Raw genomic sequence first — 70275 nt, 5'->3', positions numbered from 1 at the left:
ATCAGAATCTGGTTCCCACTGTTCTCACCGAACTTACTCCCGAGAGATGGCATGGCCTCAAAAGCCCATTAAAGAAGTGTGGGTGCATAGCCATAGAAACTATACTTCGCCTCCTTTTGTTTTTTGCTTGAACCATCTTTCTTCTTGTCCTCATAGTGTTTCAATTGCTTCTTCATGTCCTTCTAAACTCCTCTGCTAACCTTCTTAAATGACAACTTCCCCCATGGATACTTGAAAAAGTAATCAAGATCATCAACCATCCTCAGGGAATCTCCTCATATCGCCGTTGTCTTCTCTTGAGCATTCAGTACCCCCTCTATCAAATAGCACAAACCCAGCTTAAATGCATCTTCTGGTTTGTCGAGGCCTTCAAAGCATCTTCCAACTCACCAAAACTAACCTTCGAATCACCATTAAAATATTCCTGGATGATCCGATCACTTGAAAGATGCTCTTTCAACTCATCTGGGGACGGTGATTTCCCAAAATTTAGCCCGGCAACTAGGGCAAACTCTGCAATACCAAATCTACACAGAGTGTTGCCCATGTAGAACTGACCCTCTTTAGACTTCTTGCTTTCTACCTTACACAACATTAGCTGATGCAGCAGAACCCCAGAAAAACTAAACGGTTTCGCCTTAAAGAACTGCCCCAACGGGCATGCCTGTGCCCTTTCAAAAAGACCATGCCTCTCAAACTGCCCTATAAAGGTATCCAAGTAACCACTACCCCTATAAGTGACACGGGCAAGTTAAATGGAAAACACGGTTTTGGTTGACTTTCAAGTCAACACTAAAAATATATTTTAAGCCATGTTCTTATATATGTCAGAAGTAACGAAATTACGAAAGGGCTTACCTTACTTACTAGCGCAAGAAAACAGTGAATATAACTAGTTTAAGCCATGTTTTCTAAGTTTCCGATATTGCTTCTCTTCCTCTCAATAACCATAACAGTAGTACCAGCACCATCCCAAGATGATCATGGTCATCTGAATTTCACCTTCAATGGATTCAAGTCAGGCGACCTGGACCTCGATGGTATAGCTCAAATAACTTCAAATGACCTGTTGAGACTCACAAACGACACAAAACAGAAAGCGGGTCATGCTTTCTTTCTTTCCAAATCCAATCACCTTCAAGGCCACCCCAAACGGCACCGTTTCTTCCTTCTCCACCACATTCCTCTTCGGCATAAGATCGGAGTACGCAACTCTGAGCGGCCACGGCATCATTTTCGTGATCACTCCGACGAGAGGTCTTCCCCGTGCTTTTCCGAGCCAGTACCTTGGCGTTTTTAACGTATCCAACGTGGGCGACACTGCTAACAGAGTCATCGGCGTCGAGCTCGATACGGTTCAAAACCCGGAGTTCAAAGACATCAACAACAATCACGTGGGGATTGACATTAATGATTTAGCCTCGGTTATATCTTCGCCGGCGATGTATTTTGACGAAAAAAAAGGTGGGTTTACGAACTTATCTCTTATAAGTGGTAAACCAATGAAAGTATGGATCGAATATGACGGAGTTAAAAAGCAGATGAACGTGACCTTAGCTCCGGTCAAAGCTGTTAAACCTCAGAAACCGCTATTGTCTTTGACCATAGATCTTTCACCGATAATAAGGGACACCATGTATGTTGGTTTTTCTTCCGCATCAGGCTCTATTATTAGTAATCACTATGTTCAGGGTTGGAGCTTCAAGATTAATGGCGAAGCTCAAGAGCTTGACTCTACCAACCTCCCAAGGCTGCCTCGGGTCGGACTCGGATCCAAACCAAAATCCAAATTTTTGACAATTGGGTTACCGGTGATTTGTTCGAGCTTGGTGGCTCCGGTGATCTTGACTTTGGCTCATTTCATCAGAAGAAAGATAAAATTTGCAGATCTAATTGAAGATTGGGAGCTAGAATATGCACTTTATAGGTATAAATACAAAGATTTGTACATAGCCACGAAAGGTTTCAAGGACAAAGATGCATTGAGTACCGGAGGTTAGGTAGAGTCTACAAAGGAGTTTTACCCTCCAAAACAGAGATCGCTGTCAAAAGAGTCTCTCATGAATCAAGGCAGGGTATGAGAGAATGCGTGGCTGAAATCGCCAGTCTCAGCCGGCTCCGTCACCGGAATGTGGTGCCCCTTTTGGGCTACTGTCGCCGGAAACGTGAGCTCCTTTTAGTATACGATTACATGCCCAATGGCAGCCTGGACAAATACCTATTCGACAAACCAAAAACGACACTAAATTGGAACCGAAGATTCCAGATCATAAAGGGAGTTGCCTCTGGTCTATGCTACCTGCACCATCAATGGGAACGAGTCATCATCCACAGTGACGTGAAAGCCAGTAACGTGCTACTTGACGACGAGTTAAACAGCCGGTTAGGAGACGTGGGTTTAGCTAGATTATACGACCATGGAAGAGATCCTCAGAGAACCCGCATCGTTGGAACACTTGGGTATCTCGCCCCGGAGCATACCCGGACAGGAAAGGCCACAACGAGCGTCGACGTCTTCGCATTCGGAGCTTTCCTGCTCGAAGTGGCATGTGGAAGAAGACCCATTGAAGGGAGAGGAACGGCGACGGAGGAGGAGCTTGTTTTGGTGGACTGGGTTTTCTCGTGTTGGTGCAGAGGAAGGATTATCGAGGCCATGGATTCGAATCTGATAGAATCGGATTTTACCAGAGCTGGAGTCGTATCAGAGGAGGAAGTAGAGTTGGTATTGAAACTGGGGTTGTTATGTTCACATTCGGAACCGGGGGTGAGACCGAGCATGAAGCAAGTCGTGTCGTTTTCGGAGAGGGATGTGCCGTTGCCGGACTTATCGACGATGGGGCTGACGACGGTGGGGTTAACGTTCACTCGTAAAGAAGAGTTCGATGGTATTGAAATGTCATCTTCTGTGGTCGAGTCACTCCTTCCTCGTGGCCACTAAATCTGAGTTTTGAGTTCTACCTTTTAGTTCCTAGATTTTGTTTTAATGGTTCATTGTGCCACTCTCCTTGAGATCACGTTAATTTTAAACTTTCTGTTAGTTTTAAATGAATCTTTTTTCTTTCTTTATATAATACTTTTAATATTTCCTTGTTTAACATGTTCCTTATTATAATTATTTTTAATTTTTTGTTTAATGTTTCCTTTTTTCTATCATGTATGAGTCTAGTAACAGCACTTGCACACATTGTCTCTCTCTTTTTTTTTTTTTTAGGAAATTTGATCCGAAAAAAACCTCATATTTTTATTCTAGTATTCTTTAGATTACCAAAAATGCTACTATTATAAATTTCCTTCTTTTTCTCCCATTGTCTTCTCCCTCTCTATCTCTCATATTTTCCATCTCTATCTCTCAAGCTCTTGTGCACACAAAAAAATAAGGCAACTTAATCTATACAAATTTTCGAGCTTATTTCAGGGCAAGTTGTGAATCATTTCAAGGCAAGGACTTCATTTTGTATTTCGGATCAAAAATCGTATGAGTAAGTATATATTTGTTATATGTAGTGAGGAAACTTGTTTATCAACATTGCTTTTTCTATTTCGAACAGATCTGTGTATGCCTTCATGTTTTATTGTAATTTTTCACTGTCGGGATAAATTTTCGTTCCTTTCTTGATTTTTTTTTCTGGGTTTTTTGTCTGCCTCGATAGGACCCGATGGTCCTCGATAGACCCTCATGTATTATATTATTTGTATACCTCGATATGCCTCGATGAGCCTTGATGGACCTCGATAAAACCCTCACATAAGGAGGGAAATGGCTACCTCGATATGCCTCAATGAGCCTCGATGGGCCTCGATAACATCCTCACATAAGAGGGAAACGACTACCTCGATATGCCTCGATGGGACTCGATAAAATATTCACATAAGGGGGAAATGGCTACCTCGATATGCCTCGATGGACCTCGATAGAGGCATAAAACTTAATTATGTAGTATTTGCCTCGATGGGACTCGATTGGAATCGATGGGCCTCGATGGGTTGACCTCGATAGTGTGATAGTTTGACCTCGATATGAATCGATATTTTGCTGTTTTATGTTGTAGTTTAACTTTTTGACCTTTTCTTTGTTTTTTTTTTGTTTTTGTTGAAGATTCGGATGTTTCCATATTTGTAGCATTCAATGGTGTTTGGGAACTCGAAAATAGAGATTGGATTTCAGGGATGTTGAAAATCAAGTTCTGCCCGTGGAGAAGGGTTTGACGTATGAGCAACTACAGATGTCTAGGCCTGTGGAGTGGAGGGCTGATCACCGGGCTCGTAGTCTGCATGCAAGATATCAGACTTTGTATCTGATTTTACGTCGGTGGATCGACCTGAGACCACTGAAAGCAGCTGCGCCAACTGAGCCATGATCGTAGTCTGATTCTGAAGTAAGGTTGCCTGGCCCTCCTCAACCCTCTTGAGCCTCTGCATCAATTGCTCATAATCAGGCTGGGCAACCTGACTAGAGGAAGATGCACAGGCCTGTAAAGTGCCCTCCTCAACCCTTGGGACATCCTCGTAAAAAATGGAGGCTTCCTTTGCAACTTTTTCCAGCTTCTCTGCCTCCTTCTCAGGTACTACTACTTCCTTCGCTGCAGTCCCAACCTCCCCCACAGTTGATTCCAACTCAGGGAATAACCTGGAATCAACTTCTGGGAGGCTATTGTAGTAGACTACCCCACCGGGACGTGGCTTCAGCATGGAAAATACCACTAACTGCATGGTTGAATAACATGTGTCAGGAAAACTATAATAAAATAAATCGTTAATCAATTAATTTGTGACATTTAACAAGATAAAATGGAACTTACTCGACGGTTGGCGAATATAGGAACCAACTGAGCTGTCGAAATAGTGATATCAGTCTTCGTAGCCCAGCTAAGCATCCTAGGAATTTGGTTCCCACTGTTCTCACCGAAATTACTCCCGAGAGATGGCATGGCCTCAAAAGCCCAGTAAAGAAGTGTGGGTGCATAGCCATAGAAACTATACTTCGCCTCCTTTTGTTTTTTGCTTGAACCATCTTGCTTCTTCTCCTCGTAGTGTTTCAATTGCTTCTTCATGTCCTTCTGAACTCCTCTGCTAACCTTCTTAAATGACAACTTCCCCCATGGATACTTGAAAAAGTAATCAAGATCCTCAACCATCCTCAGGGAATCTCCCCATATCGTAGTTGTCTTCTCTTGAGCATTCAGTACCCCCTCTATCAAATAGCACAAACCCAGCTTAAATGCATCTTTTGGTTTGTCGAGGCCTTCAAAGCATCTTCCAACTGACCAAAACTAACCTTCGAATCACCATTACAATATTCCTGGATGATCCGATCACTTGAAAGATGTTCTTTCAACTCATCTGGGGACGGTGATTTCCCAAAATTTAGCCCGGTAACTAGGGCAAACTCTGCAATACCAAATCTACACAGAGTGTTGCCCATGTAGAACTGACCCTCTTCAGGCTTCTTGCTTTCTACCTTACGCAACATTAGCTGATGCAGCAGAACCCCAGAAAAACTAAACGGCTTCGCCTTAAAGAACTGTCCCAACGGGCATGTCTGTGCCCTTTCAATAAGACCATGCCTCTCAAACTTCCCTATAAGGGTATCCAAGTAAGCACTACCCCTATAAGTGAGATGGGCAGGAAAGTGCTTCTCCAACGGCACAATAAGGTCAGGCATCTGAAAAAAAAATTAAAAAAATGTTAAAAATGTTAAAAAGAAACAATCTGGTCACTATCGAGGCAGTTACTATCGAGGCCTATCGAGTCCCATCGAGGCAGTTACTATCGAGGCCTATCGAAACCTATCGAGACCTATCGAGGTAGGTGCTAAAATCCCAAAGCATGATATCATCAGGTTACTATCGAGTCCTATCGAGGTAGGTGCTAAAAAACCCAAAGAATGATATCATCGGGTTACTATCGAGTTTTATCGAGGCCTATCGAGGTAGGTCCTAAAAATCCCAAAGCATGATATCATCTAGTTACTATCGAGGCCTATCGAGGTAGGTGCTAAAAATCCCAAAGCCCTGTATCATCGAGTCCTATCGAGGCCTATCGATTCCTATCGAGGCAAAGGCTACATAAGCCATATGGCCAATAGCATCGAGTCCTATCGAGGCAGGTGCTAAAATCAGCCATGTACCCATATCATCGAGTCCTATTGAGGCCTATCGAGGCAAAGGCTAAATCAGCATATGGCCAATAGTATCGAGTCCTACCGAGGTATATGCTAAAAATTTCATCGAGTCCTATTGAGTCCCATCGAGGCCTATCGAGGCACAGTCAAATCCAGACCCTAACATATACTATCGAGTCCTATCGATTTCTATCGAGGTGCATAAAAAATTTCGAAAAAAAACTCAGATTTCTTCATTCCCCAGCCCCAATCTATCCTATGAATAAAAATCAACAAAAAAAACCAGGCACATACACATATTGCAGATTAAAAACGAAATCCCTCACCTTCGCTTTCTTTGGGGTTGTTTCCTAAAAGTTTGGTCTATTTGCTCGACGTTTTCTCCTTCCCCTTCTCCGATCGTCAACTCCGAGACTTTGGGAGCCCTTGTTCGTGGTCGTGGAAGACAATGGTTGGGTTCTGACGAATTCAATCGGGTTTAAGTGTTACAAAGTTTGCTTGCTTCGAGACTTTGGGAGAGAATACGGAGAGTCTGTGAGAAAAAATATCAGGGGTATTTTGGGTAGTAAGGTCATTAGTAGCACCAAAATGAGAGTCATACAGTGATAGGGTATCTTTTAAATAAAGTGCCACTTAATACATTAAAAGTCAAATTTCCCCTTTTTTATTATTGTTTATAATTCTTTTATTATAAAATTCATTTTAAAAGGATTAGTGTAGGCAGTCAATTCTGTACAAAATTTAGTGAAATACTTTCTATTTGTTTTTATAAAAATTGATATAAATATATTGGATAATTCTTTGGTAGGGCCTTCAAAAAGAGTCCTACCGTAGGGCTCTTTTGTGTTTCTCAACCTTTGAACAGTTTTCGGCGCGATTTTTTTTATGACCGTGTATATTGTAGTTATTTAAAGCATCCTGCAAATTTTCAGAAAATTCTGAATAATTTACAGTGCCGAAAACTAAGTTCAAACATGCTATTTTCCATGTGCATAAAAAAATTAGTCACACATGCAATAATCTGTTTTCGGCATTGTAAATTATTCAGAATTTTCTAAAAATTTGCAGGATGCTCTAAATAACTACAATATACATGGTCATAAAAAAAATCGCGCCGAAAACTATTCACGGATTGAGAACACAAAAGAACCCTACGGTAGGACTCTTTTTGAAGGCCCTACCATAGAATTATCCTGAATATATTTATACAATAATACTATTTTCTGTTCTTTTTTTGTCCTTCCAAAAATATATATATAAGAGAGCAATTTTCTTAGTCACGCGTGCAACATTTTAAAATTTAGTTTTTGGTACTGTAAATTATTCAGAATTTTTTGAAAATTTACAGGATCCTCTAAATAACTACAATATACACGATCATAAAAAAAATCCCGCCGAAAACTATTCACAGGTCGAGAACACTGAGAGCCTCATCGGTAGGGCTTAAAGTAAAACCCCTATAGGAGAATTACATATATATATATATATATATACTTGATTGAAGCATAATGGTAAAATGAATGATTTCTTTTAGGAAAGGGATTAAAGAAAACAAGATTCAAAATACAAGTACAAAAAAAGAAATTTTGTCATCTATTTTGTATCATTTGGCAGCATGGCCGAGTGGTAAGGCGGGGGACTGCAAATCATTTTTCCCCAGTTCAAATCCGGGTGCCGCCTGATCAACAAAAGAATCGAAATACCTTGTTCTGTTTTGCTGATATAACTTGTCAAATTTTTTCCAGCAGAAAAATGACTCTTGAGAAGCACAATGGTATTGAAGGCCTATAATAAAACAATAAGTTTTGTTCAGGAAAAGAAAATTTATCATTGGATTGATCGTTCTTTTAAGTACAAGGAGCCTCGAAATAAAAATCATAAATAATAGAGTATAAAATTAAAGTGAGTTTAAAAAACTACATTATGAATTTTCATAGCAATAATAGTATGATATGAATATACCTTTTGTGTAGACATATTCTCATGAACTTTTTTCTTCTTCTTTCTAGCCATCTCTAGAGCATCTTGAGGCCTAGTAGATTTTCCATGCAATTTTCCCTTAGGTTTGACACCCCTAATGTTGTATTCACCTTTATTGATGATATTCTCATCATAGGCTAGCGATTTAACATAAGAGTTGCTAGAGTTTAGAATGTCACATGTTGTCTTTTGTCCTAAGGCCAGCTGCAATCACACGCCAATACAGCATTATATGTCGTGGAGAGCATATATCCAGCTCCAACCCAACTCCAAAAATACTAGCATTTACCCGTTTATGAACAGTGCCACGGTATATATGTCGTGCACTGTTCACACGGCATTTTTTTTCGTAAAAGATAAATATATTTATATCTTATATATATATATTTATATATATAAACATACTAGTATTATTAGGGTCTATATTTTATGTTGGGTTTTTTAAATTATAAATACACATATAATTTAATTTTTTTAAATAAAATTTCAAATATTTCATAATTAATTTTTTATATAATTTATTTTAATTTGTGTGAAAATTCTTACTCTACACTATAAGAAAATAAAATTAACATTGAAATTGATTAAATATACAAAAGATAATTAAAATATTACAAACTTACATTCTAATATTAAAAAATAATATAATAATAAATAATATATTTTTTTTGTAACTTTTGGTGTTGTGGTTGGATTGGAAAAAAAAATATGATGGTAAAATTCTTTAATTTTGGTGTTGGTGCAACACTGTAATGGGGTAATGGGTTGGAGATGCTCTAAGAATGCATCCACATCCTCCAAAATTTTATGGAAACCATTCAAAGCAATTATGTATCTACTTTGTGTCTGCAATCTAGATAACTCTTTGTAGCGCAATACGATTTTAGCTTAGGATCTTCAAAATTTGTATTTTTCGACAAGTATGCTTTGATTTCAACCTTTGCATATTTTGTCCATCTTCGTAATACGTATCGATCATGAATTTTCGAAATATTGTTTGAAGAAAGAACTTTCAAAGTATGTGCTCATAAAATTCCTGCAAACTCAAATTTCTTACAACTGCACACCAGTGTACCATTAGCAGAAAAATATTCAGTTTCAAGCTCCATGCCAACTTTTGGAATTAATTTGTCGAATATTTTAAAATAAATCACTTTTATACTCTTCATGTTCTTATCCACCAGTTTATCTTCATCGGTATCTTCTTCTCTCATTTCAAAGTCTATTTCCATAGATTTATTTTGGTCATCCATAATTTCAAAACTAATAGGCTGTATAATCACAAAACAAATATATAATTCACAAAAATTTCTTAGTAAAATAGTTTGTTCACTACTAAATACGAGTAAAATATTAAATAAATATCTTAATGAGTTTCCAATTCATGAGCACTCTAATTAACAAACATATCAATAAATTAATAATATGCATTCGTATCAACCATTCTAATTCATTAAAGAATATATTGTCCTAAAGGCTCATATTATACCCGAGAAATAATTAATATGATTAGATTATAATAATCTAAAAAAAAAGAACTCCCCAAGCTTAATATTTATTTTCTTAGTACTTGTTATTTTGTTAATTCTTTGGTATTCTATATACGTTTTTTTTACAGAGAGCTAACTCAAATGCTAAATGTTAGAAAAATACTATAATATAGAAAGTAATCATTTTAAAATGAATATTATAATAATATAAGTATGGTTTGGTAACACTTAAAAGAATAATTTTTTATTTAATTAATTAAAAATTTGATAATTAAATATAAAATGTGTTTGGTAATTCTATTTTTATTTATTATTTTTTAAAATTTTAAATAAAATTTATTAAATTTTGAAAATAAAATTTTTTCAATTTCAAAATTTTTTTAAACAGTTTTTAATTTTTTTTTTATAAAATTAACACTTTATATATTATTAAATAAAAGTAATAATTATTTATATTATAAAGTGTGAATGGTTAAAACTTACTGGATTAAACCAAACACACAGTAGGAGCCGCACCAACTAACTAAACCTTTCCCGTATGGTCGCTCAAAATCAACGGCTTCGAAACGGAAACGAGGTGATCCTGTCAGATAAACCGCTCAACGTCCCGTTACCTTAGCATGATCAAAATCACTTCTACTTTTCTCCAAACGCTGCGTTTTGCTAAAATGCGCATTCTCTGATGAATTTATCTTCCATACTCTCTCCTTAGTCTTTTCGGGAAAAACTTAAAGGAAGGAGCTTCAGTAAAACAATCATGGCGAATTGGATCTCTTCCAAGCTCAAAGCTGCAGAAAGCATTCTTCAGCAGGTCAATTTCTCTTTTCCTTCCTCTTTTTTTCTTATTTAAAAAGAAGATAATGAAATTTCTGCTATTATTTTCCTGTTTGGTTCCCTAGAAAGCATGGGAAACAATAGAAATGAGCTTGTCCTTTGGGGGTTTAATTTCGATTCCAATAGGAGTGGATCTGTGATTTAATTGTCTGTTTAATTTGTAATTTTGGAATGTGCGACGCAGATTGATCAGAAAACTGCGGATTCGCTCAAGAAAAATGAGAAGTCCCAAATTGATGAATTGAATTTCGATAGTGAAACCAAAACCGGAGCAAGTTTGCCTCTGAAGGACCAATTGAAGAAGAAAACCCAGGTAAACAATGATTTTCATGGAACATTGCGTAGTGATCCGATTAGTCTTAAGAGTCCTAGTGTTAGTAATAGCAAGAATGAGAGTTCGAGTTCGCCCAAAGAGGTCGTGGATGCTACTACGAAACCTAAAACAACGCTTACCGATAGCGATTGGACTCAACTCCTTGGTACCCCGAGTCAGCCTACAACATCTGGTGCCTCGAGTCGTGGCAATGGACATTCTGGTATTCGGGGTTTGAGGAAAGATGGGAGGCGGCAGGGTGGTTCTGCTTCAGTTTCAGCTGGATCAGAGGTTAGGAGGAATCAGAAGAATAATAAGAGTGTTTCAAAACCGGTGAGGAGAACAAGTAGTGTGGAAGAAAACAAGTTGAATGGGAAGGCCAGTGATGGAGATGATCTTGGATTTTCAAATTCAACAGGGAGATCTTCCAATGTAAAGCTGCAGAGTGCTGGTGGTAAGCTTTCGGAAGGGCGAGAAGTTGATAAGGGAAATGAAGGAACTAATAGAACTTCCACTTTGAAGACTTCCTTGCAGTCAGTAAATAAAAACCATATAACTCAATCTGAAATGGTGTCAACTGTGGAGAAAGTTGATGTGGTATCTGATGTTAAGATGCAAATGGCTGAGGGCCGTGATCGTTTAGGGAGTTCTCTAATGAGGAAACATGATTCTAATCATGTAGCTTCTAGAAGCTCTACCTCTGATGATCTAAAGAAAAGTTCCTCTTCAATGAGCTATGGGAGCTCTGATTCGAGATCAGATTCTGGTTCAAGTTCTGACTCTGAAGATGAACGGGAGAGAGAGGAAAGGAGAAGGAGAAGAGAAAAGATTCTGGCCGAAAAGGCGGCAGCTAAAGCTGTGGAGGCCATCAAGGAACGGGAAAATATGGTTGCCAGATTGGAAGGAGAGAAGCAAAGCTTAGAGAAGATATTTGAAGAACAAACCAAACAGCAAGCACAAGAGGTAAATTTACCTGGTTTTCTTGTTATAGTTTTTTTTTTAATAGAAACAAACTTTGTATTAATATTATGGAGAAAATACAAGGAAAAATGTGGTGTAAAATCACAATAACAGAGACAAAAAAGATTAGGATTTTACAACAGGCAATACCAATCTCTACAGTCTACACGATTCAAAGAACATTACATTACTTCTTGTTCTGGTATTCTTAATATCAGTACCTTTTGTTTTGTTGATGAGGTTGGTTTGAAAGATTTATTACAATGGAATAGGAGAAACCGCGTCAGAATTTGATCTTATTATTTGGACTAATGTTGCTTTTATTTGTACATTTATATATTATGCTGTTACGAAAAACTACGTTTTCCACCTTCTAAAACAAACTATTTTTTTAAATACTTGGTGCATTTTTATAAAATATTAACCTTCATGGTTGTACATGCTCAAGACAGGAAAGGCCAAGGGTTGAAGATTTTTCGATTCCTTTTATATTATTTTTACCATCACCAATATTTTTCAGAATTCTTCCTATGAGAGTTTTTAGGAGAAATAACTAACGTCTCTAGAAGGAACTGGAATTTTATGTGAGATTAGAGGATATAAGTGATTTGAATTTTGTGGGTTAAGATCCTATTTCCAGAAATGAATTTTTATTGCCTTTTGTTTTGTGTTGTAGATGGTCCGCCACTAGTCCACTGCACAGTGCAGGGTTTTCTATTGAGAAATTAATTTTCAAACCAGAATTTTTAGTTCTACAACCATTTTTTAAAGCCTAGTATACAAATTTAGCTGGCTGACTTCTCATTGAAATCTATTTCCATGCTTCCCAAAGATTGCGGGGTTCGGTGGAGGCACCAATTTTGAACTTGAGCCAGCTAAGCCAGTTCTGAGGAATTTTGGAATATATTTATATTGAATAATAATAATAAATAATTATTTTCACTGATTTTGCTTTGCCGAGGCCATGATCATTCTTTCATTGGTGCCTTTTTAATTTGTTTGAAACAGTCATTCAAAATCTTTCATTAACTCTTTACTTCATCATTTAGGCTTCAAAGCTGCAATTAACTATGATGGAGACGATGGAAGCTGTTGAGTTAGAGAAGCAAAAACATAATAATACAAGAATGGAAGTCTTAGCACGATTGGCTAAATTGGAGGTATTAGACGCTGTTTTGCCTGCTATTATTACTAGACATCGTGTATTCTTTTCTGCAATAAAATGTATATCTAAATTGTCATTTTTTTTTGGTTCTTTTGCTATTTTTGGCAGTTGATTCTTTCTAAAGTTTAGGCAACACATATTTTTGTTAACTTTGTTGTTAGTGGTTACTAAAGGTGAAAAGTGTTGCAGACGGCGAACGCAGACCTTGCAAGATCTCTTGCCACTGTGCAGTGGAATCTTGAAGTAGAGGTATGATTTAGATGCTTAATCAGTTTGTTTTTTTCCAGCAAAAAAAAATCAGATTTGTTTTTTAGATCAGACGTGTCATGTTATTGGATTATTTTCTGTGATGAATGAAATTAAAACAGTATGAAAAGATTTGGAAGGTTGGACCACTGAGGGTGTATATATGGGATGGAAGAAGGTTATTACCCCGTCCTTATTTTAGTAAATTATAGAACTTTTGTAGAGCAAGTGTAAATAAAAAATGTTATTCTGAGATGTAAAGTTCTATCAAAATGAAGAGTCTCTCTCTCTCTCTCTCTCTCTCTCTCTTAATATCAAGTGGCTGAATAAGGAAATGTGATTACCCTTCGAAATTTATTATTTTGTATTTCTTTATTGCAATTCCTTCAGTGTAAGTAAATAATGTACAAGCAGATAAATAATTATATGGTGAATCTTTAAATCACACCCGTTGTTTTATTTTTGCCTTCATTATTTAATCCCATATACTCGACAATATTTCAATAGGTTAACGAAGTGGCTGAAATTCGACAACAAATCGAGTTGAAGGAAGTGAACAATGAAGGTATGGTCTCTTATAATAAAAAAATAAATAAAAGCATGGTGTTGTAGCTGCCTCTTTTTTTCAGTAGAAAAACAATAGGAGTAGAAATGATGAAGTAATAGGTGAGGATTTGGTTTTCTTTTCTTATCTGGAAATGGGGAAAGCAGAAACCTGTGCGGGTTGAGACAGGATGTTGGAGATTTTGTAATCATTTGGCCTCTTTTTCTTTACCATTGGTTTGGTCTAACTTGTTGTTTCACTTGCTAGTACAATATCACTTATTCTACCTTGTGTGGTTTTCTAACATCAAACAAAAGCTTCCCTTTCTATGAGAATACCCTTGTGTAATGCAATGATCTAGTTAGTTTGTTGTGAAAGCATGTTTAATGGGAGGTATGCCGATATCAATTGTTTTCGTCAAAGTTGGCTTTTTCACGCCCTATAACATATAATTTCCTTATCTCCTTGTAGAGCTGGAAAGGAAGATTTTTAATAGTCATCGGACTGGGACATCTTTGAAGAAAGTAAGTCGGGTTTTACTTGTCAACATGTTTGATAAATTGGTTGTGTTAAAAGATTAATAATCTTCCTTTGGATTTTTATTCCCATTTTCTTTTTAGCTTTATGTTCTATTTCTTTTTGTATCAAATGGTTTATTTGTCCTCTGCGTGATGATTTAAAAATTGCAGCTTGCGGCCTCAAAAGGAGTTGAACTTGAGATACTGGAGGCAGAGTACTCTCTTGCGACTGATAAAATTGGAAAATTGCAAAATAAGGTTTGCATTTCATATTTGTTTGTGTTTAACTTTCTTATTTGCACATGTTTAATTGTTACAACATTGTGATTCATTGTTTTGTTATGTTTTTTATTCTTTTTTTGCTTACTATGCTGAAAATGTTTGTGCTTTCTTAACTTCTTAGCCATTGTATCCGTGTAGTCGTATGTTCTTGGACACTGTCTCATCTCATGTGTGAGTTTGTGTTTTGTGTGCTTTACTTTTTGGTTTGAGAGTGCTACATTTTTTTTAAGGAGAAACCTTGTGGCCACATGTGCAGTGTTAAATCCAAACTATGCGTTTCTGCCATTGTTTAGGACGTATGAAGATGTTTCTAGGTTTTTATGCTTCTTTTTCTTTTATAAGAAATGAGAAATTGTATATTAATAGAATAGTAGCGATGACAAGATATTGGGTAGCAACATTGGTGCACAATGTAAAAGTGTTTAAAGGAGTCATATTTTCCAATTTAGTTAGATATTGGAATCAGTGAATTTCTAACTTCTTTGGGGTTTTGTTGCTGTTCTCTTTTTTTCCCAACTTTCTTGTGTTATCTTTCCATTAATACAAGTTTTTTTTGAAAAAAAAAAAGAAAAAGATAAGAGATGTCATCTATACTTGCAAACAAAGGTGACAATAATTAGCTAGCATCGAAAATGGCAAACATCAAAATTCTTAGTGTTTAAAGATCCAAAGAGTCACCCCATATTTCCAAATGGTATTTAGACTGTCTTCCACGTCTTAGAAGATCGTATTATTTAACCACCCTCAACAAGCCATTTCCCTTCGGATGATAATGTTCTCCACTGCTCCTTGAATCTTTGAAAACTTCATAACGAAACCCCTAACATTCCTGACTTTCTACGTCTGTAATTTATTATAAAACCTTCTAAAATGGTAGCCACCCAGTCAACCATCTTATCAAAAGTAGCCAGCCAGTTCTGCTCCAAAATCTGGATTGCTTTCCCATAATCAACCATTTTTAAAATGAAACCTTATGTTTAACATTAATTCCTGCTCTAAATGTTTATTGCTTGAAGATGTCATAACCATAGATAACTAGATTTTTTTTAAACATGCTTCAATGCATTTTCCCACTACAGCTAGAGCTAAGTACCTATTTTATATGCTAAAAGTGATGACCGTTGTTATGATCCTTTTCTGTCAATTTGTTAGGTTTATAGGTTTGTTTATGCAATGTGTGTTATAGTCTCAATCACACCAAGAGTATTGATCTACGTGGTCGAAAGTATATGCCTTCAGTTGACTAAGTTTTGAGTTACGACCAGAGAATGTTGTGGATTTAATAGTAAGATTATTAAGCTTTAATGGATTAATTGAGGTTAACGGCTTTGGACTGGTTCCACACTTTTTGGCTTTTCAGAATGTGGTTATTCCTGTTCTGCTATATATTTGGAATTTGATTGGTTATCAACAGCAGCATTGTTTATAAAATGATTGTGTTTCAGGCAAAGCAGCTGGAACTGAATATTGACATGACTAGGAGAGAATTGGAGGAACCGACAGAAGTAGAGGTTGAGCTAAAACGCAGGCTTAACCAGATGACTGACCATTTAATTCAGAAACAAGCACAGGTTTGTCACTTTAAACATACTTATTTTCAATCCAATTCATAGGTAAATTAAAATTTTATTGGACAAAAGCTTGTGATAAATCCCATAAAGCTAGTTATTCCCTCTACATCCATTCATCTTTTGAGGTCTTAGTTTAATGGATAAGAAAAGTAAAACCTTACAAACCCACCGTAAACTTTCACTTTCTGCTTCGGCATATATAGTACCATGCCTCAGATTTCGTCATTTATTGTGAGGCAGTGATCAAGACAATTTACCTATTCATATGCTTCTGAAATGTCAGCAACTGGTTCCTGTCAGAAAATAGTTGAAGATTAAATCCAAGATGATTTTTTTTTTTTTTTTTTTTGTAATTTATTTATCTGTTGGTAGTTGAGGAATTTATGATAATACTCTCTCTAGTGGCCTTGCTAAGTGATCTCATTAATTTGCATTTATATTGCTTCAACCAGGTTGAGGCTCTTTCTTCAGAGAAGGCTACCATTCTATTCAGAATTGAGGTACGCTACTCTTTCCTAAATAATTTAACCTAATTTCAGAAGAAACTTTGTATAATTTGCACGCGTGTTCGTGCATCTTGCAGGCAGTTTCAAAGATGCTCGAAGAAAACAAATCAATGACCGACTTCTCCAGCACATCATCATCGAGGGACTTAGAATCAGGAACATGGGAGCTCTCTGATTCAAAGTTGAAGCCTCTAATCGAAGACAAAATTCGTTCAAGCAAGAAGCATTTGTATTCATTGGTTCAACAGTTCGATGCCATATTCTTGGCAGGAGCAGTGTTTTTGAAGAGGAATCCAACGGCCAAACTATGGTCTTTGGTATACCTTGTCTGCCTACACTTGTGGGTCATCTATATTCTGATGTCGCACTCTCAACCGTCGAATGAGTCCGTATCTGGTGCAGTTTTTTCATTGGAAAATATCAACAAAACTTCAGGATTATAATTTGTGGACTTTAGTTTCATTTTTACTTTTTTTTTTGTTCTGCTTGTGGGGAAGCTGGGAGGATTATTCATTTCATTTGTCTGGGGTGTAATCTGTGCAGTGTATTTTCATGCCCAGTAGCACGCTGATCAGGGATGTACATGTACGTATTTGTGTATCAATGAAAGTATATATATATAAATATATCTATATATATAAATACATTACAGGAACTAGCTTCACAATGTTTTTAGGTTACATGTGTTTATGACTTATAGATGTCCACATCCTTCTACCTAATTTGGGGCTTCGTAGATTGAGGTTGAACTTTTGGAATTTGTAATTTGGGTCTTTTTTTATATTTTTTTGCCAAATGTAATTTGGGTCTTTATTATGGAGAGATCACAAGATTCATATGGTTTGGCAAAGGTTTTTTTTTTGGCTCAATATTTATTAAAGAGTCGTTATTTGATATCTTAAGATGCTTATCATACACTATATGAGATTCAAATATCTAGATTCTAATATTGGATTGTACCAATATCACTATATCAGCACTGCAAGTGTCCCTTAACTTCTTTAACTTTATTAAAATGATTATTGAGTGTGTTTTTTTGGGGTTAGGGTTGGCGGGATGGATATAATTAAGTTTATTTATTTATTTTTTGAAGGATGAGTTTATTTAATTTTACTTTGGAGTGTTTGGAATTTTTTTCTTATCTTTCACAAAATAAATAATAAAAAAATTATGAAAAACAATGAATGGAATTTTAAGAAAGCAACTTTTTCTATATTTCAGTCATTTCCCACTAGAATTTTTTTTTTCCAAAGCATAATCTAAAGTTCTAAACAAAGGCCTATTTATTTTGAATGAAAAATAAACTTTTCATCCTTGTCAATTTAAAAGTATATTATCATGAATGCGAAGCATAAATTAATCATTCTATATTTTCATGTATTGATGAATACGAAAAGTTAAATCATCAGGCATTGATTTGAATTATATCATAGGTAAATTTACAAATCACTCGCTTATGAAATCATATGGAAGTTTAAAACATCCACTATGAATTGAGTGTTTCAAAACACATGAAGCATTATGCAAAAATGAGAGTATAACAGATGAAGTTTGAAGCATCAATCTGTACAATTATCCATCCATACTCATCTTCAATCCATTGGTTCCTTCTCCAATAGCAATTTGATAAAATGAGCCTTCAATAAATAGGAAATAAAATCACACAAAGAAGGGAAATTCAAGATCGAGAAAGAAGAAGATAAAGACGAATGGATAAGTTAGATTGGAATAGTGAACAAAAAATGATCTTCACATATTTTACATGTGCAAAATCTGTATACAACAAGATACAATGATATGGTGAGATTTTTCATTGTGCTAATAGTTTTTAGTAGAATTTTATAGACTCACAAGTTTAGTAGCCCTGCTTGAGGAGAATAGCGAACGGCGAGGAAAAAATTCCCCTCGAAACCGTGACGATGGGAGTCTATACATTTGTGAGGCTGTGGAAATAGAGGGCTGAAAGTAAAAATAAAGATGTCAAGACTAAGTTTCTTCACTGCACAATCAGTAGAAACAGTAAATCACACAAGGCATGAAAAAGATGAAGTTAACCTAGTTGTTTTCTTCTAGGTCCTGTATCGATCCACATTTCGAAACAATGCCACTGATGAAAATATGTTAACAGCCTGAGAAAAATAGGGTCAATGATCGCCAACCACTCTGCACCATCCAGTACATGAGTTAAGGACAGACATTGGTCAAGGTTCTAGTTATCGTGACAGACGAAAAACAATAAATTGCTGCAAATGTTGGGTGAGTTATCCATCCATATAGTTGTAATGTTTGTTAAGAAAATCTCTAATGTAAGATAATATAATAGAAACATCTTGGAAAGCTTAATTACACCAACTTAATAACATTCCCAATACCCATAAAGCAGCATGATTTTAGACAGAGTACTAAGATCATTTACATTTTAAGAGATGTCGCTATATTTCTCCAACATCAGATTCAAAAGTACTCATCCTTATATTCAACAAAAGAAGTCAGCAGTTCAAACCAAAGAGGGCCTGGTAACCATTAATCAACAGAGTAATGATATGTGCACCCAAAATATGTACACAAACATTACACACAGTGACGTGTCACTGCATTTTAAAACAATGAGTCTTAGTTTTAATAAATGTGATTGGCTAGGTTAAATTGCCACATCTCTGTGTCTAAGGTTTGGGTGTCTAAGGTTTGGGTGGATATTTTGAGTGCACATATCATTACTCTAATCAATAAATAATAACAAATCATAAAGCATATAAGGAAGGTATACCTTGATCTATACTTTCATTCTATATTCTTACATCTAACTCTTGAAAGTAAAAGCATAAAGCACAAAGCAAATTCATATTCTTAGACTTATTTATTTCAGCCCTCTTCATTTACACTTCAATTCCATGTAGTCCTACCTTCTATGCTCTCCTAAAAAAAACAATTACTTAGAAACTTAATCAGCAACACACTGTCAGAATTTCATCTGTCTTATTGACACCAACCAAAAAACCTCTCATTGCAACTCAGCAAAATCACCACTATGTAGTATGGCTTAAAGCTGGTATTTAGGTATAAAAGACTAGAGACAAATATAAGACAGCATGTAGTAAAACTAGTTTCAAGCAAAAAGACATGAAAATTTTGCTTCAAGAAAAGGTGCAAGGGGTTGACAGCAAAATTCTTACATATAAATGTCAATAATGACAACATGATGATACGGGAAAGTAGAAAGATACAATTGAGGCAAAAAATGTTTTGTTCTGGATATTGAATAAAATCAAATGATAAATTTCCTCGTTTTAAAGATAGAAGCTCACCTTTAAAGAAACTGCCGAACAGTTGCAACTAACCCAGATGAGCAAAACATAACTCAGCGTCTTTTTAAAAGAGAATTGTTGTGCAGATCCAGCAATCGTTCAAGAGATACCAAAGACCAAGCTTCCTCTGTTTGAGCATATATTCTTTGATTTAGAGAGTCTACTATGATACTTACATGGCCGAAGCCAAATATTTGGTGACCATTGTGCATCCTCCCAGGTTTTGGTTTAAAAAGCAAGCCATGTTGTTGTGCATAGGCCTCGACAACTTCTTTCATGCTCAACTCAGGGCCATCCATACTACTTGTGCCACCAAAGCTTGCAGCAGCTTGTTGTGCAGCAGCTTTTTGCTGAGCCTCAAACTGTCTTTGCTCAAGAACTCTAAGATAGCTAAGATTTTCTTTCAAACCTGGTTGGACTACTTCCATACCTTCAACAGCCCTATTCATCATTTCCAGACCACAGTTAAGCTGAGACCGGATATTCTCATTTGATAAAAGCTCCTTAGGAAGAAGTTCTTTCCATCCCAAAAACCACTTTGTAACCTCTTCAAAATTTGGGTTTGAACACAACCAATGGTACAAAACCTGTAGCCACTGGGGAAAGAAAAACTTCTCCAGCATATCTACCATAAGATGAATCGGTATAACAGAGGCCCACTTTATGACCCAATCAAACTGATCAAGCTGCTTTTGATTAGCAGGGTTCACCTGGAACTCTTGCAGGATAAGCGATAATTTGGGAACTATAAATCTACGCATTAATTGTTCCCAACTGATTGAGTCAAAAACAAACTTCCATGGTGATAGTAAAATAAAAGCAGAACCATCACTAGGATGCCAAGCACCAAGAACATTACTCAATTTGGAGCGTATTGTTTGATAAACATCCTCCAACTTGTGTCCCAACAGCGGCAGCCATGGGTGCACCCAGACATGGATACAAACAGTCTCCCGGTGCGGCTCCCATGTGTCCACAGCACTCCTTAATTTCGGCATAACTACATCATCCAATATGGTCTCAAGAACTGATGAAGGCAACAGCTTCTCCCAAGAATCTATAAATCCAAGCATGGGTTCCGGGTGCCTAGCCTGCCAAGTATTGACGGCAGAGATTCTCACGGCAGGCACCACAACCTCAGAAATCAGTTGAGAATATGGAGAAGCTGAGTCCCATATATCCAAGGATTCCGCTCCTTGAAGCAAAGCCTTCCAAGCAGATACCATCTCTAAACCATGAGACGGGTTTCGAAGAGGGTCCCAGCCTTGAAACACCCTAATAAACAAAGGCAAAGCAAACGAGCAGGCAATACAGGATAAATTGCACAACTTATACTCTTCAGCATATCTTCTTTGTAAGTCACTAAAGCACTTTGCAAGTGAATCCAAAGTTAAGATTCCCATAGAATTCTCTTCTCCCAATCGGTCCAGTACACCCATGATCTCCTCCATGCTATCTAGTTGTTTCTTCTGTCTTGCCGCCTCAACTTCTAATCTTTCCTTCTCGTCTTTCAACGCCATTGCTGTGTCCCTCTCCATCCTCAAATCCCTATCAATCTTCTGAATATCGAGCTCGGTTAAATCCACTATCAACCTCACATTATGCTGAATCTCGGGCATGGGAATGTCTTCTTCCTTGGATCGCTCTTCAGCATTCAAATTCTCTAAGTTGGTCACAACACGAACCTGGGGACCACGCATATCCAACACCCTTTGAACAACAACCTCAGCGCCGCCACCTTGCTGCTCCTGCTTTTTAGCAAGCAATTCCTCAGCTGTCATGTAATCAAGATTCTTCTTTTGTTTAGCTAGTGCTCGTTTCGACCAGAGCTTTTCCTTGGAGGGCTGAGTTGAGGCAGCCAAAGGCACGGCCGTAGGCTTGGGCTTAGTCAATTCTTGTAGTGTTGGCACTTTCTCAGCCTCCTTGTAATCATTATATCCCATTCCCATATTCTTAGGCCTCAACTTGGCCTCAATCGGGGCAACAATCCCTTGCTCGTTCTTGCCAAGACCTCCTCCTTTATACCCCATTTTCTCAAGGAGCTTCATCCCAATACCTTTGGTATGTTTCTCAAACACTCCAACATTCCCAGCAGCATCAGATTGGCGTTTACCACTCTGGGATTGTTGAGAATCATTCTGCTGAAGCAACTTAAGCCTCTTCTGTTGTTGTCTTTCTTTTTCCCTCCTCTGAGCACCCTCCATTATCTTCTTCCCAAAAGCCGTGGGCAAGAAGCTTTCGCCGTCATCCTCGTCATCAACTCCTTCAACAGCCTCAGCCGAAGCCTTCGTTACAGTAGAAGAGCCAAAACCCAGACCAAGACCCGGGCGTGGAGCACTATCGTCATGATTATCGGCATCAATAGCTTCCTTAGAGTGGTTCTCAATCTCCTGGGTGGGCATGACAGTACCAGTGGAGACGAAATTGACAGGCTTGGAAAGGTTAGGCTGATTACGATCCTTGCGGCGCTGCTTTCTAGGGTAATCATCGTCGTCGTCGTCATCATCATCAGCAAATACACCATAAAGGGCATCGTCTTTGGTCTGGAGAGGCTTTTCTTTGCGCTTCCGGTAGTAGAACTCGCCCCCAATCCATTGCGCGTCTTCGAAATCGTTGTCCATTCCAAACTTCTCCATCTCTTGATCCTCATCCATTGTATAATTCTGCCTAAAACCCTAAAACCCCAAATCAAATCAAGAATTCAATACGAATATTAGGGTTTGAGGAAAGAAAAGAAGAAGAGTAATAGAATCGAAGAAAGGAATGAGCTTGGAGGTGAAATCGGTACTCGGGAGACGAATCGAACAACTGAAACCAGAACCAGGTGATGAGATGGAGAGAGAAAGATGAAACATTTGAATTTTTTCTTTTTTGGGCAATTTAGTTGGGCCTGGGCTTTAGCTTAGTGGGCCTATTACTTATTTCCCATTTTTTTCCTTACCATGAATACTCTCTTTTTTAGAAAAATGACATGTTTTAATTAAATAGATATTATTTTTAAATTTACATAAAAAAAAACCCTTTTAAAAAAACTAATTAAACTTATTTTTAAATTTAATTAAATTAATTTTTTATAATTTTTTTGATAAATTTTAATTTTTATACTTTAAACATATTTTTAATTCTTTTTTCTGATTTTAAATAATGTTGAAATTATTTTTTTAAATATTAATATGAAATGAACTAATATAAGATCATGAGACATGGCATTCTAATCATCCATAATAGTATTTAACGGAGTGGTATTGATGGAAATATCCAAATCATAACGTTTGGTATTTAATCTGTCGAAAAAAAATGATGTGGTATATAAGTGTATAAAACTGAAAACATTAGGTATTTATGCCGCAAATACCCCTATTAAAAAAATTGTTAGGATATTTTACTACAAAATTAAAAACATGAATATTTGCTTACTTTCACAAACTATTAAATGTCATTTTGTACCAAACCCCTGATTAAAATGAATAATTTACATGTGTAATTAGGGTTAATGTCAAATTCATGTAGCTCGAATGCCCATCTTTTTCTTGGTGGGCAAGTTCCTTCCATCCGATTGGTACACTTTTTTTTAGAGACAGGGAAGCAAAGAGAATTCTACTAGTAAGGGTACAAGTTTAAGTATTTTCTTGAATATTGTGAATCTATCGAGTGTGTGAGTTGCAAGAGTAAAAGTGAGTGATCTTTTTGTGAGCATTGTGTGATTTGTGAGATAGATGTACTTTGAGCATTGTGTGCTTTAGGGATGCGTATATGGTTGTGCCAGAGTATAGGCGAGCTAGGCCTACGCCTAGGGCTCCACCCTAAAGGTTTCTCAAATTTTAGAAAAGTATTAATTTTTACCTAAAAAAAAACTCTTAAATTTAAGAAAAATATTATTTTATCTATAAAAATTAGAAAAATAATTTATTTTTCTTAGGCCTCACCCATCTCGGTTGTGTGAATTATTTAGAATTTTAAAATTCCAAATAATTTACAGTGCCGAAAACTAGTTTAAAAACATGTTGTTGCACACGTGACTAATTTGTTATACGCATAATATTACAATTGCTATCCTTGCTCAAGGGTCTGCGTTGGCTCATGTCGACACGATTTCTACTACCCTTGACAATCTTATCATTGAGGTGTAGAACCAAGAGTTCCAACAACGAGGATGGCTAGCAGTGACCAAAGAGTAAACCAAACTTTTAGGTCAAGTTTTGTACTTTTAGAATACTAGCATTATTATCCTCCTTCCTAACTTTTATTGCTTATAAATTATATTTGCTCACACCTCGTTTCCTCGATAGATTTCCCTCAACATTGCTTATAAAAGTTGTTATCATTAACTTCTTGGAAAATCACTTTTCCGCAAAGCTAAAGCCCAAAGCAAAATCATTGCCAAGTAGAGCCTAAATCTCTTTAAGTGAGTAAGCTCCAAGAGTAAAGTGAGTGATCTCTTTGTAAGCATTGTATGCTTTGTGAGAACAGATTCTATCATAACCAAAATGTGGTCAAAAAACAAAATTAGAAATTTAATAAAATATGACTTTTCAATCAATCTGTGATAATCAATTAGAATTATAAATGTGACTTTTCAACCACAAAGCCAAAATTATCCGAATAGCTGAAATTCAAAGCAATAAATAGAGATTTACAATGCACTAACTCATCTTCTTCAATCCCCCACTTCCTTCTATTGAGCTGGTTCTATACCTTGCACATATGGTAAATGCCTTAAATAGGAAATATTCTATTATATGCATCAAAAACTAACTTGACATGAAAAATAAAATAAATTTTAAAGAATAACATTTATTGAATAAGTTTTAAACAAGCTACTCAGATTTAATATACCAATCAAGAAGAACAAGGCATTCAGTACATTCTTAGGCTCAAATTGTTTATTTCAAGTGAGTTCATAGGAGTTGAGAAAAAACAAAGCAAACAAGGTTAGAATAGAAAGTATTTGGATTGGAGCATTTTTTATAACATTATTTTCCATTTTCAGAACCAACCTATTTTTCGTTTTGTGTTACCAACCAACAAAGTCAGCATAGCAAACTATATGTGCCCAATACTGTCTTCAAATCTATGGAGACTGAACAAATAAGTAGAGCACATTCAAAGGCTAAACAATTATCTCTACGTGGCTCGCACGTCACATTTTGGAAACCACACTAATAGATATTAGCCAAGAATAAAGATATAGAATGTAGAAGATTAATACGGGATTTTTACGTGGTTGGGGCGTTAATAAGCCTTAGTCCACGAGTCAGTTGTATTAGAGCTTGGAAAGTCTTTTTACAATGGAGTTTTTCTCTATGTTTTGACAGAGTATCTGTATATAAGTCGAAGAGAGCCTTTTCCCAATGTTCTATTGCATGTATTTATAGGCTCATGGGAACACTGGGTCTAGGCCGGGTATGACCTGGGCCCATCAGAGATATGGATACTCTTGGCTTCTCTGGTGGAAGCCCAATATAAAAGATAAAACATACATCAATTCAAGACTAATTAAGGCCCAATAAGGTGGCCCAAGAACTATATTTTGCCCAACAAAACGGTGCTTTTGGTCTGGGCACTTCGAGTTACGAGGCAGATTCAGGGGACAAGATCAGTCAGAGTACTTGGCAGTGCAGATCTGAAACAGCGGCGTGCAATCCCGAGGTGGCTTTTTCTGCAGGTGAAAAGTAGGGACAACCCCCACGTGGAGTGGGGCGGCTTCAGGGTCCCGGACGCTTTTCCCTACCAACCGGGGATGACCTAATCCGGGTTCGTTTACCTGTGTCCCTCTTCGTTTACTGCAGGCCTCGACCGTTTACCAGTGTCCGGAACCGTTCACGTATACTTCTACGCGATCCTGAGCTCTGTACGTCTCTCGGACAACTGTCCTGGGTCGTCATCCTAGACACCGTCCGGCCCCAATATCGCACTAGGGTCACGCCCCTTGGACATTCCTGTACCAAGCGGGCCTGGGCCGGGCCCACATTCGAACGCCCAGTCCATGGGCCCCGACCGCCGTCCCGGGCCCACGTCAGGAAATGGGGATAGCAAAAAGATATTTGAGATTTTGGTCTTTTTATGAAATGATAAAATGAGATAAGTGAAATAAAAGTAAGGTGTAATCAAGAGTTTGAGAAATAGAAAGGTTTTAAGAATCATCCATATGCTTGTTTGGTTACTTAGGCTTGATTTATAAAAATACCAAGTAAATAGTTCACATCCCAACATTTACTTGGAAAATCTAACATTAAAGTCCATATTCTTTTCTAACTAAAGTTTATTTAAGTTATAAAATTATTTACTTTAGGAGTACAATGTTAATCTTATGAAAAATCTAAAAATGAGAAAATACACAAGGGTAATAACGCAATAGAAGATTGGACATAAAATTATGTATCAATATTACTTTTATTAATTAGAAGCACATAAAAAGAGCACGACTAATCCTATATACTATTAGTGCAAGTTGTTATACCCAAAAATTGGAGATCAATGACATGGCAATAATGGTGACAAGTGGCAGTGCATGATCAGTAAAAGACACATTAATAGTCAATAAATACATTGACTCCTCAAAGTTGTAATAAAAGGACCCGGTAGACTGATTAAGAATTTGGACTGCTTGAGAGATGCCATGGTAAAGTCAAATACACCCGAGGAGAATATTTGGGCTAAGGTGTGATTGGCTCAGACCCCAGTTCGAAGACCCAATTGTTTGGTTCAAACCCAAGTCCCAGGAGCTTAAAGGAGGGGTTTGGACTTTGACACGAGGGATAAAGGCAGGAGGTCCGATCGGACCTTAGCTTGGGAGCCTCTCAAGCAATTGGCTCGGATGTGTCCGAGGTAAGAAGGCTTGAACGTCCCAAGTGCTTGCCTCGGACGTGTCCGAGGTAGGTTTCCTAGGTGATTGGCTCGAATCCATCCGAGGTAAGAAGACTAAGGAAAGGAAGTCCCATGCAAGCCAAGGATTGGGACTTAGATTTCAGCCAAAGGAAGGCTACATAATGTCCGATCGGACATGGTTGAAGATGCCAAAGGAAGAGATGCCTCGGACTTGTCCGAGGTGAAATGTCGAGTAGGGTGGCTCAGACCACCTTGGTCCGAGGAGAAGGCCACAAGGTCCGATCGGACCTTGATTGGAGGAGGTGTGCTCGGACTTGTCCGAAGTGAGAAGCAAGAGGAAAATGCCTCGGACCACCTTGGTCCGAGGAGAAGGCAAGAGGTGCATTGGCTCGAACCACTTTGGTCCGAGGAGAAGGACACAAGGTCCGATCGGACCTTGATTGGAGGAGGTAGGCTCGGACCTACCCGAGGAGAGAAGCCAAGGGAGTTGGCTCGGACCACCTTGGTCCGAGGGGAGCCAAGCTTGCATCACCTTGGTCCAAGGAAAGCTTGAAGGAGTAATCTGTTGGGGTTTTATGCCCTAATTAAAACCCAAATTCTTTGTAATCTCATTTTTATTATCAATAAAAGAATAGAAATCATTTTTTGACTTGGTCAATCACTTTGCTCACATGTTTTATTTTCATGATTATTTGTTTAATATAAACTTCTATTAAATCCCGAGCATATAGCTAATCTTATTTATAGTGACGTAATCACAGTAGAATATAAATATGATTATATGTTCAAAAATAAGTTAGTCCTAAGATTAGTCAGTGCACCGGATTTACACTGACTTGCCAATCTACGATATGATCTACTTACACATTACAGTGTTATGTTCTTTCCAGAACATTAGCAAAGTAGATAAGATCGGATGTATTTGTTACATCGGACAGGACCGATATTGACAGTTGATAAGATAAGTAAACATACCGTTATTATCTATTCTAGTCATATCATATAGTTGACCATAGGTCAATTCAATCTCAATTCTGAGTGGTTAGTATTCTAACTGATTGTATTATTTGAGTTCTTTGACTTGTTCGTTACCAGCTTACCCTACGGACTAGCCCATACTTACATCTTAGGAACTCGGTAGTATAATTGAGTGGGAGTGTTAATCATAGATATGAACATCTATAGCTTCTGATGAAGAAGTGAAACGATGGTTTCCTTTTAGTTTGGTTCAAGGTGTTAAATGATAGAGATCTCATTTCAGTAATTAAATTAGTTTACTGAAATATCATTTACAAGGAACTAAGTGTTTTAAGGATAAAATACAATGAGGGGTAAAACGGTATTTTAGTCCTCTCTCATTGTAGACCGTCTATAGAGGATTGAGTGACAATTATGGTTGTAACAATGGATAATTAATAGTGTATCTATATTTGTTATAGAGCGTTCTATGAATTCAAGAGTGCAATTCCAAGTTTATAGTGGAGTCACGAGGAATTAATAAGTTAGTAAATTTATTTGTTAGATTTATGAAAACTTATTGGAGCTTGATTTCATAGGCCCATGATCCCCATTGTACCTTGGATAAAATCATCTAGATAGTCTCAATTAATTGATTTAATCATCAATTAGAATTATCAAAGTTGACCAGGTCAATTTTGGATAGTTTCACAGAGTTGTGTAATTTTGAGAAGAAAAGAGAAATTATGGCAGATTTATTAATTAAGATAAATTGGTATCTAAATTAATAAATAAGTTTAAATCAAGGTTCAAATTATAAATAATTAATTTGATAAATGATTTAAATAATTATTTAATTAATTAAATCAATAGAAAATAATACAAGCCTTGATTTTAAGTCCAATGGGCTTATAATCAAATGGGAAATTTCACGGGCCTATAGCCCATGATAATTTCGACCTAGGGCTTCAAAATGGCTGTTATTTTATTGATTTTTTAATTAAATTAAATGGCCTAATTGAGTCTATAAAAGGAGTGCTTATAGAGAAGTCAAAAAAAGGTTTTTTGATAAGTCAGATTTTCTGATAGTTTTATATTCTCTCTAAACACAAGTCCTTTTCTAAGCCTCTTTGTTATTTTCTTTTCTTCTCTCTATATCTATCTCATGTGTTGAGAATTGCCCACACTAGTCTAGGTGGTTCTAAGGATACATTGGAAGATCGTGAAGAAAATAGAAGATCGGTTCAGTTTCTTGATAATACTCTGCGACAGAAAGGATACAAGAGTTAGAGAAACTGAAGGAAGGACTCATAATTCCGCTGCGTATACTGTAAGTATTATATTTTTGTTTCTCTTTGAATTCAATTTTAGAAACATGTTTTAGGCTATCTTGTATTAATTTGTTTAATATTAGATATACATGAAAATAAATAAAGATCATGTATAAGCTTTTTCCAACATAATCAACATGCATATGAGACTACGTCAAAATCCCCTGAACGACTTCAGCAAGAATTGGTCTAAACACCTGGGAATCTCTCATTCCTCACTCAAATTGAGGAATCAGTTGTATTTTAAATATTTCTTGTAATATAAATATAAGATGAATAATAAAATATCCCTATCTAAAGGGGATATCAGTTGAAGATCCCAAACCTATAAATAGAGGGTTGGGAGGATCGTAAAGGGACTTTTGGCAAATTGAGAGTTAATCTGTGTTCTAGAGAGAGAAAGTGTGTTTTTCTTGAGAGAACTCCTTTTTTGTATTCTGGAATATTTACACCAAGAAACTCAGTTGACACTGGTTCATATGATCTTGAGTGTGAATACAGTAATAAAATCTCTAAGTGGATTAGGCTATTACCGACTATCGGGGCTGAACCACTATAAAATCTCGTGTTATTTACTTTTTGTTCATAAACTGTTTGTGTCGTTTTATTTCTCTTGAAGGCTATATCGTTTTTGACGTTCTCACGTCGTTGGCTAAAAACACAGTCAACACAAGTAAATAAAGACAACAAAATGGAGATGAGGATGAAATAATATAAATAACTCAAATACATTATATTAAGAACATAGTATATCAAAGTAGCAAAATAACATCACAAGCATATGGAATCATCCATAACCTTCTTATGAAGATTAGACCATTATGCTCATGATTCTCACAAAATTCTAAGAAGAAAATATGAGAAGAAAGTTAGTAGAAATTTTGCTATGGTTTATTTACTCTCAAAATTGCATACGCATATGAAAGAAAGAGTCCATATTTATAGAGAGAGAACAAGACTAAAAAGAAATTAAACAACAAATGAGGGTTATACAATAAATCTAAAATATTAATAATAAATATGATTTTGAAAAATCAAATCTTATTATTAATAGTAACCCAACTATTTTGGTGAATGGCCAATTTACCTTTTTTCTAAAACACACAAAAAAAAAAGAGCTTTGAAGCTCAAAATAGAAATGTGCAAGGTCCAACACCCACAAAATATGGGCTAGAAAGGTGGTTGATGGCAGAGGAGACTTTGACCTAGCTGCAGCCAATGAGAGTGCGCCACATGGCGCAGCTGGCTGGGAGAGGAGAGGGGCAGTAGCTGGGCCTTCGGATTGGGTCAGTTCTTTGGGTTGTTGGAGAAGCTGGGTGAGGCGCAGGTCATCGGGTCGAGGGGTCGGGTCACTCGCGGGTCAGAGGCTGCTAGAGGAGCTCCCATGGGTTATTATTTTTCATATTTTTTTTAGGTTCTCGTTGGTTAATTGATTTTTTTTCAGACCAAATTGTTCTTTGGGTTTATTGAATCTTTTCATCATTCAAAATTATTTGAATTTGAGATTGTAATTGGTCTCTTCATGCTTACACCGTGGACTTGGCATTGGCAAACATTGATCATCTCAAGCATAGATTGGCAGCAAGATTCATTGGAGATAGCAGTCCAACTATACATTCTTTACTTTAAGAAATCAAGAAAAGTATAAAAGAAGTGCATAGATTTGAAGGATATTTTATGATAAAGATGAACAATGTGGATTATAAAAGTTGTGTTAATATGGTAATTTAAAACTAATTAAACTTATTTTTAAATTTAATTAAATTAATTTTTATGATAAATTTTAATTTTTATAATTTAAACATATTTTTAATTATTTTTTCTGATTTTAAATAATGTTGAAATTATTTTTTTAAAAATAGGAATTTACTATTTTGGTACCCTTTGATTTTGCAAAGTATCATTCTGGTACCATTTGTTTTCAATAATGATCATATGGTACCCTATATTTTGAAAACATAGATATTTTGTATCATAATTGATAAAATTTTGTCAATTTGACCAAACTATTAATAGTTATATATAATTTGTAACTCGTATGATTGAGAGTAATTTGATTGAATTAGTACAAATTTATTAATTAAATTTGAGTTTAGGGTACCAAATATATACAATTTTAAAATACAGGATACTAAATATGTACGATTTCAAAATACAGGGTACCAAATGAGCATTATTTGTAAATACAGGGTACCAAGATGATATTTTGCAAAAACACTGGGTACCAAATGGTTACCTACCCTTAATATGAAATGGACTAATAAGATCATGACACTTGACATTCTAATCAGTCATAATAGTATTTAACGGAGTGGTATTGACAGAATTGCCCAAATCATAACATTTGATATTTAATCCGTTGAAAAAAAAAAGATGTGCTATATAAGTGTATAAAACTGAAAACATTAGCTATTTATGCCGCAAATACCACTATTAAAAAGGTGGTTAGGCTATTTTACTACAAAATTAAAAACATGAACATTTACTTACTTTCACACACCATTAAATGTCATTTTGCACCAAACCCCTGATTAAAATGAATAATTTTACATGTGTAATTAGGGTTAATGTCAAATTCATGTAGCTCAAATGCCCATCTTTTTCTTGGCGGGCACTATCGAGTGTGTGAGTTGCAAGAGTAAAAGTGAGTGATCTCTTTGTGAGCATTGTGTGATTTGTGAGATAGATATACTTTGAGCATTGTGTGCTTTAGGGATGTGTATAGGGTTGTGCCGGAGTATAGGCGGGCTAGGCCTACGCTTAGGGCCCCACCCTAAAGGTTCCCCAAATTTTAGAAAATTATCAATTGTTACCTAAAAAAAACTCTTAAATTTAAGAAAAATATTATTTTATCTATAAAAATTAGAAAAATAATTGATTTTTCTTGGGCCTCACCCATCTCTGGCACACTCCTCGGTGTGTAAATTATTTAGAATTTTAAAATTTTAAATAATTTACAGTACCGAAAACTAGTTTAATAAATGTTATTGCACACATGACTAATTTTGTTATGCGCATAATATTACAATTGCTATCATTGCTCAAGGCTCTGCATTGGCTCATGTCGACACGATTTCTACTACCCTTGACAATCTTATCATTGAGGTGTAGAACCAAGAGTTCCAACAACGAGGATGGCTAGCTATGACCGATGAGTAAACCAAACTTTTAGGTCAAGTTTTGTTCTTTTAGAATACTTGCATTATTATCCTCCTTCCTAACTTCTATTGCTTATAAATTAGATTTGCTCACACCTCGTTTCCTCGATTGATAGGTTTCCCTCAACATTGCTTATAAAAGTTGCTATCATTAACTTCGTGGAAAATCACTTTTCCCCAAAGCTAAGGCCCAAAGCAAAATTATTGCCAAGTAGAGCCTAAATCTCTTTAAGTGAGTAAGGGGTGTTTGTTTTGAGGAGTTGAGTTGCCTTAGAAAGTGTGGAGGGACCTAGGATGGAGATAATACTAAACTCTTTTGTAGAAAATGGTTCATTTTACCCTTAAAATACATGTGGAACCCACACAAATTATTAACTTTACTCCTTAAAATTTGAACCAAACATAGGAAGGGGTTTAGATTCCAATTCCCACATTTACTTTACCACATACCAAACACCCCCAAGAGTAAAGTAACTGATGTCTTTGTAAGCACTGTATGCTTTGTGAGAGAGATTAATTGTATGGTAGTTTGTAGTTGTATGATCAGATTCTATCATAACCAAAATGTGGTCAAAAAACAAAATTATAAATTTTATAAAAATATGACTTTTCAACCAATCTGTGATAATCAATTAGAATAAAAAATGTGACTTTTCAACCAAAAACCCAAAATTATCCAAATAGCTGAAATTCAAAGCAATAAATAGAGATGTACAATGCACTAACTCATCTTCTTCAATCCCCCACTTCCTTCTCTTGAGCTGGTTCTATACCTTGCACATATGGTAAATGCCTTAAATAGGAAATATTCTATCATATGCATCAACAGCTAACTTGACATGAAAAATAAAATAAATTTTAAAGAATAACATTTATTGAATAAGTTTTAAACAAGCTACTCAGATTTAATATACCAATCAAGAAGAACAAGGCATTCAGTACATGCTTAGGCTCAAATTGTTTATTTCAAGTGGGTTCATAGGAGTTGAGAAAAAACAAAGCTAACAAGGTTAGAATAGAATTATTTGGATTGGAGCATTTTTTATAACATTATTTTCCATTTTCAGAACCAACCTATTTTTCCTTTTGTGTTACGAACCGACAAAGTCAGCAAAGAAAACTATATGTGCCCAATACTGTCCTCAATTCTATGGAGACTGAACAAATAAGTAGAGCACATTCAAGGGCTAAACAATTATCTCTACGTGGCTCGCACGTCACATTCATAGTTTGTCGGGTTTGTACCATTTTATACTCTTGAGTTTTAGCTAAATACACTTTCTCATAATAATAATAAAACCCAGATCAAGAGATTACATTAAAAAGTACTAGAGAAAAATGTAAATATACGTATTTGCATGATACAGAAAATGTAAAAAGTAGCAAGTTTATGGTAGAAATTTTCACTGAACCAATAGTAATTACAAAAATATTAAACTCACCAGTGTTGCCCTTCTTGGAGAATATTGCGATTGTAGAGAGGAAGCTCGAAGAGGAAAAACTTTTTGAACCACGATGGCAGGTTCCCATACACTAGTGGAGGCAGTGGAATTAGAGGACTGAAGTAAAAAAAAAAGTGTCAAGGACTCAGATTTCTTGACTTCATTCACAATAGAAAACAGTTAAAACACAACAGATGAGGAAAAAAAATGAGGGTAACCTAGTTGTTTTCTTATACATCGCGTATCCAGCAACATTTCCAAACTTCTTATCCGATGATTCCTGTTTCGAATTTACAGGACTTTAACAAACAAATTCTGGAAAGTTGTAAGTAGACCACAAGAAAGAAAGAGTATACACAAACCTCCAGCAATGGAATTCCACTGATGAAAAGAAGCAACAAGGTAAGAAAGATAGGACCAATGATCACAAGCCACTCTGCACCATCCAGTACAGGAGTTGAAGCCACAAAAATCCCCCACCATAAGAAAATCTAAGCACCACACATTTGTCAAGGTCATGAAACACATATATATACATAGCAAAAACAATTGCAACAATAGTGAGATATATGACATAAACATTGTAGAGATCTTCATTTCATTACACCACCTTAATAACATCTCCAAAGCCCATAACAGTATCAGACAGAATACATGCTTAACCAATGGTGTTAATTAGGTTGTGTTGTGCTGGTCCAGGCACATTTAGTCTCGATCCATTTGTGTTTCGTGTCATGCTGGCCTAGACATATTTACTAATCGAATCGTGTGTCCTTATTGTGCCAATTAACATACTATTACGAAAATAACACAATTTAAACTAATTCTTTTTTTGCCAATCGTATAGTGTGTTCTTAAGTATTTAACATTATTAAATTTTGAACACATAAAGTTATAAATTTATGACTTAATAGCACTTGATTAAGCTGTGCATTTCTTCTTTAGTATTTTTTGTTTTTTACTTCGATAAAATAAAGGTCAAACTTTGTTCATTACAGATAATAATTCAAAACTTCTTGAATTTTAAGTACGTAAGAAGCTACATATTTATTCTCAAATTTTTAAAAATTGAAATTGAATCTTAATATCTAATAGAGTTTAAGTTTATTTTTTAGAATATAACAATTCAAAGTTGAAATTCACATATCAAAAAATAAATACTCAATCCTACTTCTCTTAACATTTGGAAAACTCTTAACCAAAATATGGTTTCATTTAGACCTCAACGTTACCTTGTTTTGACAAGAGACACTAAAAGTCACAATTTGGCATTCTACCTTTTACTTACCAAGTGGTCTCATCACTGTGAATGCTCGATAATAAGTAGTGATGTAACCGCTATGCAAACTCCTAGAGATCAACAACTACTGGATAGAAAACTCGGTTATATTACAGTGGATGACTCAATTGCATTCACAGTCCAAGTTCTTGGAAAGATTACTATATGTTGCAGCAGCAGCAGCAATGTCCAGCTTTTCACTTTGAGGACAAGGTGAAAGTTTGGAGGGAAGTATTGATAGGCCTCCAATACAATTCAGGTATGTGATACATTAATTGGGTTGTAGCTCTAGTGAGAGACCAAGCCTCTCGAATGCTTGGGCTTGTACTGGCATTTAACACACTACCAGAGGTTATTCAATTCATATTGGGATTAGTTCATACCATTGGGCTAGTCCCACTTGTAACCACTAATTAGTAACATTCAAAAGAACAAACTCTACATCACATATGATGGTATATGTTTATCTGTTTTTCAAAGACATAATTCCCAAGTAACTTTAGAAGACATAATTTGTAGCACTCAATGGCATGGCTGTACTAACCTCTCCAAAGTAATTTGGATGACGAGAGTATTTCCACAATCCAGCATTGCACCACCTCCCTCTATTTCCTGGATCGTTTTTGAATTGCAATTTTTGCTGGTCTGCTGAGGCCTCAATTGAAAATCCTATTGACCAAATGATCCACCCAATTATGTCTGCAGGTTGAAAAGATGGTTCTCTATTGCTAGCATTAACCACTGTAACGGGTAAACTCACAGTCCACACCCAGACAGCCTGTAAAAGAGTCGGGCATTTTAGTTCGCGAACTTAGTCATTTCTACAAACAATAGTCAGTCAGAAGGTGAAAAGAGTGAATTTTATAAACCTGAAATATCCAAAAAACTGCCAATTTCCCCAAATTTTGGCGCATTTCGTCAAAACGCCTATCCTCTCCCCATTGTAAAATCCTGGTCAGTACATTTAGAATAGATATCATCAATGAATATTGTTCTGGACAATACAGTAGCGGATAGCACTGATGTGAGGTCATTTCTTTAATATTAAAGAGAAACTGTGCATTAACAAGAAATAAACATATCAGTTTTACCTCAACAATAAAAACAGTCCAAGGCGAAGACCCCATACTACTACCAGAGAACTCAAAACAACCTGAAAGAAAGAGCTGAAAAGTCATACATAATAAGAGGTGGTGATAAGCTCAAAGGAAAATATAACTACTTATTTCCCAACAGCTGAAGATCATTTTGCAAGTCACATTAATCTGAACACACAAGTTCAAGTCAAATAAGGCAACACAATAACACCCTAAAATTAATGGAGAAGAAAAGCAAAGTAGAATCAACAATATTTAATCAACCAGCTCCAAAAGCACAGAAGGCTACACAAAGTTTGGCTGGGTTAAAAAAAAAACCAGCTAGTGAGTTACTTAAAATTCAATTATGTCTAAATATAGAGAAGCATAATAGACAAATAAGTTTCATGGATTCAGATAATTGTACATTGAAAATAAATATTAACAATACCTGTCTGAAGTGCCATGAGCCCCTGACCACCAGAGTCAATATAGCAAGTATGACAAAGTTAGTGCTTCCTATGAAGAAAAAGACATAACCCAGAATTATATTCACAAACTGAAAAAAGAAACACAAACAACCCACAACTTAATTACACAAAAAACAAAATATACTATCAAGGGCAAAGCTTAAAAATTCATTCTTTCAGTGAAGTTTTGAACATGTTCTGTATCTAGTTCGCTTTCTTCAATAAATCATTTTAACAAACTCTCCATTCCCATCATCCTAATCAGAAAAAGCATAGAAAGAGTACCAGCGAAGTCAGTGACTTTGTCAATTTTGAGAAGAGCGGTGACTATGAAGAACAGCAACTGATATCCAACCTTTGAAACAAACACAAAACCCACAACACAAGATTAGAAATAATAGAAGTAATAGAGTCACAAGAGTTTAAAGAGACAAAAGAAGAATAGTAACTGTAACAATGGCGGTAAGGCCCAAGAAATGGGAGTCGATTACAGTTCCCATGATGAAAGAAAATTAGGATTGGAATAGTATTAACAGAAAATTCTGTTGATGGGTTTGAAACTTCGTTAGCTTTATATATGGGAAAGTGAGAAATTTGTGGTTGATATTTGAACACCACTCAATGCTTTACTTGTTCCATCAAATTGTGTTGGACTTTATTTCTTCCCAATTACCCAATAATAATAATAATAATAATAATAGTTTTGTCCAAAAATAAAATAAAATAATTGTTGATGCCTTGATGATGGTTTATCAAATCTCCTCTTCCCTATATAAAAAAAATAAATTAAATTTTTAAAAAATATGTAAAAATACAATCATTTTTAAAAAAAAATTCAGTGTCCAAATTATCTTTTATATAAAAAAATTGAATATTCTCATTTTACATTTTATTATTCAGTAAAATTTATAAAAATCACTATTTTTTTAGTAATAAAATTAGAAAGGTCAACCAAAACGGTGCGTTTAGATATAATGATTCAATGAAATGAGATCTCAAATTTGAGCTATCCTTGATTTCTTAAAAAAAAAGCTATTTTTTTTATCAAAATTTGATTAAAATACTTTATTTTTATTAAAAATTAATGTATAATGTATTTTTTTTCATGCTCACATTTTTCTATTTTTTATTTTTTATATTCTAAAAAATACATATAAATAATATATATTTCAAATATTTAAATAAAAAAAATTAAAACAAAACATATTTATAAAAACTTGTTAAAGTAAGTCTTTTTCTAAAAAATTATATATTATTTTTAAAATTTTATGAAAATAAGATAAAATAAAATGATTGAAATTAATTAAAAAAAAAATGAAAGAATGAGAAAAAAAAATATTAAGAAAAATTGTTAAATATGATTTTAAAAATTAATTTTTTTTATTAATAAGATGTCTATATATATTTTTGGAGTGTAAATATAAAAAAAAAAAATTATTTTTGACTGATGTTTGAAAATGGTTGGGTCAGCCTAGCATTTGTATTTTTGGTCAAAATTAACTTTTAAATAACAAAAATACATAATATTTTGTATTTCTTCAATTTATTCTCTCTCTCTATCCAAATTACTATGAGTGTGTAAGAAGAAAAAATTAGCTTCAAACAATTGTGAAAAATTTCCTTTTATATATATACTACGTACAAATAACGTGCAATATGTACGTTTGCTAAGTTTTATTTATAGAATGATTAATTATTTTTATTAAATTTATATTAGTGTCATTTAAATTTTGAAATAAATATCCTATTTAATTAAATAATTTATTTATTTTTGTTTAAGTTTATGCTTGTTTTAGTTTTTGAATATGGGAGTGACAACAAGAGATTATATATTATATGTTTAATGTAATATTAAACATTATACGTGTATTTTAAATTTAAGTTTTTTTGCTAGTTTTAAAAAAAAAAAAAACAATTTGTTGCTAATTCACAATAAATTATATTATATGTCTAATTATTCTAATAAGTGAGTAAATTATATTATATGTTTAATTATATGATATTATTCTAATAAGTGAGTTTAAGTTTAATTAAATTTTATTTAAGTTATAAAAAGTATAATTTTATTATTTTTATTGTAAAATATCTCAAAAATATTTTATTTTAATTTTTTTTTAAGTTAAAGTGTTTACAAACTATTGTTAAATATACGAATATTCTGTTAAAATTAACATTAAAAAAATAAAAAACCGTTAAAACAAAAAAATTTCGTTATCTACACAGTTATTATATAGATGAGATATATGCATGTGAGGATAGAAATGATATGTGGCCATCTCATCATGAATGCAATCATACTGTGCATAATCTGAAATCTTTCTTATTTAACCATTTAATTAACAAACTTAAGTAACTTGTAAACTCAATCCCCTGGCATCTCATCTTTATGCTATATCAAAAGTTGACTTTTTAGTTTTTTAGTTTAGTTTGACTGACATGGCATGATGAAATAGTTGCTTTGTTCTCTTTCTATGCAGAGTCCAAGAACTTTACTTAGCTAATTGTTTAGTAGTATTATAGTATGTTTAGTATTATCTTTGTAACTGTGGATTTTTGGTTCAGACCGGAAATTATTTGGACACTCATAGTAGTACTTGTAGATTTTATAAGTTTAACCTATAGTTTAAAAATATTAATTTTAACCTAAGGTTGATTAATATGACTGATATTAAGGATTATATTTATTGTACTATAAGGTTTAGATATCAACCAATAGGATTTTAAGCACATGTTATGAATGGTGATTAAAGATTAAGTATTTTTTAGGATTAAATTTAATAAGGAGTAAAGTTTGAATGTTATAGGGTCAGCCAGCAGCTTTGAATACGTTGAGGGCTTAGTCAAGGCTGTTTACTCCATTCAAACTTAGCTAAAAATGTGTAATTTCGTGTTTAAATATTCAGCGTGTGCCGATATATCGCAGCTATAGGGGGCGATATATCGCAGCACGTAGATACGGAAAACACGAATCGATGCACGGTCGCCTCGGGAACAATGGTCCAGGCGATATATCGCCTATAGGGGGCGATATATCGCCTCCTCCAGCATATGTTCAAACGTTTTTGAATTCTTTTCCTTTCAGCCATTCAAACTCCTTCCTAAGTCCAGCATCTTTTGAACGAGTCTTCAGCCTCTGCTGAACGATTATTCAAATTATTTTCACCTAAATAGCCATTATTTTTATTCAAGTAAAATCAAGATACTTTCATTCCCAAACTCTATAAATAGGACCTAGTACCCAGCCATTATTCACCTTTTGCTCTAAGTTCAGAAACTGCAAGTGCTAAGAGAGTGTGAGAGTTAAACACTTGGGTGGGAAAGTCATAAGCTTAATCATCTTTAGCTTATCAAACACTTTGGGAAGTAAGGTTCTTTAGTATTTCGGTTGTGGTTAGATTGGTCTTGCAAGTCTTTGAGGTAAACCCGAAACTCTATTTCATTTGTTTCATGTTATTTTCTTTCTCAAAGCCTTCTACTCAGTCCCCTAACCTCATTCTTGTTTTGGTTAGGGAATCCAAGTTATTAAGCACATAAGTTTCGGTAAGCATATTTCTCAATGGTTTAGTCTTCCTATTCATTTTCATTTCTTCTTCTTCATAAGACTCACTCTTTCTCATATGGTTTTAGGAGTGTTCCAAAAGTCCCAACTCAGTCCATCATATCCCGGTAACTTTGGTAAGGAAAATAGGATAGAATCTATATGTTTATTGCTTATGTTATCTTATGTGTTATGTTATGAAATATGGTACATTATGAATATGTTATGAATGTGTATGTTTGTAGGCTTGGGCTTATGCCCTATTTGACTAACAAGACCCCAAAAAGATTATGGGTATATGCCTACTTAGCTAGTAGGACCCCACTAATCTCATGGGCATAAGCTTGTTTAGTCTATGGGACCCCAAGTAATAATGGTCATTATAATAAGTGTATGTATTAAGTGTTATGATATGTCTTTACGTTTATTATGAAGTTTATGTGTATGACTATGTGTTAGATTTTCCTTGCTGGGCATTAGGCTCATTCCTTTTTGTTTTATGTGCAGGAAAATAGCTTTAGAGGCGGTAAGATTTGTGACGCTTAGAGGATGTGTATCGTGAATGGAGTCAAGGGGTCGAGCATTATTCGATTCGAGGATGTAGTCTCATTTTATCTTTTTATGGTTTTATATGTATTTTCCGCATTTCTTATGTAATTCTTTTCATTTAAATCATGTTTTGTTTTTTTTAAAGACAATGGGATCCCATAACCTTCTTAGTATTTATTTGTAAGTAACTCTTATTTTACAAGTTACTCAATAAAATTATGGTATTTTCGTAAAAATGTAAGTTTATGTATAGTTTCGTTAATGGTCCAAAAAGTCTAGATTAGTGGGTCATTACATTCTAATACTATAAACCATTATTATTTTGGTTATTAGCTTCCTCTCATTCAAAATCAAGCTTACTTTTCACCTTTCTTGGTTACACTAAGAGCCCGTTTAGTTGATGGTAATGGGCCAGAAAGAAAAAGAATGGAATGTTAATGGGCCGGATTCTTTTATTTGGTTGGAAATAACAAGTTTGGAAAAGAATTCCATTGTAATGCTTATTCCCCCAAACTAACGGAATAACTTTTCCACTTTTGAGTCAGTGGAATTATAATTCTATTCCACCTTTGCTTACCTTTCCTTATCCTAATTACCCTTCTTTTTTCATTATTCACAAATCGACAAAAATGGTTCTCTCTTCCACTCTAGCCATGGAGATCTTCCTCACTCATTTTTGAGATTAGGTCTCTGAGGTTAGCTTAACCGCATTTTTGATTCCGCAGTTCGTCGCCATCGCCGCTAAGCTCTGCCCATTGCGAATCAGGTTGGCTATGCCTTTCTCTCTCTAGCATTTATTTAACAGTTTCTGCAATTTCTGCCATTTTTGTATCAAAATTGGTTTTAGGGCACATTATTCTTCCATGCTTAGTTTCTCTCGCTCTCAAATCAATATCAATTTAGGATTGATTTTGTGTCTAACATTACTTCTTAATACATATATAAACATTGCCTATTATTTATATTGCCTTTGACATTCAGTAGTATACAAATTATAATCTTTTGGATATGATGTAATGTTTTATGCTCATAATTTTGCAAACTAGATTGTCTTTGAGCATAGTTCTGAGTAATTGGACATGAATACTTATATTATTTCTAGTAATATTTCATGTGTATGGACAAAGTTTGATCTCAGTAATCAAAAACTCTTTTGATTATTAGAATATAAATATGTTATAATGTTTAGTTTAAAATATGTTATTATATTGTTTTATTTTTAAAAAATATAAATAGTGTTTAGTGATAATTAAAGTAAATTGCATTTGACATTAAAAAAATACTTCACAAAAATAAATTCTTATTGATAATTTTAATATTTTGTAGTATTCAAAAGTGGAATTATTATGCTTAAAAAAAGTAGGATTATTAAATATTATTTTGTAAAAAAAGAATATGAAAAAAAAAAGCAACGTCATTGTTGGTAAATCTATATATATTTAGTATGTTTATTTTAATTTATTAATCATATTTTAAGCACTTTGGGTATTTTTGTCCAAAATAAATTTATTCTATTCCATTTCATAGTCAACCAAACATAAGAATAGGTATTCAATCATTGATTCCATTATTCTAACCAAACAACATAATCTCATTACCTTTCTTATTCCATTCTATTACTATTCATATTCCTATTCCATTGTTTTCATTACCTCAAACCAAACACCACCTAAGAGTCATCAACATATCCCTCAAACTCAATACTCGTGTTTTGCTCCTCCACCCATGCTACTCGTGATGATATTTGACAAGAATCATCACATTTCATCTAGAAACCAATTAGTAATTAATAAATTATTATTTAAAAAGTTGTTGTACTTGATAGGCCAAGTACGTAACTCTTAGCTCCACTAAGTTACTTAAGTAGTTAATTATGTTTCAACAATTCTATTAGTTAACTAATGTCTGTTAGTTTAGTTAGTTAGTTATTTGTAATTCTTTGGAACATTTTCTTCTCAAGAGCTACGTGTTCTACAAATAAAGATCTTGATCATTGTTTTATGGGAAATTTACGGTAATAATACATATATAGATAGATTTATTGTACTTAAATATTTATGTAAAAAAATTTACGATAACAATACATTATGAATTTGGTGCAAACATTGGTCCTTAACATAGCCGCACCTGATTCGTTCTCTTTGAAATATTGGATTCACTACAAAGCTTCATTGTAGACGTATGCAATTAAGTCTCTTTATATAAGATCAATACAGTTTTATATTATTGCTAGCAAATATTTGAAACTCGAAGAAGAGTTTGGAATTTTGTGAAAATTTAGGTGCTTTTTGGTAACATTAAAAAAACAGTTTTTTATTTAATTAATTAAAAATTTAATAATTAAACATAAAATAGTGTTTAGTAACTCTATTTTTATTTTTTATTTTTTTAAAATTTTAAACAGAATTTACTAAATTTTGAAAATAGAAAATTTTCACTTTCAAAATTTTTTTAAATTATTTTCAACTTTTAGTTTTTTTTTTCTCACATTTATTGTTTTTTATTTTTAAAAACAAAACACAAAAATAGTTATCAAATATATTTTTATTTTTTAAAAATAAAAAACAAAAATAAAAATAATATTTCTATTTTTGTGTTTTAAAAATTCAAAAACAAAAATTTTACCAAACACAACCTTAGTGTTATATATGTGTTAGCAAGAGGGTTTAATGTGTTCGTATCAAGCAAACTAGCACTACAAATGTGAGTTACGTAATAAACTCTCTCTCTCTATATATATATTTATATATTTTTTTTTTTAAAAAAAAGTTGGGAATCAAAATGAATCAGGACAGGAGTTGGTATTATCCAAAAGTCTTTTTCTGGTTTGCACGAGACCTCATAGCAGTCATTGTATCTGACCATTTTGATCGTCTATCAACACATTTGGAGATCAAATCATAGGAAACGATTGACAAATAGAAGTGGCCAAAGTCATTGTTCGATTCATGATGGTGTTGCTTGGATGTAGATATGTACGACTCAACTACAACAATATTCTTATTGTTGTTCCTTCACAATCAATTATCTGTTGAAGTCTATAAGTGATTTCAAATCCAGGGAAGAATATCTGACCCGACCCCCTTCAAAACACTTATCATTTCTGGGCGAGATATTATCGAGTCGTGGCAGGTCAGAGCGCCCCATTTACACTCCTAGCTACAGGCAAGCATCAAGGTCAGTACCAGCAGAGCCCAAAGGGAACTTTACGTCAGTTTACGTGGCGGTGGGGATGATCGGACTGGCCATGACAATCAGGTTGCACACGGCCAAGCAGCAGCTTATGCATAGTCTAAATGCGTTCTTGAAGAACAAGCGTCGAGAGAAGCTACCAGAGGTAGTGGCGCCGGAGTTGGTGCTGGACTGCGAGGACAGGTCTTGCACAGGTCATTTTTTTAGGAAGTTGGCGCATGTACAAGACCCCAAATGAATGTATAGTTGCTTCTATATCTGGATTCTATTTTACTATGTATGTAAATATTTGCCTCTATCTTGGTTATTGGTTTTGAGGGATATATAAATAGTTATATAAATCTCCCAAAACCCATTTGCTGTTATGATTTTAGAATACGATGGTGGTGGTGGGTGACTGCGAACAAATGGTGTGTATAGATGGTGAAAGGCATGAAATAAGAACACTGAAGAAAAACTGATTATGTTTAAAAGAAAAAACCTTAGTTCATATTACCCAACCAAAAAAGATCTATCTGTGTTGAATGAAAAAAGGGTACAAAAGTAAAAAAAATCACTCTGTTGTACTATTATTTTAACACTGAAGTTTTACTTCTTTTTGTTTAAAAAAGTTTTATCTCTTTTCCTCTCCGAAGAATAACCTCACATGGGGAGACAGGAATTACTTTAAAAAATAAATAACAATATGTAATGTTAGTGAAGCTTGACAAGTTATCACAAAATGAAGAAATGTGGATCGGGTTGAAACTTGGGATGTATAACAGTTCCTCATATATGTATATGTTGATCTTCTACAGAGCAACTTGGGTTTTGAATTTTGATGAGGCTTTCAATTAACAGGAAGAGCATGACTTGACCGCAGCTTTGAAAAGGTACTTTCCCGAAGGAATTGACAGGGGAAATGCTGGAGGCTTGTAAAAAAATAGAGAAAAAATTATGTGTGGTGCTAATCTCATCCTAGGTCGGTGATCCTATGTTGTTGTACTTGTTTATCTTCTCATTTAGTTAATAATAAATTATAAATAAAGCATGTTGTTGGTGGTGGTGGTTGAGTGGTACTTACTTGGTGGTTTGGTTGAAGACTGAGTAGTATGCCAACAAACAATGCTTCTTCTTCTTCTTCTTCAAAAAAGTAAACAAAACTAAGACTAAGCAATTAATAATAAAATTGGAGAGAGAGAGATGAAAGTTAGATCTCTGTTAGGAACAAAACTAACTATAAATGTCATTCAGAAAAATGTCATTTGCCAACTTGAACTGGGTGATTCAACTTGTACTGCTGGTTATGTGGAACCAATAAAGCAATGCTTCTTTAAACAGCTACACAAATTAATGCCTAATGATAATGATAATTAGCAACAAAAAACTTAAACTTGATGAGGCAAAGGATAAACAATTCAACAAATAATATAATCACCTTTGATGGTGATTGGGGGGTCGTTCGTTTAAGCAAGCAAACAAAGGCTAGGAATTGATTATTATCATATTCACATAGCAGACAAACATTTACTTTTATAACTTGAAATTTATCTGAGCTTTACTTGCCTCTTCCCATAAAGTGGAAAACTTAACTAAGAAAATGTGTAAACTTTACTAATAGCTAGATTATATAATTAAGTTGTAAAGAATAGAAGGAACTGACCTGAGGATGAGAAGAACAGGTTGGAACTGACCTGTCAATGTTATGTCAACAAATCTCAAACATTCATAATTCAATAATTTTTTTGAGAAATAAGATGAATTTACCAACAGCACTGCAGCCATAACATCATTTAAAAATCTTCAAAATACGATGAATTTACCAATAGTGCAATCAGCAATGCAACCATAAAATTACTCAAAAATCTTCCAAACTTAGCTAACAACAACAAAATTTATATAATTCAGAAAATAGGGTCCAACCCAAAAAGCAAAAAACCCTCTACTTCTTCTCTTCCTTCTCAGCCTCAGCTGCCCTCTTCAACCTAGCACCAAGATGTCGCTCATTTGTACGCTCTAGCCTGAGCTTGTTATAGGCCTTGAATGACTTCATATCATCTGTGATCTTAACGAGCTCAAATGCTGGCTTCTCACGAGCAATGGGCAAGTACTTGCCTTGAACCTGTGTAGCAGTAGCCAACTCCTCTGGGGTAGAATCTCCAGCCTTTAACTTACGAGCACGCCTTGGGAAGACAACAAGTTTGGCCTTGTAAGTTTTGAGCCTCTGAACATTAGACTGCAAACCCTCCAACGATCGATTCCTACGGCGATGATCAACAGAAATTCCAATGGTGGGTGCGAGCTTCTTGGGAATTCCAGCAGCCTTGAGTTCTTCCAGCGAAAAGCCTCTGCCAGCCCTAACCTTCATGTTGTACTTCAGAGTTTGTCCATGAACAACTGGACGAAGGGGTCCGGATGTAGGCCTGGGGAAAATCTTCACGGCCTTCTTCTGGCGAGCAATTCTTCTCCTCGTCTTCCTCGCTGGTTGGTTGAACCAAGTCTTCACATAGTTCTGCCAATGCTTCTTGAAATGCCCATTAGGGATGACGTTGTTGTGCTTGACCATGGCTCACCTCTTCTGATTTCTCAACCGAGCTCCGTCGAGTTTCAAATGGAGGCACAAAAGAGGTATGAATATATATGTTAGAAAGAAACCCTAACTAGGGTTTCAGGAAATCAGAAATTGCAATTGCATGACGTACACCTCTTTTCTCTTTATATTACATTTTGACCCCACAATTCTTCCTATTTTCCCATAAAGGACACAAGAATTATCTTTACCCGTTTATATTTTGACAAATTAATTTTCACATATTATGTTTTGTAAAATAGTTCAAATAGATACTTAGATCCAATTTTGATGAAATTTTTTTGAATTAAAATCACATATAATTCAATAAGCTAATAATTCATAACAAAAATACAATCATTTATTCTGTAATAATTGTATTATTATATTCAATTTTTTGTAACTATTTTATAAAATATAAGATAAAAATATTTTTTTTATCAAAATACAAAGTTTAAATAAGCAATAAGATAAAATATAATGTCAAAAATATATATAAACACTTAAATTTATTATTTGGACTGGTTCATGGCCAATTGGCTAATATCCATTTTCTAAGAGTGTTAAGGTGATTATATAGATAATGACACTAACATACCATACTACTTTAGATTTAGAGAATTAATTAAAGATTTTTTTAGTTTTTATTTTATTTAATATTATGTATTTTTATTATTTAAAAGTAAAAATTTGACAAAAAAAAATACAAAGGTGTGAAACTTATTTTGTTTATGTTAACTAAACAGCATATTTTTATGTTTCTTAAAAGAATAGGCCAAAAGTAAAATATTATATTTCAAAATATGAAGAATAACGACGATAATACTTAATTTTTTTTAAAAGTTGTACTTTAATACTCAAATTTTTTTTTGTGCTAATAATACTTAAATTTATAATTTTGGTGCATCTATTAGTACTCACCGTTAACTACCTATTAAGTACTTATGTGACATATTTTATTAAACTAATTGGCAACGATAATACCCAAAAATTTTCAAAAGTTACACTTTAATATTTATTTTTTTTGCGGTAATACCTAAATCTACAATTTTGGTATAACTGCTAATACTCATCGTTAACTGTCCGTTAAGTATCAACATGGCACAAATGGATTTTAGGATGATTTTAGACCAAATTATTTAAATATTATAAAAATCATTTTAAATTACATAATATTAAAAACTAATTAATAATATGAATTTTAAGATGATTTTGAATTTCAATTTTAATTTGAGTTATTTCGAATTTATAAATTTTAGTTTTGTTAATTAGTTTCTAATTATCTTTTAGAATTTTTAAAATTTTAAATAATTTTTATAGCATTTAAAAAATTTAAGTATATTGACAGAAATAATAATCAAATCAAATCATTTACTATTAACCCAAAAAAGTGTTATGCAATAATATCCAATATGAAACTATACAATAGCCAGAATCTCAAGTTGTTAATTAGTGACTCTTTGTTTTTGTGATTGGTTTCGAATCCAAAAACGATTTCACCATTTCAAAAACATTGGAGCCCATTATAAAACTTGATTAGTGAACTATTTTCAAAAACAAAATTCTAAAATTTGCCTACAATTGGAAACAGCAAAAGATCGTTCATGGCAAACAAACATTTCACGTATGCTTTGGGAATGTGAAGTGCCCTTGTTGTTCGACGCTCGTTCACTGCCTCTCTTACTGCTCATCTGTCCGGCGACGACGTTGATTCAGGTTTGTGCTCTTTTCTTTACTGACATTAATAATTTACTCTGGTTTGAATTGAACGGAGACATATATATTTATATGTTAATCTTTTGAAGAGCATTATCATATAGGGGCTAATTGTTTTTGAATATGTATACATGATCATTGGAAGAAATAAATTTTGAGTTTTTACTTTGTGCCGGTATATTGTTTGATGAAATGTCTGAGTAGAGTTATTTTAAATACATCCTCACATCTGAGCTTCATTATTTACTAAAAAAAATATCTCAAATAGAAGCCCTGCATCAAGACTTAGAGATTGAATTTGGGAGTAAAGAATTTGTAGATGATCTGAAAAACTCTTTTCCTAACTATGAAAGCTTTGCCCATCTATGGCAGGGAGATGAATATAGGATTGTTGCAGTAACGTTACCATGTTGTATCATTGATAAGCTTCCATAGATTCAGTATCATGAACCAGCAGATGCTAGACACATGTTTCCCCTTGCCAAGGAAATGAGTGAAGCTGTAATGAAGTTGTTTTTGATTGGAGAGAAGTAGGTGGTTGCTTTTGACGTATATTATTCTCCATTTTGGTCTTTGTCGAAATAACATCAGACTCAAGGAACCATAGTTGATAAACTTATAGCTTTGAAGTTAGTCTTTATGCATTTGGAGTTATTAATAATTCTCTTCTTTCATTTTTCTTATTACTGAAACTTGTGACATCAGAAAAGTGTGCAGAGCTTATAAATCAACATGTAACTAAGCCTTACAAGCACTTGTTTCAAATAATGATCATCACCAACTCTGGTTTCAGAACCACCCTAAAAAGGGTTCTTTCCCACTCTGAAAAATCAATCTTTTCTGTTCTCTATCAACCTCATAATCTTCCTTGCAAATACACCCAGCACTCCAATTATGTCGATGTGTATATGAAATGGAAGAAGGACCATTACTACGACAAAATTGATCATATTCACAAGTCCAAAGTTCTTAAACCTATTGTTTCGCTCAAGAACTGTATTGCCGAAGACCCTAATGGTTGCATCCCGATCTCAGTTGTGTCCAAAAAAGGAGTCGAGTTAGAGGTGCCCATGAAGGTTGCAAGGTTTTTGAGGCGATACCCTTCAATCTTTGAAGAGTTTACTGGCCCTCAGTACAATCTTCCTTGGTTCAAGCTGACCCCTGAAGCTGCTGAGATTGACAGAGAGGAGAGAAGGGTTTATGAGGACTGTAGGAAGGAGTTGAGGGAGAGGTTGAAGAGACTGATATTGATGAGTACAGGGAAGGTTTTGCCTTTGAAGATAATTCAGGGAATGCAGTGGTATTTGGGTCTGCCTGATGATTTTCTAAGAAACCCGGAAAAGAATCTCGATGAGACTTTCAGGTTTGTGGAAATGGAAGATGGGTTGAAGGGTTTGGCTGTTGATAATGGGGAGAAGGTCTTGTCTGCTGTTCAGAGTTTTGCAATGAAACAAGGGGTTTATTCTGGAGGTTCAATGGAGCCAATTGAGTTTCGGCTTTTCCCTTCTAAAGGGTTGAGGTTAAAGGTGAAGATTAAGGGTTGGTTAAATGAGTTTCAAAAGCTTCCCTATGTGTCACCTTATGACGACTTCTCACATTTGGCTCCAGATAGTGACATTGCCGAAAAACGACTGGTGGGGTTACTCCATGAGTTGCTTAGTCTCTTTGTTGAACATTCAGCTGAGAGGAGGAAGATTTTGTGTCTCAAGAAACATATGGGGTTGCCTCAAAAAATGCACAAAGCATTTGAAAGGCATCCTCATATGTTTTACTTATCATTGAGGAACAAGACTTGTACAGCAATCCTTAAAGAGGCTTACTGTGACCCTTCTGCTATTGAGAGACATCCAATACTGAGGATTAGAAAAAGGTACATAAACTTGATGCAGGAATCTGATGTGATCTTGAAGAAAAGGAGGTTGAGTAATCGGTTGGATGATGGCCCGAATATGGATTTGGATTTAGATTCTACAGATGAAGATATAGAAGAGAAGGAAGAGTGCCCTTTGCAATGTTCTCATTATACAGAAACTACTTGAAAATACACTGCTGAAACCTTAACTGATTGATTTTACAGTTGAGATTATGATGACCAATCGAGGTGGAAGGAAGTTATGTATTGACCATACTTTTTGATCTCAAGGTACTCTCTTTGATTGGTTTGATGTCTTCATGACTTGTTGTAGTCAAAGATGTACTGATAATTTAAATGTGGTGCGAAGAAAGTTTGTTATTGTCATCATTTTGTATATTTTCATTCTAATTTTGTCTTATTTAGTTTTTTTTTTCATTATTTAAAATTACCTTAACATAGATTAAAATTCATTAATTAATAAACGCAATGGAACATTGGTCTTGTTTATTTTTATTCTTTTTTACTAAATTTGACCTTTAGAGGATTTTTCTATAAAAAAATCATTTTACAAAATAGGTCTAAAACAGATTTTATTTTTCTTAAAAAAAAGGCAAATGGTACAAACTTGAATTTAAATTAAACATAGGAACTAGAAGTATCTATTTCTTAAATAGAAAAAAAATATTAGAGTGCTACTTATATGAGCATATATTTTGGTGTTTAACCATCTCATAGTCATGTGTACCTCAATTTTTCTTTCCTTTACATATTTCTTATTATTTAAGAAAAAAAATATGAATAGTGTTAAAAAGTTTTAAAATTATACTATAACCCCTTAAAAAATTTTAAAATAGAGCATCATTGGTGTAAAAATTTGACACTAAACTTGATATTTATACAATTATAGAGCATTGGACAAATAACAACACGATCCACATATTTACTTTTGATTGGATATAGCTATGACCGACATCAAAACAATATACAATCAAAAGCAAACACCTCAGCTCGAGATGGAAATACCACCGAGCTGAGGAGCATTTTTCTTATCATTAAATGTGTTTGTTGACGGTGTTACATGCAAACATCAAGATTAAACGGTGTTACATACATAGATTTATTTTTTTATTTTTCTGTTTGCACTAATAAATTATTATTATTATTATCAATAATAGGGAAGAGAATAGTTTGCTGACATTGTTTCTTTTAAATAAAAATCATGCTGGTGCAATTGAGACTTTATCAACCTGGACAATGTACTCAAGTGTTGCCATAGGAGGAATTTGCACACCAGTGCCTAAATCAGCACCATTCTCTCTAAAACCCAAGTTTGGAGGAACTATTACTCTCCTCTTACCCCCTGCCTTCATGGATCTAAGCACATACTCTATACCTTCACAAACTCCTTTGCTATAAGGCCTTGATCCCAATACAAGGGCCAAAGGCTTCTTATCTTTGTCAAATGTATCCACAAACACTTCCCCACTGCCTTCTACTTTGCCTTGGAGATCAATCACCACCAAATCTCCTGGCCTTGGAGAAGCTCCACCTCCCACTTTTAACTCAAAGTATCTGAATCATTGTATTCATAATTCAAACCCCATTAATATAATAACTTTATCAGACAATTCTTCTATAGGGGCTTCACTTTAAACCCTACCGGTGGGGCTCTCAGTGTTTCTCGATTCGTGAACAGTTTTTGACGCGATTTTTTTTATAACCGTGTATATTGTAACTATTTAGAATATCCTACAAATTTTTAAAAAATTCCGAATAGTTTACAGTACCGAAAACTAGGTTTAAACATGTTGTTTTCCACGCGCATAAAAAGAATTAGTCACGCATTCAATAACATATTTGAACCTAGTTTTCGGTACTGTAAACTATTCAGAATTTTCTAAAAATCGCGTCAATACTGTAAATAACTACAATATATCATAACAAAAATCACGCCAAAAACTGTTCAAAAGTCAAGAATACTGAGAGTCTCACTGGTAGGACTTAAAGTGAAACCCTATTGGAGAATTCCCATAACTTTATCTACATCAGTCAAAGTTATGAGAAGTTTGTGATAATGTATGTACCTTATGCCATTAGGCAATACCACCTCTTCTTCCTTCTCCACATTTCTGTCAAAGACAATTAATCTCTTGTCATTAAGGAAAACAAGTATCTAAAAACTAAGCTAGAATATGAGTGATCCAAATTTCCTCATGCACCAACAAAATATGTTGTATTTCTCACTAATTCTCATTTAGTCGCCTATGAATAGAGCTCACAAGAACTGTTTAAGATTTGCATAAGAATTTAGTTGACTTAAACATCATAGAGTTTTCGAATTTATTTATTCAATAGATCACTTTCCATGTCAGAATACTTAAAGTGATTATCCATTGACCAACATTTCCACAATAGACTAGTATTCCATGAACATATAAGATTGGTAACTTTATTGAGAGTAAGAAAAAACCTTGTGTTAGCTTCTTGTTGGGAGACCTCAAGACGAGTCTTTATCTGTTCAGAGACTACACCAAAAGCAAGAAAGGCAGCCCAAGCTAGACCAGCTCCAAGTCCAAATCGCCTAGTTAAGGTGGAAGCTATCCAGTCTGTGGAATCAGCCTTTGAACTAGAAGAAGAAGAATAAGAATAAGAAGGCTTTTGTTGTTGTTGAACTTTGACTGAGACTGGCTCCACTGCTTGGCCAGAAGTAGAGCTTAAAGGGTGAGATGGTGGCGGCTGAGTAGGCGGAGTTGGCGGAGAAGGAGGCGGCGTTTGTGACGACGAGGATGAGAAGGTGAGAGTTCTAGTGAGGGGGTGAGACAGAAATGGTGGAGAGCCAAAGAAGGAAGCCATTTTTGTTGTCTACTTATTTTGGTATGAACATAAAAAAAACTAAGTATTAGGAAGAGAAAAATATGTACATTTTGGTTTTAAAGTATGGTTTGGTCCTACCTTATCCTTTCTAAATGGTGGGTTGGCCTTACTTTGAGCTTTAAGGATCTGTTTGGCTAGAAAAAACCTCCAACAAAAAAGAGAAAAAGAAACACTAATATCCATTACTAGTTTTTATTGTATCCACTTTACATATGGTTTTAGTTTCTAGTAGAGCACTCCAAAATGTCTTATTCTTTATAATACAGAGAATAAAATGGTAAATTGTCTTTCCAACGGGTGATGTAAACTTATATTTTTTTACCTAAATGAATAGTATTTCTCTATATACAGTGAAATACTATTCATCAAGGTATAAATATTTTATTATTTTTTTATAAACTTTTGTATGTATATGAGTGTGATACTGTTATATTTAATTATTTTATTTCTTAAAATGAATAAAATATTTTCAAAAAATATAATATTTAAATGATGTAGAGAAAAAATAGAGAAAGTTATGGTATAATGTAAAAGTTTGAGGTAAATTATAAAAAATTATGTTTTGGTGATGTATTTTGTAATACACTTTCTCTATAATATTTAGCTAAAATTCACAAAAACATCTTCCATCAGCTTCTTTATACATATATTTATAATAGTTATGCACAAAATCCAATTAATTCATACCTACATTTACATATCATTTATATAATATTTTAATATTATTATTTTTTGTTTATAAGCTCTCTCTCTCATTTAGTATATATTTATTATTTCTTTTTTCTTTTTCAATTATTTTATTTTACTTTAATTAATAAAATATGTTTAAAGATATAATATTTAAATGATGTAGAGAAATATATAGAGAAGCCGATGTATAGTATAATGTAAAATTTAAAGGTGAAATAAAAAAATGTGTGTTTTGAGGTGGTATTTTAAAGAATAGAGTAAAGCACCCACTAGGAGTGCTCTTAGACATTAACATTAAGAAAAGGAAAAGGAGTATGTTTGGTTTGTTGGACTACAAATGAGATTATGATTATTTATCTTTATCACATGTTTGTTATCAACTTAGAAATAGAAATAATATTCTAAATTATCAAAATGGTTCTATTTAGGGTAAACAACTATTTGGTACCTTGTGTTTTATCGAAATACTGATTTGGTACCTTATGTTTTCAATAATGCTCATTAGTAATTTGAAATCGTACATATTTGGTACCCTAGACTCAAATTTGATTGATAAAATTTTCTCAATATGAACAAATTGTCCTTAGTTATATGTAATTAAGTAACTAAATTTGAATTTGAAACACATAATTGAGGGCAGTTTGGTCATATTGATATAATTTTTCTGATTAAATTTGAGTCAGGGTACCAAATATGTACGATTTCAAATTAATGATACCAAATGAGCATTATTAAAAACATAAGGTACTAAGTCTGTATTTTAATAAAAAACGAGATACAAATAAGTATTTAACCTTCTATTTATATTATAGGGATTATTTATCTTCTACTCAACATGGTATTTTGTATACAAACCACTTTAATTACATATTCTAATAGCAATAGACCCCACAGTTATTATTTTTTAAATAAAATAACTAAAATGTTAATATAAAAATAAATTTATATTTTAAAATGAATATAATATTTATCTCAATCCAATGTAATAATCTTATCCAATCTTATCCACTAAAAGATCCTATACCTATGTCACTATAACTAATAGCAAATATACTTATTCGATAATTATTTGACCAATGGCAACTACAGATACTCTACAATTAACTTAATTAAATTTCTACTTTCAAAACCTTAAAGAGTGCAAAGAATAGGGCATAAAATTTCATCTAAGCTTGGTTTAAGATTTAAAAATATTTATGGTTGTGTTTGGCAAAATTTTGGTTTTTGAATTTTTTAAACACAAAAATAGAAATATTATTTTTTAATTGTCTTTTTATTTTTAAAAATAAAAATATGTTTGGTTACTATTTTTGTTTTTTATTTTTAAAAACAAAAAATAATAAATGCATTTAATAATTTTTATTTTTTGTTTAACAATATAAAATGAGGTGTTGATTTGAAGAAGAGAAGAGAAAAAAGAAATGAAAAGTCGAAAACGAATTAAAAAAATTTGAGAAATTTGTGGCCAAACCCCCTTATGTTTGTTTTGTTGAACACTTAACCCCTATTTTTTTAATTTTGGTGAGAAAACCCTCTTAAGTTTGAGAGAAATTTGCGGCCAAACCCCCTCTTATGTTTGTTTTGTTGAACACTTAACCCTTTTTCTTTAATTTTGGTGGGAAAACCCCCTTAAATCCCGTTCCGTTTGCAATTCACTGTTCCGTGTATTAACCCCGTTATCCACACAATCCAACTCAGCCTATCTACCAACGTGGCTGCTTTAATGCACAGGTGGTAAATTAAAACTATTTTTGTGTTTTGAAAATAATACATAATAAAATAAATCTAATAAATAAAATCTAAATCTACGATCCAAAGTAAACAGTACTTAAAAAATAAGACTATCTGAAAGGTCAATCCTGATGTTGATTCACAATTGCAACTATCAAAGAATATTTACCATACAATATTTGTTTAAATTGACAAAGCAAAAATTAGTGTTCATAATAAATATAAGATCTGCAAGATTATGCAAATATGCTAACAAGAAATTTCAGTTAATAAATACAATCAGAGCTAAGAAACCAGTTATAACACCTACAAACATAAGAAAATTTCTGGCCAAACTTTTATCAATTCTATATTTATCATAAACACTAATTTTTTATGGCCAAACTTAAGGGGGTTTTCCCACCAAAATTAAAGAAATAGGATTAAGTGTTCAACAAAACAAACTTAGGGTTTTCCCACCAATATTAAATAAAACGGGGTTTAGTGTTCAACAAAACAAACATAAGTGGGTTTTCCTACCAAAATTAAAGAAAATGAGGTTAAGTGTTCAACAAACAAACATAAGAGAGTTTGACCGCAAATTTCTCAAAAAAATTTGAAAGTAAAAATAAATTATTTTCAAAATTTAATAAATTTTAATTAATTTTTTTTTAAATAATAAATAAAAATAGAGTTATCAAACTCACTTTATATTTAATTGTCAAATTTTTAATTAATTAAATAAAAAATTATTTTTTTAAGTGTTACTAATCAACACCCATATAAATTCAAAAACATAAAACTTATGAAACCCACTAAACTACTTGATTTGATTTGCCTACTAAAATACTGGATTGATTAAACCACTAGTCTCTGTCTTTCTCATTCATCATTCCTATTGCTTGCTAAGAATTCAAAGACACCAAAAATACCAAACATGGATTACACCAAATTCATTTGAACTTTTTTTTTCCTTTTTTTTTTTAATTTTTTTTAATTTTTTACATTGAAAGCACACCCTTGAGAACGGCTGCCCCAGTAAGAATACAAAGGGAAAAAGGAAATGAAGAACAAAAGAATCACAATCTCAAATTCTGAGTATTTGTTATCTCATGATCTTCAAACGTTTTCTTTCTCACTTGTTCCAAACAACCTGCAAATTGACTCAGCATTACTTGGTTGGAACAACCCCATGTTCAGTCACATAGAAAAAAGAAAAAGAAAGAAAAAAAATTTTGCTCTTTCTAGTCTGCAGGTTCTTCCGAAACTCGAGCTGGATGAACTCTCTCGCGTCCGACTGATGCACCAGGTCTGGGAACTTGCGAACTACTATTTATCGGCCTCTGTAACGGCTTCAGAGCTGCCATGATCTCGGCAAATGTTGGTCTTGATCTTGGATCTCTACAAATGTGAAATGAGGTGAATTGTAAGGCTTATCTACCCATAAACATACAAATTCATCCACAACTACAATTGACAACGCATTCATAAGATTGAGCAAAGTATATCAATATATGCAACATAAATGCTATGAATGAATTTTTCATTTTAGAGATTTGTAGCAGATCAGACCCAGAAATGAATTTGCTGGTAGCAAGTACACCTGGTATCACTGCATAGTACTTTAGGAAGAAACTGACTGAAAAAGCAGTACAAGGAACAAATGCAAGGCAAAAAAACCAAGTTCTATCACAAATTTTAATGAGGCATACTAATGATCACCCATATATACTAGTCAAATCAATTGTTTAACTGGAAAAATTCGAATGTTGAACCGAGTTGCATTTTCAGCCATTTGCAAATGATCTAGCTGAAGATTTTGAGTAATATATTTATTGGTGAGAAACAAAGATTTTATTACAAGTATGCCAGAGGCTAAACTTGTTCAAGGTTTGTAAATATTATCATTAGCAAGATATTAGACAGAAATGTTTGTGAAAGGAGAAAGGAAAATGAATAATTTAACAATGAAAATTAATGGAGTGGAGGGAAAGGAAAAAGAAATGGAGGGCCGAATTTCAAGCAAATCTCAAGTTGCTTTTTTAAATAAGAGAACCTGAGTGCAATTTATGGGAGAAATTTGAATAGAGATTGCAGACAAACAAATGAATAAATTGGAACCGAACGAAATCAAATGAAACAGCTGCTGCATATGATTCCCAAATGTTAGGTGCTGCTGTTTTTGGAATAGGAGTACAATTGGAATGAAGAACCACATTAGATACAGGCAAGTTCTATATAAATATTTGGCATCAATAGATTGAATAAAAAGGGTTCAGATTATTGGCGAAATGCAATAACTCAAGAGTATACTCACGTCTGCCAACATTGTCTGATGATATCTGCAATTGTAGGATCCATATCATCTGGAATATCGAGACGGCGATGTTGAAATCCAACTGCACCAACAACTTGCATGGGATTCATTCCCCCCCACGGCTGTTGCATCGTAGAAAGTTCCCATAATATGACCCCAAAGCTATAGACATCACACCTACATATCAAACCACATGTTATTTCAATTTACTCACAAATATATATAGCATTCACAACATGTAATGAAAGCACATTAAGTAAGAAACAATGAAGCATACTTCTCATCGGAAGGTTCATTTCTTAACACTTCGGGAGCCATCCATTCAGCCTGAAGTAAAAAGGAAGAATTTTATGTCATTAAGACAGCTAGCCTAGAGTTGCAGGCTCTCTTCACCAGCATTTATATAAATAAGATCCTTATCAAGAAAATAAAAGAGCAAAAGGTCTAAGATTCCAGTCTAAAAAACAGACGAGGTTGACTCAAATTTTGTCACAAGAATTCCATTCATCCAATATAAGCAATGCTCAGTACAGAGCAATGGGAAAACAAAGTATTGAAGGGGCTGTGAACAAGTTGAATAGATAATTGAAAATAAATTATTCCAACTTAGAGAAAGAGAAAGACCAAAGTCGTAGCATGGCTTAGGCTTACCGTTCCTGCAGTGGACCTTGAAGAGAGAAATGTGCTGTGCTTAATTTTAGACAGTCCAAAATCACAGACCTAATGGCAGGTACAAAAGTTCCATCAAAGTGGGTATCAAAAAAATATTTTACTATCAAAGTGAGTATTAAAAACATGTTTAATTAATTATCTCATTAAAAAAATCAGAAACTACCTTTACTACCCAATTCTTATCAACAAGAAGATTTGGGGACTTCAAATCACGATGTACAATCACTGGTGAGCAAGTGTGCAAATAATTCATTCCCCGAGCCTGGCAGTTTGGTTACACCAAGGACGAATTAGTCAATACAAGATTTAGCATAAGAAACAGATTTTGATTGAAATTATGATACAAGAAAAGAACAACAGAACCATACAGCATCAAGGGCCATTCTCAAACGCCGTCGTTCATCTAATTGATTGTTAGGCCGATGAAGTAACCTATATAAACTACCTCTGCGAAATACAATTATGTTTCAGATTTCTGTTTGACATGATTACTAACAATCTCAAAGACTCGCAGAAACAGGCATATTGTAAGCTATCTATACGAGGAACATAGGACATGAAGATCAATACAGAAACCATAGAACCAGCATAAAATTATCTCGTGTTGTGTTGACATATAGAACCATACAGCATCACGATGTACTAAGTTGATATATGCCCAAAAGAGGGAAAAGCACAGATACATAAGATCCAGAAATATAGTTGAAAATCAAAATCCAAGAATCAGTACTTATACTTGAAATAAAATTAATTAAAATTTATCTATAAGAACATCTTTTGTGTCATTTTTTTGGGGCTATAAGGTGTAGAGAACATTTAGAAATAACAGTAACATAGAATTCCTATGCATTGCAAGAAGGGAAGATCAAATAATAACTTGATTGTGCTAGTACAGAGAGAATGTAAACAAACCTTGGAAGAAACTCTGTAACAATTGAAAGATTTGGAGTACGAGTCACAGCTCCCATGAACAGGACAACATTGGGATGCCGAAGTCTTTTCATTATTCGAACCTTGTCAATTAAAGATGAAAAAAGATCCTTTTAGTAAGCACTCCTTCATATGCTTTAAAGTAACAATCATAGCATGGCCATATGATAATTCAAAACGAGAGTGGTTTATGCATGTAAAAAGAAGTGGTTTGTACAAAACAGGCAAATAATGAGGAACTGATGAGATCTATAATGAAAAACATAGAATATCAATGCACTTGTTAAATGAAGAAAGGCAAGTTTGGGTTTATTAGGGAAAAGGCAGCAGGCTCTACCTCTTTCATGAATTCTACAAGCGATTCGCCTGAAATATCTTGGTCCAGGAACCTCTTCACAGCAACTTCCTATAACCCATATAGGGAAAACATTTGAAGCAGCAGTAAATAACAACTTAGAAAGGAAAAAAAAAACACCGAGATCATAGAGGTCACCTACAAGGCTACAACTACTTTATTGTTATGTATTGTTCCCTAGCTTTTAGAGAAAAAATGGCAGAAAACAGAGAACTACAAAAGGGCAAGAACAGAGACACAGTCCACGAGTTTAAATGAGCATAACATTAGACTATTTGCAACATATGACAAGCTGCCAAACTCTATTAGATTTTGCATCTAAGTTATTTACTAGCATAAAAAATTGAATAAATTAGCTATTTTCAAATAAGATTGTTTAAGGATAACTTGTCCAATTCATATGTGTTACTTGGTCAAAATCCCTCAAATATATCCAGTGTTATCTACATAACCTATCAATATAGACCCCATGTGTGTTTTAGTTTCTATCAAAAATATCCACCTTCTGAAAACTGCTATCTAATTATTAAAAATATCATTATTGAGCTAAAATATAAGATCTCTTAAATTAATACTTTTCAAATAATGTGGCAACATCCAGAAAGATACCATACAACATAATTTCTAATACACAAACCCACTCACTTCTACGGAGCCATAAACCCTTATTCCAAATCAGAGAGAGAGAGAGAAAGACTAAAACCCCCCCTCTCTAGTGTAACAAGAAGAGATTTTTTTAAAAAAAAATTTAATTAGTTTTATTTTATTTGTATGTAACAAGAAGCTTAGTATTCAGGTTCAGGCAGGAAAATACATACAGTTCCATGCCACTCTCCGCGGTAGACCTCCCCATAGGATCCTGCAACACCGAGAATGGACCAAAGAGACGTATTAACTTAAAGGATTAGATTTATTAGTGAAATGAATTGCATGAAAAAGATAGCTTAAATGTGTCGTTCAATACCAAGTCCGATACGCTCCCCCATGGTGATATCATCCCATGGAATCTCGCACTCAGCAACGTCATCAATTGAGTCAGATTTTGAGCTATCGTTACCTGCTGACTTATCCGATACTCTCTCGCCTGATGAATTTGCTCCCCCAGCATCATGTTCACGGTCACCACTACCCCGTGGTTCATAACCACCGCTATCTGTGTCACCATCACTTCGCATACCCTGCTCATATTGCTTACTGACGGCTGCAGTTGTTGCAACCACAGCTGCGGCGGTAGCAGTGGCTGCTGCTGCTACTGGAAGTTCAAGATTTGAATCAGCACTTGACTTTGCTGCAGCAACAACCATTGAAGATGCTACAACAGCTGCTGCAGCTGCCGCAGCAGCGGCAACAGGGACATTTTTACCATATTTAGGGGGGGTTATTTCAGATGCTGATGAAATAACATGTCCTGCTACTTCCCGATTATCACGTGTAAGGTTTACCCCCAAACCTTCGACAAGTTTTAGAAGCTCTTGTTGACCCGGAGAGCTTGCTTTTGACTGTGCCCTGTGGTGCGGTAAAGGAGGTAGAAAGGAAGGTCGAGCAATATCATCTTGGCCTCTATTTTCTCGAGTTCCACTTCCACTGCCTTCTTTAGTTTCACCCACATAATCTTTTTGGGCGTTAGCCTCAGCTGTTGATGCATCTAAGTGCTCTTGATAGATTTCTGTAAACAGATTAGGGGGAGCAATAACACCACTTTCGAGCAGCACATCATGGAGTTTTTGAGCCAACTTTGGGTTTTCTTTGGCAGCATCTATCATGTATTTTGAAACATCCTTCACTTTCTTTTTACGAACAGCAGGAGAGCCAACACCTTCAGTCCAAGAAGGAGATCTTGCATGCCCATGACCATGAGGGTAGCTACTTTTGTTTGGAAAATCCCACGCAAGCCCCTTCTCAACATTGGATGGTTTTTTTAAATCATCTGAGAGCATCTTGGATTCTCCCTCAGCTTTTGTTTCCTCAGCTTTAGATTCCACAGTTAGTTGTGCAAGAGCAGTTAGTTCCTCTTTGTCATCAGAATCCCTCCCTGTGGAAGGAGGATTTCTTATCCTAGATCGGTTTTCAAATGTCCCGAAGTCTGAATGATCCTCAAACGAACTTCCAACTCCACTACTGGAAGAAGCTACATGAGATGAATCAATGTCCCTGGATAAAGGACTACCCGAGAAGAAAGAATCATCATATTCTATATGTGATCCAGCTGCATCAGATGGAATAAGTGTGCCAGGATCTGACATTAGATCAACAATGTACTCCCTGAAATTCAGATTATACATATTTTAGTAAACAGGCCAAACAATGTACGAAATAAATAACCACAGCATTAATAGATCAACTCTCTGAAATCATGTCAGTACTATTTTCTATGAGGCCAAACACTTCAAAATCAATGGAAACACTATAATAAACATAATGATAAAAAACAATAAAGAATCTATTCATCATGAATTTGTAATCTAAAACTAATAAAGAAAACATGGTGAAATGAGGAATATGAATAAGAAAACATAACAAATCAGAAATAAATAGCTGTCTGAGCCTAACAGACAAGTCTACATCACAAATGTAGATTCAAAATGCCAATTACCTTCCACCATTGATTTTTACAAAGTTCATTGCCACATCACTGGAACCAGTATACTGTGGTCCCTTTACTAGTCGACATGGAATGCTGACACTATCAGCCAAAACCTACAGAATAACATATATGAGTTTTATATTCATTGAAAGATTTCTTAACAAGGTTGTTAACAGAGCATATATAAAACTGTAGACATCCAATTAAAAAAAAAAGGGCATATGATTTAGATTTTTTTATACAACTTCTTGACAAATATAGATAGCAGTTTCTAAATTAAGGTTCATATGCAGACCAACACCAGTAATTGCCCATTAATTTGTCATACTGCTTTCATGATTGACCAAATGCTGACATCTTTCTAATAATAAAAGGCATCATAACCTAAGAAAATACCATCAACTACAAACTTCTTGTTATCCAGACAACTGGTTTTTAACTAGACGAAGCAATTTGGAAAAACCATCCACAGCGAAGTTCTATGCTTATTAACATGATCAAGCATAACAGCAGACACCAATGGCCAAACAAAACTGCCGCATGCATTAGGAGTTTAATTGCTAACATGGATTTAATTTTTTGTTCTATCTTCTTTACCCATTAATTGCTTTTCACGCAGCTACTTCCTTTCAGGTGCAGATTTTTATTCATTCAATCATAACCATTAATAAACGCAATTTAACAATATTTCTCAGATTTCCCTTCGATTTTCCAAACTCCTAGTAAAGTCTAAAAACTAGTAACTCCTCTCCATCACTGTAATATGCTATATGACATAACATCACACATGGCAAAAACATTCAAAATATAAACTTATGAATAAGGTGAATCATGCAATGACAGTCATACAGAAATCCCAAGCAAAAACAGACTGACACATAATTGCTTTAAAATCTAAAAATTACCAGAGTAATAAATATCTATGTTTGATGAAAATATCAATATACAGAACAGAAACAAATACAGTTAAATTACTATAGGCTAGCTCAAGTCCCAGTAAATATATCCTACCAAAACAGTTATTGACATATTCAAGTCTTTTTTTTCTTCCTAAACACACAAATTCAATTAAAATACATACACAAGTATGATATATAACAGAGCTAGTACAACAATAAAGTGGAGAAAGTATGTTCATCATAGAAATTAAGAATAAGTTAAGAAGATATACTTGTTAGCATATTTGGGGACTAGAATATTGGCCATTAAGGGTTCACCAATTCCACAAAATTGGGAATATCTTTTCTAGTTAGGTTCGTATCATATATAATATGTCAACAAGTACCTTGAACAGCAATGCCCGATGCCGAGCCAATCCAATTTTTAGAGAACCAAGTGGCAAAACCATGCTACCATGTGTTGCTTTCAACTTGTAAGTAAGGTTTTGCCATTCTCTCAACATGTTTTCAGGATTCCCAACTGGCCCACCCATATAGTTGGCTACTAAAACAGCAAGTTTTCTCACCAAATCGCTATTTACAAAAACCAAAGAATCCGATCTTGACTTTACAGCCATCTCTAGTGCCACCTGCTCAAGCTTCAATAAATTGGAATCTGCAGCCTTATTGACCAAAACTGCTTCCCAGGCGACTCCCTCTGATACAGGTGTTCCTTGTAGATCAACAAGGGAAGGCATTCTTTCTGAGGTGGACTCAGTCAAGATTCCATACAGGTCATAGAAGCCATCCAAGATCTTGTCATCATAGCTAAGAGCATTGTAATTCTGTGAAGCATGTATAAATCTACGATATGAGATAGGTTAGAACAGAATAAAATATATGACAAAATTTGAGAACAGGTGAAATTACAGGAATAGTCTCTTCAGTGCTAGAATTATCTCCAACAAAAAACAAAAGATAAAAGTTGAAATAAGATCAATGTAAACCTTTAAAAATGAACAGGTAACAACTAGCCACTTTGCTTTGCCAAGATATTATGGTAAGTTTCATAATATTAGTTTCAAAGTACAGAAAAATAATGCTATCCTTTCCTCTTTTGATAAGAAACAGAAAATTGTAATGCCCACTCTTTTGGTCAATGTGATCATCAAAATTATCATGATATCTGGGAATTTTCAAAGTTACATATCCAGAGACTACTAGCTCAAAGAACATTTTACCCACAATGAAAGGTTCCTTCCCATTCTCCTATATGAGAAAAATATAGAGCCTACATAATCTATAATTTGAATTTGAATAAACAGAAAGCAGACATTTGATAGACCTCATACTTCTTGCGCCATTTTGCAAAAGTTTACAAGAAGTGCAGAAAGTTCGCGACTGAAAAAAATCCAAATGCAGATTGGCAGTAATTTAAACAGCCTTCAAACAAGAACACACCCAATTTGGAGGATTTTTCATTTTATTTCTCCATAATGTGTAATTGTATGTAGAGCTTCTATGGATTCAACCAAAGCTCGCTGAAAGAAACTATATATGCTGCACGTCAACAATAATATAGCTCACCGCTACCCTAGATTATCTTTTCAAATACTGTATTTTATCCACTCTCAGAAAAAGGGTAAGTGCACTGTGCACCCATACACTACCCACTCTAGCGAGCATTTCCTTCAAGAAACATAAGGCACTAAGTACAGATATAAGAATTAAATGTTAAACCAAGATAGGAATACCAGCCCTCCAAGACCTCTATTATTTCTTTTAGTAAAAGCAACCAAATACCCAAAAAAAGTTGCTGAATGTTTTAATTTTTTAATTAAAAAAAATCCATGATACTGACACACCAACTCGGAATCCAAATAAACTCCACATAAACATAACTCTAAACCCACATTTTCACCCACTTTCCTCTCCATCCATGTCAAAATTTAGATTAATCTACCGTGAACATGTACAATTGAGATCGTTCCTGCTTTAACAATGAGAGAAGTATATAACCCAGAAGTGCTGATGTCGACTTTCAACAACATGATGTTTCTGCAGTCGTGCTCTACTAATTTTAGTGGTCCGGTTTTTCCAACTTTTGGTTACTGGCAAGAGAAAAGGAGGGATAGAGGAAAGGTTCACATGAGCCATGAGAGTGACATTGACACTTCCCCTGATTAATATCTGATCCTTGACTGTGATCACTTTCTTAAGCATAGCATTAGCTTCATACTTACACGGACTTTGTGAATGACCATGCAGTTAATGTTTTTCTTAAATAAATAAATAAAGTCAACTTACTATTTTCACTTCCTACATTTATGGAGGACAAAAAAGATGGAAATTTTTTATATCCATGAGCATTTTGGCATTCATATGACTGACATACCACAATAGGTAAGTTGAGATTGAGAAGACAAGCCAAATCAGATCATATATTAATGAAATGATAACCACTTGTACCTCTTACTAAATGCCAACAAAATCACAGATACAGCGTACGAATAACCATAACTAACAAGTCAACCGAACTTTCCAATCATTAAGGAAATGTTAAAAGAAAACTTACCCAGTATCTGTAAGCAATAACTTCAGCTGGAGTATTATCTAGAGCACAAGAGCCCAAACTAATCTGCTTCACAGCTTCAATCTGAACTGCCTCTGGATCCTCCCTGGCGCTCATTTCCAAAGCAATTTGTATCTGATATTCTTCCTCTACATCAGGATCTCTTGAGTTACTAGACCCTGAATCACGCCCCAATGCATCCGAACCAACATCTAAACCTGTCACAATACTTACTGCATCAGATGGTTCTGTTCTCTCAGTTCTTGTCATATTAGAAGAAGATGAGATGTTTGAGCTATTTCTATTAGCAACTGAATTCAACCATCCGGAGAGCCCAGAAAAGGGTTTGTTCTCAGAACTATGATGAGGCCGCGGAATTAAATGACTATCAGGAGAAGACCCATCAATGGACTTGCTGCCCCTCGACGAAGTAGATCCTCCTTCTACATCTTCTGATTGATTTGACATGATATGGAGCTTCTTAAGCAGGTTCTTCATGTTACTTCCTCAAGCTTCTGTACTGAATGCTAAAGGAATAGAAGTCTGGCCATAAACATCTCCATTGTCTTGGACCAAGCATGAAATCCCAAACAGTATATCAACACAGAAACAGTAACTTCAAACTAATCCGAAAAAAGACCCCCTCTACTGTCTTTCTTCGTCTTATACAGCTAAACCCCACAAAGGACCCTAAATCTAAGTACAACCCATCATTGAAAACCCACAAAAGAAAACGATTTCAAGTAGTAACAGTGAAGCTTTTCCTATTGTAAGAAGACCCAGATGCTTCAATTGAAAGTTCCCACCTACCCTTTTCAGAAAAAGGGAAGAAAAAAAAAATGATCTTTGAAGATATCACAGAGGCAAATACTCAAACATATGGCACACCCAAAAAATAAATATATCAATTTCACCACTTTTGACCTCTTACTCACCCTCCAGAACCAGAATAATCAGTATAATCAGAGTATACAATTGCCAAATTGAGAGAGAAATGGATCTCACTTTCTACACAAAACAAAGGAAACAAGTAAAAGAAAAAACAAGAACGATTGGACTATTGGGGGAGTTTAAACATTTAAGAGAATGAATTAAAAAAAAAAAACAGAGGGAGAGAGAAAGAGATGGGGGGCAGGTAAGAGAGGAAAGATAAGCAAGTGGAATTGTTGGACCTCAAAAAATGACCCACTTGAGCTGAAAGGTTTAGAAGGATTTCACGGTCCCAGAAAAAGGTTGAAACTGGTGAGAAACAAACCAATTGGCTCTCTCTCTCCTCTCTCTCTCTCTCTCCCTTTCTCCTCTTCACACTAGTCAGTCACTTGGGTTTTTTGGTTTGGTTTGGTTTGCAGTCCCAAAATTTGATAGTGGCAGAGCATGAGTTGGAAATTCGTGGTGAACTGTGGAGAAAAATCAGAAATGGAATATTGAAAAAGACCAAGTTTTTATTTTTATTTTTTTCCAATTCTTTGGTTTGGGGAATTGGGTTTGGGTATATAAATAAATCTATTATTGAAGAAGGGAATGACCAAGTTGGAAAAGAAATATACTAAAACTTTTGCTGTTTCGAGCAAAATGTGATCTTGTCATTGTCACTTCTCATAAATTTTCATTTTTTATTTTTCTTTACAAAATAAAAAAAATTCAACGAAAGGACAATTCTCCTTTATAAGCATTACTCTTAACTTGCAAGTGGTTAAAACTCACTCTAACCTACTTAACAACACTCATCCATTTTACTCTTTATGATTAGTAAATTACCCAAAACCACCTATAATATATAGTATAAAACAAAAATTATGTGTAGTTAACTATATTTTGTGGTCAACGAACTTTTTTTTATTAAGGTTCATTCGATATGTTGTTGGTTATTTTCATCTCTTGTCAGATCTCGACTGAAATTATAACGTGAGTGGATTCACACTGTACTTGTTGATAAATGCACATTATGCGAGACAGCTCACAGATGACCATGCCACACGATCGCAATCCTATGCAGAAGTAATCATGCAATCGCATGTTACAAAGTGAGTACTTGAGACACTCATTAAGAAAATATTCGATCAACGTAATAAGGCAATTAGTGCAGGTGTTTTGTATATGAAAAGAATGGATTTTGCAACTTGTATATTTATTATGATTATTGTATGCAACTTTTGTATTTAGTACGCTTTGTAATTAATAATATTTAATTGTAAATGGTTAAAAAATACTAATTTAGAAGTAGGAGGTACACCTAGGGTTTTTTTTAAAGAGATGAAGAATCCCAAAAGAGATGAAGGGCACCTATAGAAAATCTTAGAAATGCAATCAACAATCTCAACCATAAAAAAGAGACCTAACATATGAGATTTAAATGCACAAATTTCTATTACAAACATATAAAATATTATCCATAACATTTGATAAATGCCATATCTATATCATCTGCTATAATATATAATATTTTTTAATTACCTTATATGTGTATATTATATAAAATATTTTATAGTAATAATGAAAAAAATTCAATATAACTTGCACATATTATCTTAAATATAATAATTTGTATTGTTTAATTAGTTGTAAGAAAAATAATAGGGATCTAAGAATAATGGATTCTAAATCCGAATTATTGATTCATTTATTTTATTTAGTTTTTATCTCTTCTCAAAAATCGAATATGTATTTTAAAAAATTAACTTTTGGATAGAAAAGAAAAGGGAAAGAAAAAAAAGACTAGAGGGCCTGTTTGTTATTGTTTTCTGTTTTTTGTTTTCAAAATTTTGTTCTCAGAAATGAGAACAGAAAACTGTTTTTGTAGTTTTCAAAAAATAAGAGTTGTTTGGTTAATGTTTTTTAAAAACAATTTTTTTAGTTTTATTTTTTTTTAAATCTTAAATAAAAAATTAACAAATATATTTACAAAGAGAAAAATATTTTAAAAATTTGTAATAAATAATGAGATAAAATAATTTGAAAGAAAAAATGATGAAAAATAAGAAGTAAAGTTAGGAAAAAAAAATTGAGAACAACAGAAAATAACTTTTTGATGTTCTCAAAATTTTCTGTTTTTTGTAACTTTGTTTTTAAAAATTGTTTTCTGAAAACAATGTCAAACACCCCTACTTGTTTTCAAAAAACAGTTTTTAGTTTTTAAAAACAAAAAACAGTTTTTTAGTTAAGGTGCCAAACACCCTCTAGATTTTTTTGTATTGCATGGCATGTGTTTTCAGTTCTTACACAAATATAATTAACTAAAACTCTTAACTCAATTAATTAATTAATACTCTTTTGAAAGAATACTATTTTTAAATGTAATATTCTATTATAATATAAAATGTGTTTTTTCATTAAAAAAATATTTAAGGTCGGTACATTGTGAATTAAAACACACGTTGGATTCATAAATAGTTAAACATTTTAAGAAAGATTATTAAAAAAATTGAAGTATTACGAGACTATACAATATGAATTTTGTTTATTTATTTATAATTAATTAGTTAAAACTTGTTTAATAGGATAGTGCAGTTATACTATTTATATAATATCATATTTAAATTTTATTGGAAAGCCATGTCAAAAAAGATTAAAAAGGACTTTATTTATTTTATAATAACACATTAAATATACGCTCACATCACCTATATTATTATAATATAAAGAAAGAATTTCCTTTTTTCAAAAAGAATAAAAATTCTTTTTTATTTTTAAGTATTGCTTTTCTATTATTTGTGTTACGTGTCGATAAGGCTAGTTGTTTTCCCATATGTTGGAAGAAATAGCTGTGAATTGTATTCTATTTTATTATTATTTTTTTTAGATCCAAAGTCAGAAATGATAGGCTCAACATAGTAAAATTCCCATTATTTTATAAGTCCATTTATATATTTAGTTGAACAAAATCTAATTTTATATTATTACTTTAAGGTGGCTATGTTTGGTATTGGAAGAGTCAAGAGATTAAGAAGGACGCGGAGTAGGATGGACGGAGACGATAATTGTTTTTATTTATGTTATTTGATATTAAGGGTGAAGTTTGAAAGATGCAGAGGAAATTAATTATTAAAATTATTATTTTATTTATTTAATATAAATATTAATTATTTTTTAAAATAGTATATATATATATGACAGTTTAGGGTGTGATTAGTAGAGTATCCAAATTCAATTTTATTATTTTAAAATTTTGAAAATAGTGGGACCTACAAGAATAAGTGATTGGTAGGATGTTTTTTAAAATAAAATCCAAATCAGTGTTCTAATTTTGTGTTATAAAATCAAAAATAGGAAAATTACGTTTTCTCTAATTCCAAATTATTGCATCCTACAAATCTATTACTTTTTTATATTTTTAGATTCCATACCAATCACATATTCAGTTTTTTAAAACCCGAAAATAGTTTTCAGATACGGAATCAATCACATTTTCAAACTATAAATTCAGATTTTATTTTAGAAACACACTTTTTGAAAATGCAATTTTCCACTCACAAACCAATCAGGCCCTTATATTTTTTTTTCTTGATCCCTTTAAAAATTGAGGGATTAAATATTTAAGTTTTGGAGGGAAAAAGTCTCAATCTCTCATATCTCTTCCTCTCTCCCTTTTGCCAAATAAAATAATTCAATTTTTCCTCCGACTACTCTCCTCCACCCATCTTCATCCACCAATCGATCGTCCCTACCAAACATAGTGTAAGTCATGAGGCTATGGTGGTAGTGAAAATTATTGTACTTGATCATTTATTTTTGTTTATGTATATTTATATATCAAAGAAAACAAACCTTGCCCAATAATGCAACTTTAGATATCCATAATCTAACACTTTATGTAAACTAATATAGAACAAAAATATTGTTTAGTTAATTGTACTACGATAAATTGTTGAAATGAGATTGAATGGATAAGATTTAAATGCACAAATTTTATACCAAATTCA

The 70275-nt window shown here is 33.9% G+C and overlaps 7 protein-coding genes and 1 pseudogene across 14 annotated transcripts; 3 read left to right on the top strand and 5 right to left on the bottom strand.

The window, feature by feature from the left end:
• The first annotated feature begins 871 nt into the window (after window positions 1-871).
• LOC133831647 (L-type lectin-domain containing receptor kinase IV.1-like) lies at window positions 872-3250 on the top strand (annotated as a pseudogene).
• Window positions 3251-10141: 6891 nt separating this feature from the next.
• Window positions 10142-17311, top strand: LOC133831646 (golgin candidate 2). Its single transcript, XM_062262020.1, has 10 exons — window positions 10142-10402; window positions 10610-11701; window positions 12748-12858; window positions 13053-13112; window positions 13617-13674; window positions 14125-14177; window positions 14343-14429; window positions 15899-16024; window positions 16477-16524; window positions 16608-17311. The coding sequence occupies exons 1-10, from the start codon at window positions 10349-10351 to the stop codon at window positions 16971-16973; spliced, it is 2055 nt and encodes a 684-aa protein (XP_062118004.1). The 5' UTR covers window positions 10142-10348; the 3' UTR covers window positions 16974-17311.
• A 611-nt stretch (window positions 17312-17922) lies between these two features.
• On the bottom strand, window positions 17923-22682 carry LOC133831644 (septin and tuftelin-interacting protein 1 homolog 1). Of its 2 annotated transcripts, none has more exons than XM_062262018.1 (4): window positions 19836-22682; window positions 18586-18693; window positions 18382-18489; window positions 17923-18167 (listed from the first exon to the last, which is right to left on the bottom strand). In XM_062262018.1, the coding sequence occupies exon 1, from the start codon at window positions 22487-22489 to the stop codon at window positions 19889-19891; it is 2601 nt and encodes an 866-aa protein (XP_062118002.1). In that variant the 5' UTR covers window positions 22490-22682; the 3' UTR covers window positions 17923-18167; window positions 18382-18489; window positions 18586-18693; window positions 19836-19888. The 2 variants fall into 2 exon arrangements, with proteins under 2 accessions (XP_062118002.1, XP_062118003.1); XM_062262019.1 differs by having other exon boundaries at window positions 18586-18659.
• A 1648-nt stretch (window positions 22683-24330) lies between these two features.
• LOC133831643 (uncharacterized protein C594.04c) lies at window positions 24331-36987 on the bottom strand. Of its 4 annotated transcripts, none has more exons than XM_062262014.1 (10): window positions 36826-36987; window positions 36662-36731; window positions 36358-36425; window positions 35922-35983; window positions 35700-35781; window positions 35375-35608; window positions 33914-34042; window positions 33770-33831; window positions 33552-33668; window positions 24331-24530 (listed from the first exon to the last, which is right to left on the bottom strand). In XM_062262014.1, the coding sequence occupies exons 1-10, from the start codon at window positions 36874-36876 to the stop codon at window positions 24479-24481; spliced, it is 927 nt and encodes a 308-aa protein (XP_062117998.1). In that variant the 5' UTR covers window positions 36877-36987; the 3' UTR covers window positions 24331-24478. The 4 variants fall into 4 exon arrangements, with proteins under 4 accessions (XP_062117998.1, XP_062118000.1, XP_062117997.1 ...); XM_062262016.1 differs by having other exon boundaries at window positions 24331-24524; XM_062262013.1 differs by lacking the exon at window positions 24331-24530 and adding an exon at window positions 32677-32882.
• Window positions 36988-45423: 8436 nt separating this feature from the next.
• LOC133831641 (large ribosomal subunit protein eL13z) lies at window positions 45424-46266 on the bottom strand. The gene has a single exon (XM_062262012.1). The coding sequence runs from the start codon at window positions 46198-46200 to the stop codon at window positions 45577-45579; it is 624 nt and encodes a 207-aa protein (XP_062117996.1). The 5' UTR covers window positions 46201-46266; the 3' UTR covers window positions 45424-45576.
• Window positions 46267-47592: 1326 nt separating this feature from the next.
• On the top strand, window positions 47593-50161 carry LOC133831639 (protein WHAT'S THIS FACTOR 9, mitochondrial). 2 transcript variants are annotated; one of them, XM_062262010.1, is made up of 2 exons: window positions 47593-47919; window positions 48625-50161. In XM_062262010.1, the coding sequence occupies exon 2, from the start codon at window positions 48687-48689 to the stop codon at window positions 49956-49958; it is 1272 nt and encodes a 423-aa protein (XP_062117994.1). In that variant the 5' UTR covers window positions 47593-47919; window positions 48625-48686; the 3' UTR covers window positions 49959-50161. The 2 variants fall into 2 exon arrangements, with proteins under 2 accessions (XP_062117994.1, XP_062117993.1); XM_062262009.1 differs by having other exon boundaries at window positions 48292-50161.
• Window positions 50162-50757: 596 nt separating this feature from the next.
• Window positions 50758-52683, bottom strand: LOC133831640 (peptidyl-prolyl cis-trans isomerase FKBP17-2, chloroplastic). The gene is made up of 3 exons (XM_062262011.1): window positions 52245-52683; window positions 51859-51903; window positions 50758-51346 (listed from the first exon to the last, which is right to left on the bottom strand). The coding sequence occupies exons 1-3, from the start codon at window positions 52625-52627 to the stop codon at window positions 50992-50994; spliced, it is 783 nt and encodes a 260-aa protein (XP_062117995.1). The 5' UTR covers window positions 52628-52683; the 3' UTR covers window positions 50758-50991.
• Window positions 52684-55977: 3294 nt separating this feature from the next.
• On the bottom strand, window positions 55978-66821 carry LOC133831638 (probable serine/threonine-protein kinase SIS8). 3 transcript variants are annotated; one of them, XM_062262007.1, is made up of 13 exons: window positions 65360-66817; window positions 63192-63629; window positions 61916-62019; window positions 60287-61584; window positions 60141-60181; window positions 59305-59373; window positions 58950-59050; window positions 58406-58484; window positions 58201-58299; window positions 58017-58085; window positions 57643-57692; window positions 57366-57542; window positions 55978-56449 (listed from the first exon to the last, which is right to left on the bottom strand). In XM_062262007.1, the coding sequence occupies exons 1-13, from the start codon at window positions 65852-65854 to the stop codon at window positions 56293-56295; spliced, it is 3177 nt and encodes a 1058-aa protein (XP_062117991.1). In that variant the 5' UTR covers window positions 65855-66817; the 3' UTR covers window positions 55978-56292. The 3 variants fall into 3 exon arrangements, 2 of the variants coding, with proteins under 2 accessions (XP_062117991.1, XP_062117992.1); XM_062262008.1 differs by having other exon boundaries at window positions 63192-63648; window positions 65360-65522; XR_009892541.1 differs by lacking the exons at window positions 55978-56449; window positions 57366-57542; window positions 58406-58484 and having other exon boundaries at window positions 65360-66821.
• Window positions 66822-70275: the final 3454 nt, after the last annotated feature.

This window comes from Humulus lupulus, chromosome 4, assembly GCF_963169125.1.
Source record: "Humulus lupulus chromosome 4, drHumLupu1.1, whole genome shotgun sequence".
Lineage (NCBI taxonomy): Eukaryota > Viridiplantae > Streptophyta > Magnoliopsida > Rosales > Cannabaceae > Humulus > Humulus lupulus.
The sequence above is the reverse complement of the archived record's forward strand: the minus strand, read 5'-3'. Positions and strand labels throughout refer to the sequence as shown.

What these genes read in the sequence shown, in the direction of transcription:
- LOC133831646 (XM_062262020.1), top strand. Translation starts at nt 10,349, where the DNA reads ATGGCGAATTGGATCTCTTCCAAGCTCAAAGCTGCAGAAAGCATTCTT. An exon ending in CTGGGACATCTTTGAAGAAA is followed by an intron (nt 14,178 to 14,342) that starts GTAAGTCGGGTT and finishes TAAAAATTGCAG; the next exon opens with CTTGCGGCCTCAAAAGGAGT. An exon ending in TAATTCAGAAACAAGCACAG is followed by an intron (nt 16,025 to 16,476) that starts GTTTGTCACTTT and finishes TGCTTCAACCAG; the next exon opens with GTTGAGGCTCTTTCTTCAGA.
- LOC133831644 (XM_062262018.1), bottom strand. Translation starts at nt 22,489, where the DNA reads ATGGATGAGGATCAAGAGATGGAGAAGTTTGGAATGGACAACGATTTC.
- LOC133831643 (XM_062262014.1), bottom strand. Translation starts at nt 36,876, where the DNA reads ATGGGAACTGTAATCGACTCCCATTTCTTGGGCCTTACCGCCATTGTT. An exon ending in GCTCATGGCACTTCAGACAG is followed by an intron (nt 35,984 to 36,357) that starts GTATTGTTAATA and finishes TCTTTCTTTCAG; the next exon opens with GTTGTTTTGAGTTCTCTGGT. An exon ending in CTCCAAGAAGGGCAACACTG is followed by an intron (nt 24,531 to 33,551) that starts GTGAGTTTAATA and finishes CATATGTGCAAG; the next exon opens with GTATAGAACCAGCTCAATAG.
- LOC133831641 (XM_062262012.1), bottom strand. Translation starts at nt 46,200, where the DNA reads ATGGTCAAGCACAACAACGTCATCCCTAATGGGCATTTCAAGAAGCAT.
- LOC133831639 (XM_062262010.1), top strand. Translation starts at nt 48,687, where the DNA reads ATGATCATCACCAACTCTGGTTTCAGAACCACCCTAAAAAGGGTTCTT.
- LOC133831640 (XM_062262011.1), bottom strand. Translation starts at nt 52,627, where the DNA reads ATGGCTTCCTTCTTTGGCTCTCCACCATTTCTGTCTCACCCCCTCACT. An exon ending in CAACAAGAAGCTAACACAAG is followed by an intron (nt 51,904 to 52,244) that starts GTTTTTTCTTAC and finishes TGTCTTTGACAG; the next exon opens with AAATGTGGAGAAGGAAGAAG. An exon ending in GTATTGCCTAATGGCATAAG is followed by an intron (nt 51,347 to 51,858) that starts GTACATACATTA and finishes ACAATGATTCAG; the next exon opens with ATACTTTGAGTTAAAAGTGG.
- LOC133831638 (XM_062262007.1), bottom strand. Translation starts at nt 65,854, where the DNA reads ATGAAGAACCTGCTTAAGAAGCTCCATATCATGTCAAATCAATCAGAA. An exon ending in ATCGGGCATTGCTGTTCAAG is followed by an intron (nt 62,020 to 63,191) that starts GTACTTGTTGAC and finishes GTTATTCTGTAG; the next exon opens with GTTTTGGCTGATAGTGTCAG. An exon ending in TTGTAGAATTCATGAAAGAG is followed by an intron (nt 59,051 to 59,304) that starts GTAGAGCCTGCT and finishes TTAATTGACAAG; the next exon opens with GTTCGAATAATGAAAAGACT.